The sequence below is a fragment of the Dermacentor andersoni genome, chromosome 1 (assembly GCF_023375885.2).
Source record: "Dermacentor andersoni chromosome 1, qqDerAnde1_hic_scaffold, whole genome shotgun sequence".
NCBI lineage: Eukaryota > Metazoa > Arthropoda > Arachnida > Ixodida > Ixodidae > Dermacentor > Dermacentor andersoni.
In genome coordinates, this window is record NC_092814.1 from 314,272,352 (window position 1) to 314,333,299 (window position 60,948).

The window sequence follows — 60,948 nt, forward strand, 5'->3', positions numbered from 1 at the left end:
CACTGTCTCGCTGAGAGCTCAGCGATGCAATAGGCAAGGATGAATACCTCTTACCGCTTCTGAAAGCATGCCGCGGATACATTCAAGTTCACTCTTCAGCTGCTCATCATCCTTTTCTGCAAAAAGATAAATTCAGAGGGTCGTGAGACATGCAGAGCGACAAGGCTTGTGCCGCTACGCACACTTGACTAATCTTTTAATTGGCATTAGATTACCATAGTCTAGCTATTGACACCTATTAGAGCGCGTACAGTGCTGGCTGTGTAGGCGTTATAGTATATGCATATATGGTATGATTATGGAAACATTTCGTTGCTTTCTGCTCACTCTTAAAGGTCAACATCATGGCAATCATCGACTTCACTATCACTCGTGGTGGGTTCTCCTTATCGAACAATATCCTTTATTGTGAAATGCTTCGTGATTTCTACCTCTGTTCTGCGTTTTGGCTGTGAATGTTGTTCTGTGTACCAGACATGCCATTTGAGAATAAACAGAGCGCGGTAGAAAGCGAAGATATAAGTTAAAACGTGAATAGAGAACCATTATAACATGAATCTGTGAAACTAAACACAAAGCTTCGGCGTCTGTATTTCCTCTGTAACAAGAATTGAATTCAATGCTGGCGATGTACTGTACTTTTTCCGCCTACCATTGATATATAGGTAGGAAAGCATATTCAGGTATCTAAAGCATTACGCCATTGAACGGCCTATAAAGAAGTAGCCATAAATTTTTTTTCGGACCAGAAATTTCGGTACTTTAGCTTGTGATCAAGTGGCTATATCTACTTTATACTTGCAGATACATGTATTACTCGTTATCTGATCGCGTATGCACAGTTCTTTTACGAGTAATACAAGAACCTAACCCATAAACTCACCGCAGAGCTCGAGATGGTGAGCAAAACTCACGGCGGTGACGGTGGCGAGCACGGCGCAGACCAGGAAAGCCTTCATAATTTCTCTGCGGCTCTTAACAATAGAAAATTCCAGAAAGTAACGAGCTCAACGAGTGGTGATACAGGCTTTTTGAATGTTCCTTTTATACACGTAGGAGCGTGATTGCCTCAACGTAGCGGCAATACAACCTGGATAGCAGCTAGAAAAGCTACAGACATGGGCTATTCACGCAAAACAAACGCATCAAATAGGACCCCTATTTGATGCTTTTTGGTTAAACGTGCCGGAATTTGCAAGCTGCACCTGTCATTCGTGGTACTCCAAACACGTGCCGACATTTACGAGCCACACGTGTCATTCGTGGTACTCCAAACGCTCTTACGTCTGTGACTGATGCAGGTATGAACGAATATCCGCCGCACCGGAAAACTACCATCGCACGTGGAGCAAACAAGGATAGACCAATCGCTCAAGGCAGTAGAGCGTATTTTCTTTTTTTGGCTGAAGTGTTGGTTGCACGAAGCCGTGAAATGAGCCCCATGCAGTTGGCTCCCCATCCGGGGCCATCGCCGCTAGTTTTCTGATGTGCGAACTTTGGGCGTTTGCTAAGTGCAATTTCATATAGTCATTCCAAAATGATGATTTCCGCACTCGGCTTTGTTCATCGCATAATTTATTTCCCTTGACCGTCTCGTTTTGTCGCTTATTGACTGGCGCTACTTATAAGCTCATTTCGACGTCACAGCATGCACTCCTATTCCCGCTGACCCACGTCGCGCAACTTCTTTTGTGCGTCACTCGGTTTCGTATGAAGCACTTACGTACTTCCAAAGATTGACCGCCCAGTCTGCGATCATTGAGCTCGTTATGGTTGCTGACAAGTGCCGCAGATAAAGTTGGCATTTTTCCTTCCGGTTAGACTTCCAAGCTTCTTCACCTCGTTTGCGCCAGAAATGCGCCAGGAATGAGCCGCCCCTCATGTTCACTTGTTATGTTGTTTTGCGGCTGAACACGAGGTCATGGGCTCCATTCCCAGACGCAGCGGCCGCATTCTACTGCTGGCTGAATGAAAGACCGTTCGTGTACCTCGTTTAGGGTGCGTGTTAAAGAGCCCCAGGCAGTCAAAATCCATCGAGAGCCCCCCTATATATTCCGGCGTCTTTCATACCCAGTGTTTTGCTCTGCCGCGTTGAAGTGCATCAATTGAATTGGGCCACCAAAAATGATGGGTCTAGGAAGTAATTTGTAGCCCCCCATTTCGCGCATTTTTCATGCTATTCAATCAATGTAGTTTTCACCAACTAGACTTTCGTTGACCAGATCTGACATTAGCGTATCTGCCCAGAGATGAGCCGCAAGTTCAGAATTAGAGCAGTTTGCTGGTCTTTCGTCCCACTATTCTACTAAGTGCGCTGAAACGACCTGGCTGCTTCTAACTACCAGATCTGGGGCTAAGGACTACCTCAATTAAATCATTCGATGAGGCTGATGGCACATTTAAAAATACTTTGTATTTAACTAAATTTAAAATAGAGAAGCGTTCTGCCACATGGATGCCCACATCGTGGAGAAACGGCAAAGCACCACGAGGAGTGAACCGGCCAACGCATGCTTTCCGTAGTCTTTAGCAACCTAGGCGGAACATTATGCGGCATTTTCTCACGGTCAGGTCATAGGCAGCTGCGTCGGTAAAACTTGGAAAACAAATAGCGGCCATTATTTTCACGGTAATCTGATTCACCGCATCCCATGAGTTCAATTTCATTCCAGGCATAATGGAGCTTCTATAGTTTGGTAATCGTTATAAATGTGATATAGTAAACGCCGACATTTCCAATAAGCTGTGCGTTGCAGACAGCCTAAGGAAAACAAGGAGGGAGCCCTGGAATAAGGTTACATTGATTGTTACTAAAAATTTCAAGAAATTGTATCATAGGCTGTGTCTCACATTTCTTTACCACACGAACGATGATCCTGCTGTGAAAAATTTTGAGCCGCCTGCGCTCTCTGATTCCAAAGCGTTCACGGACTCCAAATGAACCAACATTCTTTAAAATACTGAATGCATTAATAGAAGAGAGCTATATTTCAGCGACGAGGCTTCGTAATACTTTTCCCCAATGGTTTAAGGTTTTCAGAAGCAACGTCTTATGTGCAAGAAAGTCCCCAGTGAATAAACATGAACAAGCTTCTTTTGCTCGTATTGCCTTTACCTCATTCAGGCCGCCAACACATCGACTTCCCTGTACACTTACCAGATAAACATTCTCAATAAAAAAGTGCAGATTGTAGCGAGAAATTGGGCCTACATTCACAATTTTGCCCAGGCTCTTTCGTCAGACAGCGTTCGAATTGTTCCTCCCCTCTCCCACCCCGCAATATAAATCTAGAATAGCAACGAGAAATACCGTTCTTCGCAACGTTCACATGCACTTCAGATCAATGTGTACACGGATTAAGCGGGTCCGAGTGTTATCTGAGCAGATAAGCGTGTATGTACTGCTCATTCTTACCAATATCAGTTTATTATGCGGCACGTTGGTGTCTATCGATTATTAATATGTGGTATAGGTTCATGCCCTTGCACACCAGCGAATTTCCTTTCTTGTTATACTATAATGGAAAAAAATGCATTAATTAGGGGTGGGCGAATCATAATCATCATCATCACCATCATCATCAGCCTATTTTATGTCCACTGCAGGACGAAGGCCACTCCCTGCGATCCCCAAATACCGCAGTCCTGCGCCAACCGATTCCAACTAGCGCGAATATTCGAATACATATTTAATTCTACACACTAGCTACTCGTACTCGTATTCGAGGAAATATTCGGTATTTTCGAATATTCTAAAAAAAGCAAATATTTCCGAACAAGCTAATATCAATGTCTAGTTATGTTCTCCGTCTCTTAAGAAAGTATCGCAAGCTATCAGAAGTGAGGCAAAAGCAAAAGTTTTCAAAGCAGTGCAGACGCATAACGGGTAATGCAAGCTTTGTTTTCAGTTTTGCGACGGAAGCATGCATGGAAATTTGTTATTTTTGCCTGTATTGCTATTTCAGTACGGTTCTCAGTACGGGTTCGGGTTTGGTTCGACAACCGGCTTGCCAGTTCCTCTTAAAACCCCTTGCCTTCAAGATCGTCGACTGTATTGTCATGCAACGCTTTCCTTGTCCGATCGTTTGTCTTACTACCAAAAAAAATTGTATATATATCTTAATGTCAACTCAAATATCCTTTATTTACAACATGGCCAAGCAATGTTTGTCTTGCCTTTTTGGCCTCAGCCATGCCGCTCAAAATGTCGATCTGTACTCGTTTTCTTTCTTCTTCTTTTTTGTCTCATTGTCTCATTCAGCGTAAAATATAAATGTGGCACATTTATCTTTTCCGCTGCAACCTGTCATGCTTTCCTTGCAACGGGCTATTTGATGACTCTACGGCCCACATGTCCTTAACGCAGCTTCTTTTCTTGTTTTCCCAAAACTTCCGACATATTTCCGGCAGTCATTTATTTAGCGTTTTCAGAAAGCTAGTCATACAGCAGCCATTCGATGGACTCATCATTTGACCGCCCTGGATGACCAAATTAGTTGTGTGATAAATGTTCTCCGCAGAATCGCAGGCACGAAGTGGGGTGGAACAACTGCATCCCTGCTTCACACCCATTCAGCACTTGTCCTTCAGAGAATTGCTTACTCCGCCCCTGTATTGCACAAGTTATCTGCGACATTCCTCCACCGGCTAGCTGTTGCAGGCTCGGAGTTTACGAGTGTGCCTAGGAGTCCCGCCAGCTACGTCCAGTCACCCCACTAGTGCAGAAGCGCGGTAACCACATTTCACCGTAATTCGCAGCCTGGAAACATACCGACATCCCATCAGAATTTCTACCCAGCATTCTGCGCACCCACTTATCTCTCTGATAGAGAACCGTCCGGGTGCACAGCTTTCAGGAGCATAAATCTCGACTTCCACGATCAGTTTTTTGGCACTCAGACCTCTGCTACCCGCCATGGCTTCTTCAGGCGCCGAAAATAGAAACGTCAATCGAAGGGCTTAAAAATAAAAGCGACGTTTCCACATTAGCAGCGAAACAATTAGCATGCGCCGCAGATCCGGGTGTTGACGTGCCGACAACACGAGCAGTGGTCGCGCTGTTCCTTGCTTGGTGCTATTTTTAATGCGAAGCATTCTTTGGCTGGTTCTCGGCAGTTTGCTCTAGGTGTAGGTTCCTGTCTCGCCTCGCTTTAATAAAAAAAAGAAGTTGCAGTGACGTTTCACGTCGTGAACGCGGGTGACGCGCGAGCGTATAGGAAGCTCCCGGGCGTCGGTGTCCTAGACGCCCACACTGTCCGCATCGCAGATCGTATTCAATGCAGGGCTCGCGCGGTCGCGCCGCACGCAGCAGCCGCCGGAGTAGAGCACCTCCCGTGGGAAGGAGGCACGCTTCCGCACCATCCGTTACCGACCGCAGTGTTATTGTTAGAGGAACACCAGCTGATGAACTACAGTTGGCTTTTCTATTTTTCATCCTCGATGTCACCATCTTTTTAGTTCAAGACCTTTGACTGTATTGTCATGAACGCTTTCCTTGTCCGATCTTTTCTATTACAAAAAAAAATTGTGTTGCTTCATGTCAACTCAAATATCCTAGAATGACAGAAAGCTGAGCTAGGTGGCCGAACTCTACTGGGCCCAAGCGGTAGATTGGAGGGAGTTACAAATCAAGACCTTCCGGAGCCCCGTTCATCTCATGAGGATATATCCAGGCATGTATTCGGACGATAAATGCAAACTATGCGGCAAGGCTCACGCATCTCTTAGACACATTCTCTGGGAATGTGAGATTATAGGCAGAGAAAATGCAGTCTCCCCAGATGAAGCTGCGGCGGTGTGGACGGCCGCTCTGCGCAGCTGAAACCTCCAAGATCAACTATGGGTCCTCCAGCAAGCACGTGAGGCGGTGAGGAGACAGGATCTCCGGACCTCCTCGGGGGCGGCCTAGGCCCAGGCCGTGAATTTGCCAGATATTCAATAAAGTTGTTACCGCCACCAGATCACAAAAACACCAATCCATCGCAGTTCATTGTTCTTGGCAGGCTATCACAGATTCAGTAAGCAGCGAATTTCACTGCAATGCATAGATGCAGGTGGGATGCAAACACAATATATACTGCAGTTGATAGGTCATAAACACTGATTTTTAATCAGCACTGTGCCAGTCGTCTTCACTTCGTCCCGTTTGTTACGCTGTTCGATTCCCTCATAAACATACTAACCACCTCGCATTCGCCCACTCATATTCCTCAGCTTCACCATCGCTATAGAGCTGAGAAAAAAATTTTCCATCACCGTGACTACATTGCCCTCCCTGCAGACAACGCAAGTCTGTGTAGAACGGTTTATACATGTAACGGCATTTTGACCTACACAGTAGGGCCACTAAGCTGATGTCTTCTTTGCGTAATCAAACAATAAATCCCAACATGACATTTGGATGACACTTGTAATGATCAGATCATCTTGGCATTTATTAAGAGCAACGATTCGACCTATATAATTGATTTAGACTAACTAATGTATAATATTAGCATATGTTCGCATATACTATCTCTCTCCACACCGTATCGATGTCATAGCTTTGTTGCTAATAGTTTTTTTTTCTTCGAAAGAATGCATCCAAATATGAACTGTTTTCATGAACTCATAACACAATTTCGTGCGAAATTTGGAACGGGCCTTCAGCAGCCACATAACGGCACTCTTTGTGCATCATGTGAGTTTTCAGGAGTATATATTGTCTCTCCTAGGTACGTTTACGATTCCTTTCCTCTGTGTATAGTTATTTGCGAAAAAAAATGCGCGCTTTGACATCACGTTCCAGTAAGGTCATACCCACTATGGTCGCTGATGTCTCTAATTTGTCGGCTTTTCTTCCTTGCTTCCAACCTTTCAGAAAAATTTATGTCGCTCTATCTCGCTTTCACCGTTTTCTTCTTCCCTCCCTCGTCTTCGTCATATGCACAAGCTCAAACATGCTTACTGCTTCTTTTTCCCATGCTTAATGGATGAGCAAAACTTCTTAAAGCTGGTCTTCATTTCGACTTGTTGAAGTTTGAAAAAGTTATCCTCTGCATCTTGATCTGTATTTCTTGTATTCCTTTCTTTCTTTCTTGTCGGCCAGGTATTTCTTCAATCGGAGGTTCATGATCAAAGGCCGACGTTATGATGTCCCATCGTCGCTACACAGAACAATCTTGGAGTTCATGACTCCTTTGATATCCTTAATCCAATATCAAAAGTAACTAATGTGAGCGCATCAACCTCCACTCTTGCAAGTGGTGGAATTGTCATGCGCTCTTTGTAAGCAACCAGTAAACTATAACCGGAGGAATCCTCCCGAATAACTAATACAACAATAATAGGATGAAATACGTTTTTCGTCAGTTCTTTATGGGGAAAAAATTGGCGTCGGTTCTTCCCCAGTGAGCGCCGTGCTTCGCAGGTTTTTTCATTATTATTCTTTAAAACTCTTTCCACGAATACTATGTGTTCAATAGTGGTATTCGAATAATGAAATGTTTTAACGCAGCCGAAAGCGTCTATGCGAGAAACGTTAACTTCGAATATGCAACCAACTACCAAATATATTCGTGAATGCAAAGTTGCTCCAATTCCGTGGCAATGAATCACGCCGTGAACTTCCGGCACGTGCTGACTGTTCAGTGTGAACCATTCATCCTAAACTTTCGCAGAAAGTAAATGAATGCGTAAAAAGCTCTCGTTGGCACCTGAATTCCAAGTACTGATCGTAAATGCATCGTGTTTGCGTTCGTGTTTGCGTCGCCTTTACAAACTTTTCATAGCACGCTTTGTGCTTTCGAACTCGTGTCAACGCACACGTGCGGGTCTAGTAAACGGACCAGTTTTGTATCGCAAAAACGGCAGGGTATAACCTGCGACTGCTTTTCCTGCCGGTGAATTATAAATAATGGCTTCCGCACCACATTAAGAGGAAGCTTTAGCTTCAGATATCCCATGTAAACACCCAGGCATGCAGAAATCCTTTTTCTTTCACCTTCGCTGAACCATGTTGGATGAGGTTTGATGCATTTAAAAGAAGAAATGTTAGAATCAACCGACTACTAAACGGATGTTCTTCTTCTTATTATTATTACTATGATTTCAAACATTACGGGTATTACCGGAAATGAAATATTTAGAAACATGAAACAAGTTTACAGCTCTAACTTGGTTTAAAGAACGATATCACATTTCCGTAAACTCATTTTTTGGGGTGCATGTAGCGGACAAAATCATGTATCTATTTCGCCATTCTGAATGAGACCATCAGTTTGTCAGTAGAGAGTTCGCAGAGTTCATACAACTATTGTAACGAATGCACGTATGCTGTAAATTATAGCATCATATTTGTGCCCTTTGGACGTTCTAACATATAGAGTTTACAGTCTTGAAGCCCCGTTATGAAGTTGTAAACTCTTTGCTTCATCATCATCATCATCATCTTTTATGTCCACTACAGGACGAAGGCCTCTCCCTGCGATCTCCAATTACCCCTGTCGTGAGCCAACCGATTCCCACTAGCGCCCGCTTATATTCTGATTTCATCGCCCCACCTAGTCTTCTGTCGTCCTCGACTGCGCTTCCCTTCTCTTGGCACCCAATCTGTAATCCTAATGGTCCACCGGTTATCTAACCTGCGCATTATATGACGTGCGCAGCTTCATTTTACTGAGAAGCTGTATACCTCTACCGTCCAAGGAAATTTTCGTGTCGTTGTAAGAAAAAAACTCCCCAAACGTGGGCCGATCCCGGAGATAGTGCAATGTCGGGCCGACCCGCGGTGGAGGTGAAGCAGGCGTTAAGCGCTCTCCATATGTGGGCCGATCCCGAAGATAGTGCAATACCGGGCCGACCCGCGGCGGAGGTGCATTCAATTCAATTCAATTCAATTTATTTTCCAGAACCATCTGAACAGCTTCCTGGCTAAAAGCTGCTAGAGCAGCTTGACAAAAGGCGCAGGAAGCCGTTACAAGGCATAGCGGACAAGACACATAAAAAAAGAGGTATAATCGTAAGCAATGGAATCATACACGATTTCAGTTTAAGAAATCAGTTTTACAAGATACGCCAAAGATCAGCAAATTAAGTATTGAAAGAAACAAACAAAGTTGAGAACAGGTAACGAAAAGACACAAATTTGAAGTTCATTCTCAAATAACAATTTCAAGTGCACTGTACGCAATCAGTAGGCATGAAAACACGGAATAAAGAAACAATATGACTTACAACACGATACATAAGCAATCGCAAACACTCTGTACATAAACAATACACAATAGGCCAGAAACACGGTATCAAACCGAAAGGTCACTCACAATACACTGGATCTTTTATTTAGTTACGATTGCACAACATATGTTCGAAGCTGCCTTCTAGTATATGCAGCAGTACTTTGGTGCTTATTTAGTGTTAGGGGAACATTGTGAGCTAATGACTGAAATTTGTAATTCGTACGAAAATGTGGTATCGCCCACATATCAGTGCAGCGCGTTTTAACAGTCGATGAGTAACGTTGTAAAGATGCCAGAGAAGAGAGGTAATTAACGATTTTAGTTGATGAAAAATTAAACAACTGCAATAACCGAAATTCATACATTTTATCCGCGCGAAGTAAATTCTGCTCTAGAAATGCTTCTTTCGTGGTATCTCTGCGTTCAAAATTTGAAATTTGTCGTATAATTCTTTTTTGTATGGTAGCTTGCTTGCTTGCTTGCTTGCTTGCTTGCTTGCTTGCTTGCTTGCTTGCTTGCTTGCTCGCTCGCTCGCTCGCTTGCTTGCTTGCTTGCTTGCTTGCTTGCTTGCTTGCTTTGCTTGCTTTGCTTGCTTTGCTTGCTTTGCTTTGCTTTGCTTTGCTTGCTTTGCTTGCTTTGCTTGCTTTGCTTTGCTTTGCTTTGCTTTGCTTTGCTTTGCTTTGCTTGCTTGCTTTGCTTGCTTGCTTGCTTGCTTGCTTGCTTGCTTGCTTGCTTGTGGCGCTTACCCACTACGCCCCATTGGCCAAGAAGCCAGCGGTTAAAGGCTAAAAATTACAGGGACGGGGAGACAGAAAAACGTAAACGGACAATTAATTCAGGATGAAGTTCATGTTAATTAAAAAAATAGATTTACGTGGCAGATATAGAAATAAAAGATGCAATTATATATAAACAGCAAATGTATTATTCTTTTGGGTGTCCTAGTCCCATTTTGTTCACTTCTTTCTCTGCGTTCGGCTGGCTCTGTTGCGGACCTCTTCTCCACTTCTGTGTTGCCGACCTCTTCAATTTTCTGCTGCCGACTTCTGCACATCTTTCCTTTCGTTCTACTTGCCTATTCGCGCATCTACCCAGCGGCACATACCTATTCTGGACGATTGGCTAGTGCCGCATGCCCACTCGCACATACCGAGTATATACCCCAAGAGTGTAGATTTTTGGGCTAGTTGGTTCGTTGCAATAATTGAGGTCATCGCGCTGGACTCACACGGACAAGAAATACGACAGGGCGTGCGCACGTCCTGTCGTCTTTCTTGTCCGTGTGAGTTCAGCGTTATGACCTCAATTATTATACAGGGTGTCCCAGCTAACTTTAGGCAGAGTTTAAAAATATGACTAGTAATTAAGCCTAATTACCTAATTAGACGGAATAAAAAAATAATTTCAGTATCTCCCAGCGACTGCAAGCAACATTACCTTTGTTCGGTCCAGCTACGTGGCATTTGCATATTTTGAAATTCTGGCTAAAGTTAGCTAGGACACCTGTATATCCCAAGTTGTCTATTCGGACACACAACCTTGGAGTGGAACATGTCCGATTGCACATATCTAATGGTCCAAGTGTTGTTTAGTAGGCAACACAAGAGCATTCAGCAGCCAGCCGCCAGCACCCGCAAACTGAGGGGAAAAAGACAAGAAAAGCTTCGCATTTGAAAAAAAAAATACGTATCCGATGGTTCCTCGGGTCCCGCAGCACAAACGCCCGTTGGCCTGCTCACTGTACCGCAGAAACTCGCATAGAGCTCTCATTCCAATGCCAACTAGTGTTTTGGGATAAAGGCGCGTGAATCACGCCTCATATAGCAACAAGTTTGTTATAAAACCAAGAAAGCGCCGGTCCTCGCCCCCCCCCCCCCCCTTTTCTCTCGTTTCAACTATTTGACGCTATGTGACGTTGAACCACTTTCTGGATCAAGCCAGCGCACTACCATCGGGAATGAACCCGAGGTGTGACTTTGGTTCGTGGCTGTGTTAACAAAGTTTCGATGAATGCGGAATGAAAAAAAAACGAAAAAACGAACGCTTACTTGTTTATTAAGTGGCGAAAGTCTGGGAAAACGGCCTTCACCAAAAACTGGCTATCCAACATCATCGTTGATAAACTCATACACGTAGAAAGGAGAAACAAACAGACAAGAAAAAGGGGGGAGGGGTTAGGGAGAAAACCAGACAATGCAAATGATATACATGTAACGATCGAAAAAACAATAATGATGCAAATACGCGGTGCAAATGTTCTTTTGTGTACTACGCGCAGAAAACTATCTGAAGCAGCGTCCAATAGCTACCGCAACTAAACTTAACGAGATGCTTATTAGATACTTAAATTAAGTGCTTCTTAAAAACCACCCGCCGTGGTTGCTCAGTGGCTATGGTGTTAGGCTGCTGAGCACAAGGTCGCGGGATCGAATCCCGGCCACGGCGGCCGCATTTCGATGGGGGCGAAATGCGAAAACACCCGTGTACTTAGATTTAGGTGCACGTTAAAGAACCCCAGGTGGTCGAAATTTCCGGAGTCCTCCACTACGGCGTGCCTCATAATCAGAAAGTGGTTTTGGCACGTAAAACCCCATAATTAAATTTTTTTTTCTTAAAAACCCCAAAGTGGTCCAAATCAAAGTGGAGCCGGCGTTTTTCATGGCCGTTCCTTTGTCGCCTTGGAATGGTAAAGCCCATCAATTGAAACCAGTTGCCTAAATTATAGTTGCGATATTAATTAAGTTACTTGGGAATTTGATCATTTAATGATTTGATGACTATGTGCAACAGCGAAGTTTTTGAAACAGGTCCTGTATCTGACATGTTTTCATGCTATTCTCACACGCCTGAGCTTCATATACACCGTATTATCAGGTTACCTCTGATTTGAGAAATTATGTTACGTCCTTTATGTGACACAGGTTTTCCTCTGTAAAATATTCCTTCTGCAATCGCCATTGTAAAACTTCTTTTCTGCAAAGTACAGGCAATGCTCTTTCATATTTGATAGTGCCACGGGGATGAGAGTACCAAAAGGGATAGGAAATTGTATTTACAAAATATATACAGAGAGATACGGCTGCAGGCTCGATGGCAGAACAACACGAGCGCTACTCTGGTCGTCGTCTTCACCGTCTTTCTGGCATTCCACCCGGTGTGGACGGCAGCAGAGCAACCGTTTCGTTGACCTGCAGTGGTGTTTTGGCTGAGTATCGGGTGGTTTCAGGTGTCTCACTAACCTTATTTTAGTTCCTGGTTGATTGGCATTCCTTGCGTCAGCCGTCTTGGGCTGATGTCGACCATTTCTCCTGGCCAGGCGCGATCCGTTGGTCAGCATCACTGCCACCTACTGAATTGCCTCTAGATTTATTTTTTCGCAGTGGCGTCAGCACCATTCCTGTTGCGCTTGTGCCTACCAGTGCAGGTTCCATCAGGATCACGAATCCACAAGCTATCCAGAAGGCACTTAAGACCACGTACAACCATTTCCAAACCATCACTGACGTGCGAGCGTTCGGACGCGGAGGCATAGTATGCCGTTCACCCGACCAGACCTGTGTTGAAGACCTATTGAAATGCACTTCATTCGCTTTCACCCCGGTGAGTCCTCTTATTCCGCCTCACCTTGCGTGCACCAAGGGTCTTGTACGGGGCATAGACGCCCGACTAAGGCCAACTGAAACCCTGGACAAGCTCTCCGCAGCAGGTGTCATTGCTATCTACCGTTGCAATCGACTCATAAACAACGAGAGGGTTCCGAGGAATCTGTAATTTCAACGTTTGTGGGCACATCATGTCCTTCTGAAATAAAGGTGTGGCCTCTTGTGTTCCGTGTAGAGCCACTCGCGTCAGGTCCAATCCACTGTCAGAATTGTTGGAGATTCGGGCACAGCGTAGGAGGATGTAAGTCTAGCTTGCGTCGCCGCACCTGTGGAGATGGTCATTCTTCAAGTGAATGCTCCGCTCAATCTCAAAAATGCTACCTCTGTGGGGGAGCACACCCAGCAGACTATTCGAACTGCTCAGCTCGCGCTCGAGAAATACAAATTCTTGAGATAATCGACCACCGTCGCTGCTCTCGAAGAGATGCAATTGCAGTTATTAAAGACAGGGCCTTCGGATACTCTGGTGTTACAGCGCGCAAAACTCCAAGCGTAGATCTTAATCTCTCCGAAGCAATTGACTCTGCTGTGGAAAAAGCAATGGTTAAAGATATGGATAAATTGATATCCAGTCTCTCTGATTGCTTAGCGCAAATTATTTCCAGTCAGATGTTGCAAATAATGCAGCCCACTAAGACGCCAATGCAGTCCCCAGTATCTAACGCCCCACCTCGAATACCTAGCAACGAGGTAGAGACGCCTTCTACATTTGCAGAACATTCCACAGACACTACTCCGCTAGTCAAACCAGGCGAGGATGAGCCCTCTTATTCAGACACTGTTAGTGTCACAGATATGGAACTTGACAATCGAGCTCCCAAACGTATGGGATCCCCAATTTCCAAAACTATGAAACCAAAATCAAGAGAGTCAGCCATCTCCTATGATTACAGAAAGTATTCTAAAAGCGGCAGTTACCACTGCTGTGCGTTCAACACCATTGGACAGTAGAAAGTACTGCAGTGCAACTGTTGCTCTATATTTTCAGCTTTAACAGACTTATCTTGCCTATCTATTCAATTCAATCCAGATGTCTTACTTCTTCAAGAAACTTGGCTTTCACCAGATAAAAATTTTCATTTAAAAGGTTTTCGGTCTTTCCGATTATATCGACACTCGCGAGGCGGAGTATTACTGATACTTATTTCCACTAAAGCTTGTCGCAAGGCGAAAATTTATTTTCAAATCATGGATTCCGACTGCGAAATTTTGGCTATAGATTTATGTCTCCCAGGGTACCATCCATTTTCAATTATAAATGCATATTTCCCCAACGGTGTGCAAAGTACACGTCAACTTGATAGGGCTGTGGCTGCCTGTAGAAAAGAAATTTTGTTTGTAGGAGATTTTAATTCGCATCACGTGTCGTGGGGGCTAAAAACAGATTTGTGTGGCAAGCGACTATGGGAGTGGACTATTGATAGTCACCTTTCATGTCAGAACACAGGACAAGTAACGTTTGCTAGAGGTCCCTTTCGTTCGGTGTTAGATTTAACATTTTGTAGCGCTGGCATAAAGGTTTTGTCGTGGGAAACGGTTGACTCAGCAACCAACATTGATCATCTTCCTGTGTCATTTGAAATCATTTGTCCAATAACATATTTAGAATACCAGGCATGCACATTTAGGAACCATACGAAATTTAGGATTTCCTTGCGTTCTGCCGTTTTGAAACTTTCCAATACCAATGATAAGGAAATCGCTTCAACCATTTGCTCAATTCTAGAAGATTCCCGGAAGCAAGCTGAATTTGTCATCCCTTCGGCTAAAGGCACCGCTTGCCGTTGGTGGAATAATGAGTGTACGCGTGACTACAGAAAAAGAAAAGCCGCTTGGAAAATGCTTCTGCATAATCTGTGCCCGACAAATGGGAAAAATGATCAGTTTCACGCTGGTGTATTTAAGCGCACTGTTAATCGAGCCAAAGACGAATACGATATTAGGCATTACGATTATCTATCAAATTCAAAAATTAAGCGTGCTTTATTTGCATTTCTTCATGCTAGGAAGGTGCTACCTGCACCCTTAACATTAGACTCAATTGTTTTGACCCCGCTAGAATTGAGCGCCTCCCTAGAAGAGATTGCCAAAGGCTTAGAAAATAGATTTACGGCCCGGCTTCCGGCTATTCATTCTACATTAGATCCTTCGGATGGCTTTACTCCAATTTCCTTATCTGAATTAAATGAGATTGCACTATGCTTGCCGAATTCAGCCCCTGGCCCTGACGGTGTCACAAATGCAATGTTAAAAATATTGTTACAGGAATCGCCTAACGTTCTTTTAGACCTGGTGAATTATTCAATTAATTGTGCTTGGATTCCGTTGCGATGGAAGCTCGCCAAAGTAATATTGATGCGTAAGAAACAAGAAGGAAGGTATGTATTGGATAACATTAGGCCCATTGCACTTACATCAAACGTAGTAAAATTCATTGAGAGGCTTCTTCACCTTCGTATCATGAAATTTACTTATGATAATTCCATTCTTAGTCCCTGTCAGATTGGTTCAGGGCCGGCTTTTCCATCTGGCATGCCCACGTCGACTTAGAAAGCCGAATACAACTAGCTCGACGTCATAAGCGATACGCTGCCTTAGTGACGCTCGATATCGCTAAAGCACACGACACTGTGGAGCACACTGTATTGATCAATCGGTTAATATCCTGCGGTGTTCCTGGGTATATAGTATCGTGGATTCAGTCATTCTTAGGTGAACGAGAATCCTACTGCTCCGAAAGCGACTTTTCTTCTTCTAAGCACAAACAAACGAGAGGCGTACCGCAAGGCTCAGTCCTTTCCCCGGTGCTTTTTAATATTCTCATGAGCCCACTACCTTGTCATCAAGAAGTAACTACCTAAGTTTAGGCAGACGATGTTGCGTGTTTCGCATCTGCACACGACATCCACACGCTATACCAACGACTGCAAACGTATCTTTGTGTTCTGGAGAGGTGGTTAGATGTTAATCACTTTGTTAATCACTTTGTTAATCACATACGCAGCTGTTCGCTGCGTATGTCGGTTAAATCGGACATCGCGAAGACACAGGCGTCCGAATCGTGCGCTGACAAGTGGGGAGGATCTACGGGATGACGGGATAGACAGTCCGCATCCTGGTGCAGTCTGCCAGACTTGTAGGTGACGTCAAAGCTGTATTCTTGTAGTTTCAGTGACCAGCGACCAAGACGTCCAGTCGGATCTTTGAGGGAAGATAACCAGCAAAGTGCATGGTGGTCTGTGACTACTGAAAAGGTGCGGCCGAATAAGTATGGTCGAAACTTGCCGACAGCCCAAACTATTGCGAGGTACTCGCGCTCCATGATCGAAAATTTGCACTCTGACGAGGAAAGAAGGCGACTGGCATAGGTGATGACGCGGTCTCGTCCTTGTTGTTGCTGGCCGAGAACGACGCCGATGCCATGTCCACTGGCATCGATGCAAAGTTCAGTGGGGGCTGACGGGTCGAAACGGGCCAAGATGGGTGTGAAGTAACTAAAGTAGTGAGCGTGTGAAACGCAGTGACCTGTTCAGGACCCCAAGAAAATGAAGTTTCCTTCTTCAAGAGTTGCTTAAGCGGACGGGCAACAAGCGGCTAAGGTGGCTTTCAAATGTCGGTGCGAAGAGAATGACATCGTCAAGGTAACAAAGGCATGTAGACCATTTGTATCCACGAAGGAAGGAGTCCATCATCCTTTCAAATATGGCTGGAGCATTACACAGTCAAACGGCATTACCTTAAACCGGTAAAGTACATCGGGCGTAACAAATGCGGTCTTTTCACGGTCTTGATCATCGAGGATATCTGCCAGTATCCTGACCTCAGGTTGATAGAAGAGAAGTAGGCAGAGCCGTGTAAACAGTCGAGAGCGTCAACAATCCGGAGCAGAGGGTAGACGTCCTTGCGCGTTACTTTGTTTAAGTGGCGACAGTCTATGCTGAAGCGCCAGCTGCCATCTTTCTTCTTGACTAGAACGATCGGTGATGCCCATGGACTGCATGAAGGTTCAATGTCGTCCTTGTTGAACATCTTTTCGACTTCACGCTGTATCACTTCTCGCTCGGCATAGGACACGCGTTAAGGACATCGTCTGATTGGGCTGGCGTCCCCAGTATTCATCTTATGCGTTATCACCGATGTCTGTTCCAGAGGACGGTCATTAAAGTCCAAGATGTCGTGGTAGGACATCAATATGCGCCGCATATCGGCTGTCTGAGCAGGAAGGAGGTCAGACACTATCGTCTTGTCAATATCACCGTCGACTAGATTGTGCGAGGAAGGGGAAGGGGCAGAGGACAACGAAGCGTGGGTGACGAATGTAGAAACGGCATACTCATCGATAGAAGAGATGTGGGCTAGAGCCATGGCCCCTGGGATAAGTTACGTGCACCAGCTAAAGTTCAATATGGGTAGAGACGTTCGATTATCCGTAACTCGAATAAGGGTGTGAGGAAGAGAGATGTTTTTGGCGAATCAATAAGGGCAAAATGGGCAGACAGAGAATCCATACCGAGGATGAGTTCATAGGAACATTTCTCGAGCACGGCAAATGGATCGGTCAGCAACACTTATTCGAGCGGAGCACATTCCTAGCACGGGAAACGTTCCGCCATCGGCGACACGAATGAACGGTACTGTGGGTGGTGTTAGGGCTTTCTTAAGGCGGCGACGAAGCTCCGAATTCCTCACTGATATCTGAGATCCAATATCCACTAGAGCAACAACATGTGCGCCATCCAATTTAACGTCTATCAGGTTACTTCTAGTCTGCAGTGTGGTCAGAGGATTTGGCAGGCGAGTCGTCGATGCAGCTTCACCTCTTGAAGCTGCATCGTCTAGTTTTACCGAGGGAGTCGTTCAATAGGCGACGTAGGGCAACGGAATATTGAGCCCAGCTCTACACGTGTTTTCATTTCATGATATTCGATATATATTGGCTGGTGCGGGCAATCTGTCTCGTGCGGCACGTTGCAAACGGAGTGAAGTGTGGCGCGACTGCCTCGCTAATCGGGAGATCGCAAGAGGCAGCGCGTGGGTGACGCGTGGGCGTGATTCACAGCAGCTGTCGCAGACAGACCACCGCTCATGCAGAGCTTTGTTTCCATATACGGTGTCAGCGGCGTCATCGGTGAACAGACGACGCGCGCTACTGTGGCGCGATCATCGGCACAGAGCCCGTCTTGCGCTCCACTACGCTTTTCTTCTCACTCTTTCACCATACCCTCTTCCTCCACTTTCCGCCTCATGGTTCCGCTGCACCCTACTGCCCCGTTTTCCTCCTCGCGCTCTCTTCGCTAGCGTCTAAGAGCTGCGCTCTAAAGAAAGAGACCCTAGCTTCTTGTACTTATATTCTTGTACTTCTATTATGTACTTCTTGTACTTATATGCGGCGCATATCGATGTCCTACCACGACATCTTTGACTTTAATGACCGTCCTCTCGAACAGACATCTGTGATCACACAAAAGATCAATACTGGGGACGCCAGCCCAATCAGATGACGTCCTTATCCCGTGTCCTATGCCGAGCGAGAAGTGACACAGCGTGAAGTCGACAAGATGTTCACCAAGGACGACATTGAACATTCATGCAGTCCATGGTCATCACCGATCGTCCTAGTCAAGACGAAAGATGGCAGCTGGCGCTTCTGCATAGACTGCCGCCACTTAAACAAAGTAACGCGCAAGGACGTCTACCCTCTGCCGCGGATCGACGACGCTATCGACTGTCTACACGACTCTGCCCACTTCTCTTTTATCGACCTGAGGTCAGGATACTGCGGATAATAATAATATGCGGATAATGCATACCTTCTTCCGCACGCGGGATAGCCGAATGTAGACGTGAAGGAGCCCGAATGGCGAGACTAGAAATGAAATAGACTTTATACTCTGCGCTAACCCTGGCATCATACAAGATGTGGACGTGCTCGGCAAGGTGCGCTGTTGTGACCATAGGACGGTAAGAACTTGAATTAGCCGAGACTTGAGGAGGGAACGGAAGAAACTGGTATATAAGAAGCTGATCAATGAGTCAGCGGTAAGAGAGAAAATAGAGCAATTACGGATCAAGCTAAAGAACAGGCATTCGGCTTTAACTCAGGAAGAGGACCTTAGTGTTGAAGCAATGAACGACAATCTTATGGACATCATTAAGGAGTGTGCATTAGAAGTCAATGGTAACTCTGTTAGACAGGATACCAGTAAGCTATCGCAGGAGAAGAAAGATCTGATCAAGAAACACCAATGTATGAAAGCCTCTAACTCTACAGCTAGAATAGAACTGGCAGAACTTTCCAAGGTAAGCAACAAGCGTAAGACAGCTGACATAAGGAAGTATAACGTGGACAGAATTGAACATGCTCTCAGGAACGGAGGAAACCTAAAAGCAGTAAAGAAGAAACTAGTAATAGTCAAGATGCAGATGTATGCGCTAAGAGACAAAGCCGGCAATATTAGTACTAATATGGATGAGATAGTTCAAGTGGCTAAGGGGTTCTATAGAGATTTATACAATACCAGTGGCACCCACGACGATAATGGAAGAGAGAACAGCCTAGAGGGATTCGAAATCCTACAGGTAACGCCGGAAGAAGTAAAGAAAGCCTTGGGAGCTATGCAAAGGGGGAAGGCCGCTGGGGAGGATCAGGTAACAGCAGATTTGTTGAAGGATGGTGGGCAGATTGTTCTAGAGAAACTGGCCACCCTGTATACGCAATGCCTCATGACCTCGAGCATGCCGGAATCTTGGAAGAACGCTAACATAATCCTAATCCATAAGAAAGGGGATGCCAAAGACTTGAAGAATTATAGACCAATCAGCTTACTGTCCGTTGCCTACAAAGTATTTACGAAGGTAATCGCAAACAGAATCAGGAACACCTTAGACTTCTGTCAACCAAAGGACCAGGCAGGATTCCGTAAAGGCTACTCAACAATAGACCATATTCACACTATCAATCAGGTGATAGAGAAATGTGCGTAATATAACCAACCCTTATATATAGCTTTCATTGATTACGAGAAAGCGTTTGATTCTGTCGAAACCTTAGAAGTCATGGATGTATTACGGAATCAGGGTGTAGACGAGCCGTATCTAAAGATACTGAAAGATATCTATAGCGGCTCCACAGCCACCATAGTCCTCCATAAAGAAAGCAACAAAATCCCAATAAAGAAAGGCGTCAGGCAGGGATATACGATCTCTCCAATGCTATTCACAGCGTGTTTACAGGAAGTATTCAGAGACCTGGATTGGGAATAATTGGGGATAAAAGTTAATGCAGAATACCTCAGTAACTCGCGATTCGCTGATGATATTGCCTTGTTTAGTAACTCAGGGGACCAATTGCAATGCATGCTCACTGACCTGGAGAGGCAAAGCAGAAGGGTGGGTCAAGTAGAAGGGGGGAGTTGCAAGTAGCGCCTTGTCCTGTCTTTTGTTCCTTCTTTGTGTGCCGTTACCGTTGGCGCTTCATTTTTTGAAATCTAAAAATGAATCTGCAGAAAACTAAATAATGTTTAACAGTCTCTGAAGACCACAGCAGTTTACAATAGGTAGCGAGGCACTGGAAGTGGTAAGGGATTACATCTACTTAGGGCAGGTAGTGACCACGGATCCGGATCACGAGACTGAAATAATCAGAAGTATAAGAATGTGCTGGGGTGCGTTTGGCAAGCATTCTCAGATCATGAACAGCAGGTTGCCATTATCCCTTAAGAGAAAAGTGTATAACGGCTGTGTCTTACCAGTACTCACGTACGCGGCAGAAACCTGGAGGCTTACAAAAAGGGTTCTACTAAAATTGAGGACGACGCAACGAGCTATGGAAAGAAGAATGATGGGTGTAACGTTAAGGGATAAGAACAGAGCAGATTTGGTGAGCGAACAAACGCGAGTTAATGACATCTTAGTTGAAATCAAGAAAAAAAATGGTCATGGGCAGGACATGTAATGAGGAGCGAAGATCACCGATGGTCATTAAGGGTTACGGACTAGATTCCAAGGGAAGGGAAGCGTAGCAGGGGGCGGCAGAAAGTTAGGTGGATGAATGAGATTACGATTTTTGTAAGGGCAACATGGCCACAATTAGTACATGACCGGGGTAGTTGGAGAAGTATGGGGGAGGCCTTTGCCCTGCAGTGGGCGTAACCAGGTTGATGATGATGATGATGACCCTTTAATTCGATCCATGAGAAGTAACGATCATGCCGTAGCCTGTCGAGGGAATCGTCGATGTGTAGTAAGGTATACACATCTTTTTTTCGTAACCCGAAATAGCTTGCGATAATCAATACACAAACGCAGGCTACCATCCTTCTTTACGAATACCACGGGCGATGCTAAAGGGCTTTTTAACGGCTGGATGACATCGTCTTCTAGCATTTTCTCGACCTGATGCTGTATTGTTTCACGCTCTTTCTGAGCCACGCAATACGGGTTCTGTCGGATGAGTTTTGTTGTGTCCTCCGTAATGAGGCGGTGTTTCGTCAGTGGGGTTTGACGCAATGGGGATGTTGTAAAGAAGCAGTCATTAAAATGGTCAAGCAGTTCTCTGAGACTTTGCTTCTGTTGCGGCGCTAAACATAGGTCAGCGTCGACGACGGGTGCACGTGGCATCGTATCGGTTGTTTTTCCTCTTTTACAGCAAAGCAGAGTTGAACGTGGTCAATTTCTTCAAAGTATGCCACAGCCATGCCTTTGCTGATGTACCGGCATTCATTGGTAAAATTTATACGACCACCGATTGTACGACCACCGATTAGGCTGATGATACCTCAAACGATGGCGACAGCTTGGTGGAGCAGAAGTGCAGTTAACTGTTCGGCTACTCCGCCTTCGTTACACTTTGCTCCACAACTGACAGAAACAAGACTGCAAGATAGTAGCTCTTTGCAGACGTCTACGTCGGCGACACGTAACGACGTACGTTGGCGCTCTTCGTCGTGGCTCGTGTCTATAGTAGTTCATAAAGGTATCTCGACGTACCGTATGTTAACCACGGCGCCGTACTCCCGCATAAAGTCCATACCAAGGATGAGTGATCTGCGCCCCTATCTGGGCCCAACTACGCTGACAACGAAGAAGACGACCTCGAGATTGCGAGCGAGGTGCTATAGAAGAATAAGCCTTAACTGAGCGCTTGTCCTAATTGTCTCCACTAAATACGTCTCTCCGCTCTTGTCTACAGAAAGCCGCGACACCGGGGGAGGTGCTGCGTATCGCATCATCGACTAATGATTAGAACGACTCCTGCGAGCAGCTTGTATCCAGCAGTTCAAGACGTCATCCCCGTGTCGAGACTCCTGTATACCGCGCAAGCCACGGCCTGCAAGGTCTGGGCCCGAAATTCGTTCTCTTGCCAGGAACTTTGCCAGCGACCTCACCGACTCGGGAAATGGCGCTTGCAAGTGCAATACAGGTGACTGTTCAAAGCACTCTAGTCCCCACGAGCTTCCACAATGACACCTATGAAGACGCCGAAGACTGGCTGAACCAGTATGAACGTGTGGCTAAGATCAATCAGTGGCGTCCCGACCAGAAGATTTTCGAAGTGTACTTCGCTCTCAAAAGTAGCGCAAGGACGTGGTTTCAAAACCGCGACGCACATCTGCCAACGTGGGACGAGTTTTGCCGTCGGTACTTGATACATTCGGAAGCACTTATCGCCGAGATAACGTACAACACCTTTTTGAGTGGCGCATTCCAAATCCAAACGAAAGTGTTTCCATGTTTGCCGAGGACATGTCTCGTTTATTTCCCCGCGCGGATCCGAATATGCTTGTTTCGAAGAAGCTGAGCCATCTCATGCGCGCCGTCAAAGAAAAGCTATTCGCTGCTCTTGTGCGCAACCCGCCTACAACAGTGGAAGAATTCATTAAGAAAGTCACAGCCATCGAGCGGGAACTTCAGCAGCGTTGCCGGCATTAGGAACGCCTGAGTAACGGTGCACCTGCAGGAGACGCAGTACTTGCAGCGACCGACGAGAACTCGCTGCGCCAACTGATATGCGACATTGTGCGTGAGATTGCGAAGCCCAGGGCGACACCGAAGGAGTTTGCAGTTGCGTCGGTCGCTGAAGTGGTACGCCAAGAAATCCGGCAAGCATTTGCATCTCCCGAGGCACTCCCTGAACCATGTCCCGAGGCGCGCTTCGAGCCGCGCGCATACAGCTACGCAGATGTCCGTCGCCCACTTTCTACCGTGCCCGTACCGTAGTACCACCAACAGCCATCAGTTGCTGCCTGGATACAGATGGAGCATTTCAAGCGACCCCAGCTTCGCAGGTCCGACGTATGGCGCACTACTGATCGCCGACCATTGTGTTTTCATCGTGTGGAACCAGGGCACATTTGTCTTTGTTGCCCTCATCGCCAGAGTGCCATCCAGGGAATGTCACCTGCCACTCTGCAACAGTTTCAAGAAAGACATACACGCTTCGACGACAGTTTCATTTGGGAATAAGGCAGCTCAGCTAATCTCCGGTCGTCCTCGCCGTCTCCGTTACGTTACTCTTCGCCGAACCATCGCAGTTTCACCGACGTGGTATGAGGGCGCTAAGCCTAAAGCGGGGAAACTACGAGCAGCGACCATCGGGGGGAAGATTGCAAGGCGTTGAACCACCGAAAATTCCCGATTATTGCTGAGAAACGAGCCGAGCAACCCGGAGGAACGGAACGCCGACGAATCTGTGAGTGCAGACCTTTAACGATTGATGGGCACAACGTGACAGCTTTAGTTGACACTTGGCGCAGACCTTTCGATAATGAGTGAGCAGTTGGTAGACAAGCTTAATGAAATCAAAACGCTATGGATGGGTCTTTATATTCGAAATGCTGGGGGCCTGTTAGTGACACCTACAGGCAAATGTATTGCACGACCCCAGATATGGGAGCGGCAATATTGTCCGTTCTCGACAAGTGTATAGGAACTGCCCGAGATTATTTATGGGATTAGTGGAGAGCATCATAAGCAACATCTTTATTTACGATGTCACAGTTCCGCGGCAGCCATTCAAATATGATGTCATGTCCATCCCAGAGGGCATTACAAAAAAACTTATTTCGGACACTGTTTGTCCATAACCGCTGTCATATATACGTAAACGTAGTCGTGTTTCCTTGCCATCTCATGTCACTTTAACCTCTCCCGCCTGCTCCTTAATGTATGGGAAATGCGAGTGAAGAGTGGCAGGCTGTCATTCACTCGTTTAGCGACTGCGTCGGTTCTACCCATTCTCTGCATGCTCTCCCTGCCTCCTCTCACTCATTCTATCTACCTTCTCTCTGGACTAGCACGCTAGCAAAAGAGTAAGCGCTGCAGTCTCTGCAATGCTTTTACGGGGGTCACGGATAATTACAGCTGTCAAGAGGAAAATGTGGCGACACCCAGAGAGAGAAAGAAGTGGTTTGTTGTGAGAAAGGAAAGGTTGGCGCTGTTTTCTGCAGCCCTTGAGGTAGCACGGCTTAGCGCTTCCAGGGAGCTTCAGATGACATTGTGCACATGCGACGCGATGGAAAAGAACAAACGAGTTTCTCGCGCCGTCTTTCCTTTGTGCTGCGCTCCTTCCACGTTCTTGGAACCACACTTGGAACCACGCCCCGACGCGGCGTGCCAGACCGCAGCAGCGGTAAAGTCGAAGGAAGGGGCAAAACTAGCTTCGCTTTAAAAACAAAAACGGCATTTTTCCTAATTATAGCACCAGCCAATAGATTCGCTCCATAACATTTTGAGGAAAGATGATCTGCTGGTCGTAAAGCTACAATTTAAAGGCAACCTTTTAATGAGTCATCATTACAATGGTCATGCGAACAAAAATCCATCTGTCGGATTTTGTAACGACAAAAGAGAAGATAGTAGGGAAGAGGAGGCCGACGCCGGAGAGGAGTGGAGACAGGCACGTACCCAAGGTGCGGGGCTGGGGGCGGGGGGCACTACCCCCCCCCCCGAAATTAGGCGGCATACTCACCCTCCCCCCAGGCCACGCCGCCACTCCTTAAGCGCCACCAAATCAATCTTGATACTTGACAGCTATTCGGCAGTCAACACTGGGCTGCTGTTACAGAATTATTATGGCCGAGGCATAGAAGTAATCGCTGACCGGGTCAAGGGAAACGACACTTAACTGAGGGCGTGAAGCAGATTGATATTCCCCCAGATAAAAAAGGGCGAAATGTTTTCACCTTTCTCATTATTTCCATGTTTGTTTCCAAATCTGAAGGTGCTGTCGCTAGAAAGGCCCCACTGATATCTTTTCAACGATCTACGTTTCATAATCATTCCTAAAAACTTCAAAATTTCAATCAAACCCTGCAATAACCGTTGAACCCATAAGCAATATGAATGTCGCCGCCGTGGTTGCTCAGTCGCTATGGTGTTGGGCTGCTGAGCACGAGGTCAAGCGATTGAATCCCGACCACGGCGGCCACAATTCGATGGAGGCGAAATTTGAAAACACCCGTGTACTTAGATTTAGGTGCACGTTAAAGAACCCCAGGTGGTCGAAATTTCCGGAGTCCGCCACTACGGCGTGCCTCATAATCAGAAAGTGGCTTGGCACTTAAAACCCCATAATTTTATTTAATATGAATGTCACCCGTTACCTCGTCTGGTTTTCCCCCTAATTCTAGAGTGCTTTTCGTGCAAAAGTGGCAACAGGAACCAACAGCCGCAAGAAATTGAAAAACTAAGCGATCTGCTAACGGTGAGAGCCGAGGCAACAGCCAAACAAGAAGGAAAAGCAAAAATTTACAAACTTAGCTGTTGTTTGTGAAGATATTCATGGATGAATTTTTTTTTAATTAAGAAAGAAATAGGGAAAATACCACCGGAAGTGGAGAATGAGTCCGTCTGTTTTGAATGGCGCTTCTACAGTTATCAGTCGAGCCGCCCGACATAGGCACTTCTCTGCGGTGCTTATGTGGGCGTTTTTCTAACCTTCCGCGGTGGACGCAGTACGTCTAGAACCACAACGTCCTGCACTCTCCGCGGTTGTACGGGACTGGCGGTCACGCATCATTACGCAACTTCCCAAATAGCAATACGAATCGGTTTTGGCATACAGTTTCCTACAATGTACTAAAGGGAACTCTGGCACTTCAATCGTTGAACCACCAAGGGAATTATGGGAAGTACGTGGATTTGTCTGATCCTTGTGCTTGTGGATTCGTTTATTACGCGTTGTGTGCCTTCATTGTCGTACATTTGAGAGCAATGTGTACTTTTCTAAGTGCAGAAGACGCTGCGACCACAAGCAATCGCTACTAATTGCAACAGTTCAGCTTGTCGAGGTGGCTAAATCGAAACGCGCCTAGCGCCTCAAGGCACTGACGTGGCCGCGATAAATTCGTAAAGGCGCTGTCACTGGTCGATGCGTGCGATCGTGGCGTAATGGTTTCAATATCGGGCGTCGGTGCCTGGAGGTCCTGTGTTCGAATCCTGCGGTCGGACAATTTTAATAATGTTTATGTAACTATTTACTGTACCGTACATTCTTCAAAATGACGAGTTTACGAAGTTACGAAGCCGTTTGAAGCCGGAAGAAAGAAGTTTAGGAAAATCCATGTATTTCCTATAATTTCCACGCTGGTCCAACCACTCCCATTGCAGCTCCCGTAGACACTAACGCCAGTGTTTCCTCTAGTAATTATTGTATGAAACTCTATGGGGCTTAGCACTTCACTTGGTAGAGCAGCCAACGAGGGACCCAAAAAAACTGTCACTGTTCCGCAAATATATCTTTCACTATAATTCCTCCAGAGCTCATTAGAAAAACACTACTAGAAATCTTCATTTTATGCTTTCGCTTGTTTACTTGTTCTTGGCTGTGTCCTTCCTGCGATTCTTTCCTGCGCGAGTCAAATTGATGTGGTTCTTGGGGTGCTATGCAGGATGCGCCGAGTTTCTCGTTCACCCGAGTTTCACCCGAGTTTGCTCGACGGCAGTCAGTGAACGGAGATAGCGTGAAACGCGCAAAGGCTGCAGGCAAAAAAATATGTAGACAAAAAGCCGCGTATGACAACATGAGCGCACCCTGCGCGGCACGCTGCTTCCACGTTTCAAGCGCAGACGGCTGTACAACGAAACTCGCCAGCGCCGCGTATTGTTATCAACGGATTATCGCAACTTAGCAATACCGTGACTGTCCCGCTGTCTGTCTGCAGACTTGCCGTGAGCCGCTTGCCACGCCTTTCCCGGGCGCGTCAAGGGCGTGCCTCCTCTTTCGGCAACTATCTTTATATCCTCGATCGAATGCGAACAGGGAACATGCGGCGCATTCTTGCACCTATGCTTTCGCTCAAACGAATACGTTAAAATACAACAAATAAAATAACGAACATTTTTATTTCTTTAAGTGTCTGTTTTTCGTTTTGAATGCTAGAAATTTCTGATGACAAACAGAGATCGAGCAAATTATTAAATTTTGCCCTTCTTGCCGCGAGTGGCGACAGTGAGGCGAAAGCTTAGAAGCGCATACATTGAAGCGAGTCGCACGCACGAGGCAGTTCATACGGTGAGAAGTCGCCTAGGGGCGCTACAGTGCTATTCTCAATAATGTCAGTGATCACCACTCTTTCTCTATTAGGGGAATAGAAACGCAGCGCCGTGGTACGGCTGTTCATCGCAGGCGCCTTAAGGCCACCGCTTTACCAACTAAAAACGATACACTAGTCATAAATACGGGAGCAACGGCTGTCGATGCAAAATGGTGGTCCGTAGTGCCCGTAGTGACGCAGTTTAGTGAAAATGTACCAGTTTATCTTTGTGCGCGAAGCCTCGGCGATGCATTGCGAAGAAGTGCATGCTTCCCAGCGACACAATTAATTCATCGCTTGTCATCGCTTGCCCAGTGAAAGTGCCTCTGAGCGCATGTACGCAGTATTTGAGTGTTTTGTGCGCACCAAGGTGCTTGCGGATTACTTATGCTGGAGCCAGCAGCGATCGCCGAAGGATATCGTAACGACACCGCAGCAATCGCATTTTGGCAGGTGAGGGCTCTTGTGTGCGGTTATGAAATGAGACTTCGAACTGAGGAAGGTGGTGGAACTGTTGAGTGCCGAGTGCTTGTGATGAAGAAATGCCATTGCACTGGGTCTAGAAGAGCGAGCGATTCTCGGACGCTGATCGTGTTTACGACGTTGTGGCTCCGATATATCACCGATGACAGAGCAGCCATCTCAAACGACTGCTGCGATACGCACCCCTCAGCATCGTCGTCACCCTCGGCGCATCGACGCTTTGCAAGCAGCTACAGTGACGTGCCGATAATTATTTACTGTGCGCTACGTCGCCACAATGCAGGCAATGAAACCGTGCTGTGGGGCCATCTCAGCCCGAGAAACCAGCGACAGTCAACGCTTTGTTTTGATAGTAGTGCGCAGTACATCACCGATGACAGTGTGTTGTGCGTGTTTTATGTCGGTGGTGAATATTGTTGATGCCTCTCAGCTCGGCACCGCGTCGCTGTTGCCGAAAGATAAGTTGGGCGTGGCCCAACCGTGGTGGGTGCGCGCACAAGAGTTACATGCCTCGCGCGGGGCGTGACCTCTGGCTTTGATTGACAGGCGAACTCGTGCTAAACTCGTACATCGCGAAACCCCCTCCGAGTTCAACTCGGGAACATGGCGGCGGCAGCAGCAGCCTGTGTTATTGCAGCCAGCGGCAGCAAGCGTCAGTATGACCGTCTGGAACCGTTCGCGTACATGACCGCCGTGGAGTTTCAGCGTCATTTTGGCCTGTCGAAGACATCAGTGCGCTGGCTGTGTGACGAGCTAGGCGAAGACTCTCGTCTGTGGAGACAGCGTGGCGGGCTTCATTCGCTCACCGTTGAAGAGCAAGTCCTCTGCGCCCTCCGTTTCTACGGGACTGGGAGTTTTCAGGGAAGCGTCGGCGCCGAGCGTTACATTTGACGTCATCAAACTATTGTGAGCCTGTGTCAGAGATGTCTGATGCGCTTATTGATGCGGCAGTGCGGAAGCGGTGGCTGGCTTTCCCGAAGACTGCGGCTGAGCGGGCATTTATAAAGAAACGCTTCTTCGCGGAAACATTACGAACGTAGTCGGGTGTGTCGACGCAACGTACGTAGGAATTAAGGTGCCTTCAATGTCAGCGTTACTGTGATTAGCATTGAAGCAATGTCTAGACGCACCATATTGCCAAATTTGTCACTTCACTGTAGCCGACTTAAATTTTGTGTTTCCGACGTCACAGATGCGGCAGCCTATGATACTGACTTTTTCGCTGGTTGCTGACTTTTTACCGATTGTTCTACTTGTCTATCAGGGTGCCTTACAAATGGCTCACTTTTGGGGGAAAGAGGTTAATGAAGTATAAATAGATAAATGGATATCACAAATTGTGTGAAGTACCCTGTGAATGCTAATCTCATAAAGAACTTGGGTTTTTTTATGAGATTACTTAGTACAAGTTACTTAGTATGCATAATGCTGAACTTTGGTCATGCGTCATCTATCGGCCACACTATGAAACAGCAAGGCATTGCACAGTTTGTTGCAGTGCGAGATGCGGATGTCGCGCCAAGCCGGTTGTGCCTATGCATTTATGGCAAAATGAAAATGCATTGAGAATCTGAGTGTGCTGGCTTGCATGAAGAAAATACTTCAGAGTGTTTGCTGTGTTCACTGTTGGTGCATGTGCCAGTGGTTCAGTGTATTTCTTTTGGGGGGGGGGGGGGCAGCGTTATTCTGTATGGACAAATCGTATATTTTCGTCTCATAATAGGGCTCTAATTCTTCAGCAGTAGCATTGCTCTGCAGAACTCGGTGTGCGTGAAGATGTCGTGAACCACCAAGGCAAAATTACATATCGGGAGAAATGTGCTGCAGATGCCAATGAAAAGTGGGTCTTTAACCCGCCATGATAAAAATAAAGATTGCAAAGCGAATAGACCTTTTGTACAGCTTTAGAGCAATGATTACACAAACTGTGGCATGCTCAAACGTGTAAAAGCTTGCCGCAATGCGAAAGTAGGATGAGCAATATGCAGCATATTTTGGCATTGAACATGTCTTGTAAATGCTATTTTTGTTGTAAGCCTCAAGCCTCGCTGTCACGCCTTTCCCTCCGGCACTCCCTTTACTGAAACGCAGCACTGTCTTTCTATTGGTGCCATGATGATGATGGTAACGGCAGCAGTAAGGCTGGTTAATGATTGCCCCCTTTGATTCCTGCGAGTTGAGTGGTACAGAATATGGCACGTGCATACACCTGCGCAGCAAAATTTCATGCTTGTGGTGATTTGTTGGAGAGCTAATTCGTGTTGGGACATTTCAAAGATGTGCGCCATTGTGGCTTAATAACTAGATCATTGGTGAGGTTGAAGAGTCGTATCGGTATACAAGCTTGAAGCTGAATTGCACCACAATTCGACGGGACACAAAGAAGAGAAATACACACAGCAGAACGCTCTGCTGTGTGTGTTACTCTTCTTTGTGTGCCGTCGAATTGTTGCGCGGTCCAACTTCAAATAGAGCATTGGGCCTCTTTGGTGCAGGACCGAGGAAGTGTGAGCTATTCGACACCATGCCAGTGCCTTGCCACACAATTATGGAAGTCTGAAGGTTTGCAAACAAAGCTTTGCTTTCAAATCCACCTGCTCATGTAATACAAGCACTGATTGAAAGAACCATCATACAAAAATAATGGTGAAATGAATGGCCTTTGAAAATTTGTATGTTGACACTAATGACATAATAGGTGCCACAGCAAACTCGACAGTTGTACTGGACAGAGCACTTTGTTTCCTATGTGAAGCACAAGCTTTCATTACATGCTGTGCAGATAACCAAGCTAAGTTTGTTTTAACGTGGTACACAACATTCACTGTAATCTGTTTTTGATTCTAAAGTGCCAAACACCACCTCTTTTTCAAGGATGTCATGGGAATATAGGGTGAGAACTGTTTACAGCCCCTCATAATGGAAGTGTGGCCAGCCAGCTTTGCTTGGGTGCCTTTATAGATTTCTGTTCCTGATCATTCTGTGCTATCAAGCTGCTAAAGTCTATGCAACCAGTGCAAGGCATTACGTGATTCTATAGTCGGATACAACTTTAGGAGGCCGCAGAATCTGCACTTCAACGGCAGGTGAACACAAGCCTGCACCAATGGGCACACACACTCTACACTGACGTCGTGCCGCTGGACGCACTAATACCCGCTCATTGGAGAAGGACTATTTCTTTAGGCGTGGAGGCAATCGGCTGCTGCGCTTTGGTCATCTGGGCGGGGCCTCTCCTGTCTTGTGAAGTTGTATCCGACTAGAGGATGCCGCTTTTCATACAACACAAAAGGACAAAGTGTACAAGTATTTGGCCTATGAAATGGATACATCACAAGTGAGCTATGCATGCGCTTAAGCTGTGTGAAAATTAGTACATGCAAATATGACATTGTTAAAGAATATGTGGTATCGAACGTGCATGTAATGGCACATTTAAATCGGGGAGTGTTGCATTCATGTGCACAGTCTATAGGTGATAGCATTATTAAGGTCATGCCGTTTCCTGTCTTTTTATTGTGAAATACACACACCGTTCATCTTGTGGCTAATCAATACCCACTGTATTCTTGCACATAGAAAGAACAAACAGCACAATGACGTATATGCTGCATTAGTGTCTTTTTCATTTACATGGTCCAGGTTGTCTTATGTGTTTGCCCATTTTGAAGAGACATCAAGTGCATGTTACAAGTGTCCCAATATGCTCAGCACAATGTTTACTGCAATAATTTGATTCATGCTCTTGAATAATAAACAAAATAATAAACTGAAAGCTCCTTTATAAGGTGTGTTCTGGGGGCTCGACTGGAAAGCAGTGAGTGCACTGATCCTACTGTTGCAGAGCAGCCCTCTGGACCTTGCCACACTCTCAAGAGCATGTGCCTGGCGCTCGCCTACTGCCACCAGGCGGTTGAGTGCCTCCAGCAGCAGAATGTTTTGCTGCAAAAAAAGTGGATTGTTGGAATGAATCAACCGCATATAAACCATTATTTACAAATAAAAATGCTCATTGCACTATTGGTACTAACTGCCCTCGACTGTGGAAGCCTTTAGTGTATGCATAATAAAACAATTTGTCGGGACAACATTGCTTTATTTTTCATAACGGGTTGTATTTTTCAGAGCCAATTGTAATGTTTATTAGTGTGCCAACAGCTGACATGTCCTCGAACCTTCACGAGCCTCTACTGTCAGCACCACAAACCTATTTTTCTTCACTGCAAAATCAATGGCGCTCCCTACAATCCCGTCTTATACGAGCTGATTGCATCCTATGCCTACAAACATCATATTTTTGTCCCATTACGCAATTTTCTACCATCTTCGGCTGCAGTTCTCTCTCCTTGATATCCATTCTGTCACGTTTATGTAATCACCTGTTATAAATTAACAACAAGTGATTGAAGATGTGCATGGCCTGCCCACCGATTCCAATTTTTTTCTTAATCTCAACTAGCATATCAGTTGCCACGGTTTACTACGCCACTTTCTTCCTGCCTTAATGCTATCTCCAACAATTTTTGTTACTTCGCTTTCTGCACAGTCCTCGACTTCTCAAGTTTCCTTGTTAACCTCCAGGTTTATGTCCCATATTGCATAACCGGTAGAATGCAACGATTCTAAACATTTTTCAAGGATATCGGTAACGTGGCGATCACGATTCGGTAATGCCTCCCATGTGCTGTTCAACCCATGAAATTTTTGTATAAGTTTTCTGCTTTATATCAGTACCCGCTATTGATATTTCACCTGGATAAAGATACTCTTCCATAGATTCTGCGGGCTGAATGTCACTGATGAACTTCTGTTATATCACTAAGTTAGTGAAGGTTACCTTTATCTTTTCCATATTTTCGCGGGCCCACGTACATGTAAAAGCACGAACACTCATTGGCTCTCAATGCCTTTTTTAAACTGCAGGACATTCAGTTCGTTACTACGAAAGTGACTTAATCCGTGCACTATTATTATGCTAAATATGAAACAGTAGAAATAGACTTATCTGCAGTTTGTCGATGCCTCCGTCACTGTGTTGGTTGCGAGATCCATCGTCGGCACCACCTCCTTGTCGCATCGTAGCTATATCGGCTGTCTTCCTTTTGCACACACTATGCAATATTCGTGACACTCGCAGTCACGCAGAGTGGAGGAACTCGGCGCACTCACAGAAGCAGCACCGGATAAGTTTTTTGTTCAGGATTGTGCCGTGAACAGTAAGTACGCGTAGCGATCTGTAAAATCGCCTAAGCTATTCGCAGTCTTTCGGGGTGCACGGAAAGATTGCTCACGGAGGAACAGAACTATCCAAGAAATAGTGGTCATCGTCGAGCCTGATCACTACGTCGCGCACTGCAAGCTCGTTGTACGAGTTTGTTTACACTGGGCCTCTTCGATGTTTAGCCGCCATGCTCGCCCGATGAATGTATGTGATGACGCCACCACAGCGTTCCCTCGTGGTATAATGTGAAGCGTACTAAATTACAAATTAGTCGAATACACATTCAGTGTACATCTTGTAAGCTTTAAAATGCTTTTAAACCACGTTAAACTAACTAATAATATTGTATTAAATGCATTTGTTTTATAACTCACTTGTGCGTTTAATGCACTCGGTGGAACGACAAACAAGTGAAAGAAGGCGCGACCATGCACCGACGGTATGATCACGTGAGCCCCAGTTTGTCGACCGCCCAGAAGGCAACGCCCAAGGAATGATAGCCACCCAGAGTGAATCTAGATAAACCAATGAAACTGGAGGCTTCTCGAAAGATAAACTGTGTCTCGGTACCATTTGTGCTTTCATCTTGGGGTGTCGCCAGAGCTCGTGAAGATCCCGAGTTTCGCCAAACTCGGCGCATCCTGCATAGCACCCCTGGTTTGCCAAGTAAAGCAGAGATGTACATCACAGGCGTGCTTGTGAGATACACCTTATTTAATTTCTGTTTTGCGGGTTTACGTGCCTTTATAGCGAGCGGCGGGAATTATTAACGTTTGTACTAATGAAGGTAAACCCGCCCTTCATTTGCATAGAAAGGTTACCTCGGGATTGCCCCCCCCCCCCGAAAAAATATCCTGGGTACGTGCCTGAGTGCAGAGAAGAGGATGCGGCACGCTATGCGCGCTAGAATGCGACCTCGCGCAGGTTGCACCTGGCCGAAATATTTGCATGTGACTTTAACGGAGAATGAGTTACAGTAACGAAACAGCTACGGCTGATATTCAACTGCTTCTCTAAGCCCGCCTGTCGATTGTTTTTCCCCTCTGCTGTGGAATTACCCTAATGTGTTGTAGTGGGCCAGTTGCTTCTGTGACAGGTGGAACCTCGAGCTGCGAAGCACTAATACCCGCTAAGCACGCGGTGGCGCGGGATCAAATCCCGACCGCGGCGCCCGCATTTTGAGGGGGCCGAAATGCAAAAACGCCTGTGTACCGTGCATTGGGTGCCCGGTAAGGTACCCTTAGCTGGTCAAAATTATACGCCAAGCGCAGCCTTCCTGGATCAAGTTTTCTAGCATGATATACGTAGACACAGACATTTCCAATGAGATGAAATTGTGTCTAGCTCATACATGTTAAGCATCCACGCTAACTGCAAACTTCAAGGACAATCTGATGTAGCTTCGTGCTACATTAGGGTGAATGTCAAGTTGTGCCTCTCATATATATATATATATATATATATATATATCTACATATATATATCTATCTATATATATATATATATATATATATATATATATATATATATATATATATATATATATATATATATATATATATATATATATATATATATACACATATATATTTATTTATTTATTTATTTATTTATACAGATACATACGTATATTATAAATGAACTTACAGTGTTTGTTTTACGCCGTGCTTGTCAGCTTGATTATTTCCTCTTCGTCTCTTGCGCTGCCCCCAACCATGAACTTCATATAAGCCAACTTTTCTATTTCTCTCCTATTGTTATGCTTATTTAACACAGCCAATTTTCATTTTTGTCGATCTCACCATGATAGAAGTGGATTGCGTTGCCACGAAAACCAAGAAAACTTGAATATGTGGCCTATACGTAACGTAACTGTTCCGGATCTTCGTTTCATGTTGTATTGTACGGAGCATTTCTTTTAAATACAAAATAACTTCACTTTTCTGTCATGTATTGATTTTTGCTCAACGCATTTTATACGTCACAATGGAGAAAAACGTAAAGAAGATTACATGTATTTTATATTTTTACTTCTGGGATTTTGACCGAATCCCAATGACACAGCAAGTTAGGCGGCCTCCTGCGTGTCCTGTTGTCTTACTGTCATTTTGACCGCCAAGGCCGAGATCATCCGTGCCTGCGTGTACCTGAAAATATGTTCCAATAAAAAAAGAGTGAGCGGACTCTAGGCTTTCAGTCGATTTCTGGATAACATCTTGCACAAAGCCAGCACTTCTTCGTTTTAGCAAAAAAAAAAAAGCCCCATACAGGCGGCCCTCAACACTGTCATTAGCCATGGACCAGTTGGGCCGCACACAAGAGGCTCTTGCCTGGAAACCGCATGTATGCTGCAGTGACAGAAATGGCGCCATAAATAATCGTCACAGCAAGTCACGCATCTCACTCTCCCTCCCCGCAACCTTCATTGCCACGGCCGCCACCAGTATGACCCCCTGTCCCACTCCCTCCCCGCAACAATCAGAGCCACTTAAGTGGCCGTCGGCGGTGACCGCTATCATCCCCCTCTCCCTCCGTTTTCTGGCGCTGCAGCACACGGAGCAAACTTAAGAGGAAACGTGAGCACGTTAGAACGTGACACGAGGAAGAGAAAAGAAAAAAAATTTCAGAAGGGAAAGGGGGAAGCGGAGGGAGTGTAGCAAGAGACCGCGTTGAGATCTGGAGCGCGTTGTTGCGCTTTGTTGTGTTCGGGTACGCTTGTGGCAAACAGTGTCAAGGTATTTCGTGAAATAGAATGCAGATTGCTAATTACGTAATTTGTCTTGGGTAATCAACTACTGAAAATAATTTAATTCCATGAAAAGTGTCAATGAGAAAATTGTAGAGCAACATGGAAATCTCCCGATACAGCTTTATGTTGCTCAATACGTGCTGCATAAAATTGTTTTTCCAAACATGAAAGAAGCCCGCGACCACACGAAAAATTGCTGCGCGACTGGCCGCTCGAGGCACTTCGCGCGTATTCGGGGCTTCTTTCACGCTCGGAAAAACACTTTTATGTAGCACGTATTGACCAACAGAAAGCTGTATCGGGGGTTTTTCAAGTTGCTCTACAATTTACTCCTTGGCACTTTTCATCTAAAACTAGATTTGAGAAGTTCATATAATACAATTAAGATTAATTATGTAATTAGGTGGAATGCAAAATACAAGCGAAGGCAAACAACATTGCCTTCGATCTTTCCAGCTACGTGGCATCTGCATATTTTCAAACTTGACTCAAGTTACGTGCATGGGACGTCCGTTATATGCAGGACAGGCAACTGTTGCCATTCGGACATATCGGGCGTCTCTGCTAACGTTCGCGAAGCTGTTCAACCAGAAAAAAAAAGGATTTAAAAAAGACACGACGCAAGATACGATTTTAATACCTACGATGCTTGGTCGTCAGTTTTCTAACGGCCGAGCACCATAGGTCTTCTAATTGTACCTTGCACCGTGCTTTTCAAATCTTATTTTTCGTCGAACGGCTTGGCTAACGTTAGCTTGGACGCACGGTATATACACAAAGCCATTTCCAACGAAAAGAAACTGTGTCTAATTGATATATGGCAAGTATCCACGCTCACTGGAAATCTAAAGAAGAATCGGCAGAGAGATAAACCAACTAAGATAATCATCTCCCATGAACGTACTCTGCTCACACGACCGTGTTAGTGGTGCGCATACGATGTTAACTCGCTGCAATAAATACTGTGTAAAAAAAATACGCGTTTGTGGTGTAGCGGTTACAGTGCTCGTCTGTCACTCGGCGGTCCTCGGTTCCTATACGGTTTGTCTGGTGCGTAAGTTCCTTGAAATACCACGGTGCGCAGATCGACTACAGCTTGTGGTCTCGCGATGGCGCCACTGTGTTGTTTAAAAAATAAACCACTGTCGCACACAATTTTCTTTAAAAAACAACCACTTACAACACTAGGGACTGCCTATATTTGGGCGGCATAGTAAGCACCGTTGTTTTGAACGTTTGTACCATGTATAAATGACCCATTTACCCGGCAGCCCCAATGGGAAGAGTCGTTATATTGAACTTTTGTACTACATAAATAGGCACCATTTACACGGCTGGCCGCTTCGCAAGCGTCATTTTTTAAAACTCTTGTACCACATATAAAACTCCGGCTAACCAAACTGTCCGCCTGATTGCGAGCCGCGTTGCTGGGTCCCGTTATACTGTTAGCCGCGCATACTCGGGCCACGTAGTAAGGGCCGTTATTTTGATTGTCCTGGATAGACACTGATAATTACAAGCAATATTTGACATACAGTGCACCGAGTGCTGCGCCTGAACTCATTTTCTGCAACAGTGGTAGGATCTTCGAGGACAGCTTTATTTGCCATACACAGAACGGTCGTCTTCGTCCGCGCCTGTTGTGGCCTCCGGAACACTTACTCCGACGCCGGCTCTCCATAGTCTCCATGATGTATTAAAGCCCGCACAAATACACTAGCGCGAACCTTGCGCGATAGCGCAGTGGTCAGGGATCCCGCCTCCTAAATTCACACTGCCGCAGGGGCATGAGTTTCATTCCTGTAGTGGCAGTGGTGGCAAAGCTTGGCGAGGATCCACATGGTGAAGCGGCACGTCGAGAAGGACGACGCCGTAACGAAAAAGATGGACTTCGTTTTGAAGTTCTTAATGCAGTCGTAGTGAAAACAAAACACTTAAGCATTATCATATAGTGCCGAATAATTGCTGCAGATATGGCGAACATAGCTCACTTTCATTAAAAAATGCGAAAGTATTCGCGCAAACAGCACTACTATACCTTATAGGTATGTCAATGCGAAAGCATTATACGTGTATGTCCCATGAGGCAGAAAAGCCGGCGTTTGCCGCAACGAGGGGTACCAACAATAAATGCGACGTCATCAGTGTCTTGTATGATGTCAGTAGTAATACAAAAGATGGTAAGTGGTATAACAGCGTTAATTAGTAATAATTATGAGTCATTAGTGTAAATTAAAGTAAAAAAGGGAATTAGGGGGAATTAGAATGAGATAAAGTAAATTAAAATATTAACAAGTTAGAGTAAGGTGACTAAGGTGTAGTAAAGTGAATTAAGGTGATGTGAATGAAGGTGAATTAAGGTGGAATAAAGTGAATTAGAGTGGATTAAGGTGAAATAAGGGGGATTAAGGTGGATTAAGGTTATCCAAATTATTGCAGTGTGGTTTAAGGTAGAGTTGTGAAGGACACGTGACAATCTATGACGTCACGTATCATGGGCGTAACCAAATAGAGAAGCCATAATGCTTTCGCATTCAAATCACGTAAGGATGCTTAAATGAGCGTCAATCTTTCTTCCATACTAATTTCCCTATTTGTCTCTCTTTTTTTTTCTTTTGAGACACAATGTTTCGAAACAGGATCATATCTCTAATGATTTTTGTGCGTGGGAACACAGGGTGCGGTCAAGCATTTCGTCGTTTAAATTAAGATGACTTTGTCTTAACAAGGCCAGGTCTTAAAAATACCGTCGGGGCACTTGTCCCTTCTTGTCTCGCCTTCCTTTGGTCCCGTCTACTGGACTTCACCGTAGTCAAATATGCACCACCGACTGGCCGAGAGTCCTCTTCTTAAAACCTCGACCTTGCAAGGGAAACTTAAGTCACTGCGACATAATCTACTTTTCGGAGACCAACACAGGTCTGCTCGAACAACAATATAGCTATACGCTAGGAATTTCTCACCTGGTCGGAGCCGTGCATTTCAAATTCGCCTACAACTATCAGCCGTTACGGTGAAAAATTGATGCCGTGTATTAACTTGCATTTAGAAAATTAGGACAATAGCTGTTCTCTGTTCGCTCAGCAGCCTGCTATAAACTCACGCAACATTCGATGCTTCATGTATTATTAAAATGGCAATGAATCTCAAGAAAAATGCTACTCTTGAATAAGTAATGAATTGTCCTTCCTGTCAGATCGGTGCATCTTCACAATTTGCATATAGCTGTTTACCGAGAACGTCAGTGCTCATGCGCACTACGCTCGGTCGTTCCGGTAGTACATGGTAGAACGCTGTCATCACTATATACTCTAAATAGGAAATTGCGCGGAGCTTGCATGAACGTCCGCAATCGGATTCATCGTCGTTTTGCAAAACTAACCGCGCGTCGCTCGCGTCTTTGTCAGGGGACGCGCTTATGGGTAACGGGCACGTAACGTGCTATCTCGTACACACAACCACGCTCAGGCGTCGTCTGCATGCAGCCCTCAATCGTTCCAGGTAAGTGAGCGGCGTTCTTTACCGTGATTTCACTATTTTTTATGGCATAGTCTATCAACAATTAAGATTAAAAAATTAAATTATAGGGTTTTACGTGCCAAAACCACTTTCTGATTATGAGGCACGCCGTAGTGGAGGACTCCGGAAATTTAGACCACCCGGGGTTCTTTAACGTGCACCTAAATCTAAGTACACGGGTGTTTTCGCGTTTCGCCCCCATCGAAATGCGGCCGCCGTGGCCGGGATTCGATCCCGCGACCTCGTGCTCAGCAGCCCAACACCATAGCCACTGAGCAACCATGGCGGGTTAACAATTAAGATGTAGCATTATCAATACAAATACGTGATCTTAAGGAACCCCACGGGTACTCGTAGAAAAATGTTTACACTCCATGTTTCTTTGCTGTATATTAAGTTTTCTTTAAACTTTATGGGGATTTCATCGCAGCATTAAATATACCACTTGAGAAACTGCGGTTTACATGGGTCTATACCAATACCATGTATGTTAAAAAATGACTGCTTCTCACCACAACAGCACGGCCAATGATGGAGTTCTCGCCGTTTAGAGACAGAAGATGGTCCGTCAGATTAACTACTGCGACACCACAGTCATCTGCTACGATGTTTCCCAGGTCTCCTACATGACTGGAATGAACCCGGCCATGCCGGAATTACCAGAAGTAAAAAAAAAAAAGTTTTGGTCTCTAAGGTACCAACGCAAAGCATGGGCTATATGACGGACGCCATATTGAGGGGCTCCAGATTAATTTCTAAAATGTGCTCGTTCATTAGCGTACATCTAAAGCTAAGCACATAATGACTTTTGCATTGCGCCCCATCTCAATGCAACCGTTGGGAATCGAACGCGCTACATCGTGCCCAGCAGCAGAATGCCATAACCACTGAGGCACCGCGGCGGGTAATAGCGGGACTACATCCACACGATGAACGTGACGACGGAGAAATGAGTTACGTGACATATGACGTGCATTGATTCACTTGGCAGCTTGTATTCACAACAAAGAGGAGAAACGAAAAGGACAACGCGAACAAATCAAGCCCAGACTCGCTCTTCAAAACATGTATGCAAGCTCGTAGGTATCCTGCGTTCTTTCACCCTCGACCATCAAGCTAACAGCGCGAGCTACACATGTTTGTTGCAAGCGTTTCAAACGACTTGAGCTGATGATGACTGCTGTCAGACTTAGGCATCTCGACCTCAGTATTTTAGTATTTCTAGCCGAAGAACACAATGGTGATTTGGCTTACGGCCATATATCATGCATTCCTTTGTGTGAATCTAATGAACGCTGCGGGAACGGCTGACGTACACGACTCCATGATATCAAATCCACAAACTGAAATCCTCATTCAATCCATCGTGTGAATCCAGCTTAAGCGATGAAGACGTCTATTATTATGGGCTATTATATGGGACCAGTACGGCGTAAACAGGCTCTTAATGTGGTAGTGCTCCTAAGGAAAGTGCCTCTGAATTAAGCACACCTGTCTTTTACAGGGTGTTTTTTTTTTCTAGATGCACCAAATGTTTTTTAAATATTGCCTTTGGGAAATGGCACAATTCTAACCCTCGATTTAAATTACTCGATGAGACGTCCATTACTTCTACGAGAAATCGGAATGTTCAACTGAATAATCAACGTAATTACATGAATTTACATTTAATTAATTAGTGTGCGCCACATATCTCATTCTACTAATTATAGCCGCTGAATTCGCACGGAGTATCCACTTGGAACGAATTCTCTGGACAGCACCAGTTCCGAGATATTAATTTCCAAAGTGTCCGAAGAAATGCATTGGCGTTCCAGTTACCTTTTTAAAGAAATCGCTGTTTTGTGCATTGAAGCACGAAAGTAACTGGAACACCAATGCATTTCGGCGGACACTTTGAAAATTAATATCTCGGAACTGGTGCTGTCCGGATAATTCGTTCCAAGTGGATACACCGTGCGAACTCAGCGGCTATAATTCGTACATTGATATAGCCTACGTAGGTATAGTCTACATAGTATGAGGCCTGCGCGTTAATCCCTGACGTCAGTACATGTAGTCGTTGGAGCCCTGAGGGCCGCACGCATGCGCTTTTTTGAGCAAAGGGTTGTCGTGGATTCTTTTCTTGTGTACTTTAAAGTGTTCTATGCCAGCTGCCGTAGCAGAATGTCGCGCAGAATGAACCACTCAGGGTAAATATAGTGTAAAATGCGAGCTAGACAATTTAACTTGAAGTACAAGACTATACAGACATTTCACGGCCGTCATGGCCAAGACTTCTGGCATACGCGACCGCCATTACCAAGACTGCCTCCGATCGGCACTGTTGACATTTTGTGCTTTGGCTCACGCGGCGTCGTAGCCGTGACGACGTCAACGACGTGTCCTGTAACTGACTGCAGCAAAAGAAACAAAGAGCCAGGCATGATAGCACTGAAGTTGTAACTTGACTCAATGCTCGCGCTCGAGAATGCTATCCGATAGGAGCTGGATGGCATTGGGGCTCGTTTAAACAATACTAATATGAATAATCCGAACAACAGACGCGCTGGCTGTTAGCACTGTTTTAAGTGAACTCTGAACTCAACAGGCAGCTCTCTCTTTTTCTGCTGGTTCATCTTTCCGGATGCTGCTAAAAGCGCACGCCCTGCGTGCACTGAAGGGGAAAAGTGCAGCTGACTGACTTTAAATACAGATACCGGGTACTACGTCTCGGAGGCAAGCAAGCCTGCTTGTACTGTCGCGAGGCCAAATGACAGGCGAACACAAGCAATATTTCAAAGGACGTTTCTTTTCCCGCAGTCCTCAATGTATGCAGGGTGGTTTTTTCCTGTTTTTAGTGGCACCAACCTTTTCGCCTGTGGCAGATAGCGATCTAAATTACTCGATATGGAACTCGTTACTTCTACTAGAAATCAGAATGTTCAACTGAATAATCAACGTAGTTACATTAATTTACGTTTAATTAATTAGTTTGCGCCACATATCTCATACTACTAATTATAGCCGCTGAGTTTGCACGAAGTATCCACTTGGAACGAATTATCTGGAAAGCACCAGTTCCGAGATATCAATTTTCAATGTGTCCGTCGAAATGCATTGGTGTTCTAGTTAGTTTTGTGCTTCAATGCACAAAACAGCGATTTCTTTAAAAAGGTAACTGGAACGCCAATGCATTTCGACGGACACTCTGGAAATTAATATCCCGGAACTGGTGCTGTCCAGAGAATTCGTTCCCAGTGGATACTCCATGCGAATTCAGCGGCTATAATTAGTAGTATGAGATATGTGGCGCAAACTAATTAATTAAACGTAAATTAATGTAACTACGTTGATTATTCAGTTGAACATTCTGATTTCTAGTAGAAGTAACGAGTTCCTCATCGAGTAAGTTAGATCACTATCTGCCACAGGCGAAAAGGTTGGTGCCACTAAAAACAGGAAAAAACCACCCTGCATACATTGAGGACTGCGGGAAAAGAAACGTGCTTTGAAATATTGCTTGTGTTCGCCTGTCATTTGGCCTCGCGACAGTACAAGCAGGCTTGCTTGCCTCCGAGACGTAGTACCCGGTATCTGTATTTAAAGTCAGTCAGCTGCACTTTTCCCCTTCAGTGCACGCAGGGCGTGCGCTTTTAGCAGCATCCGGAAAGATGAACCAGCAGAAAAAGAGAGAGCTGCCTGTTGAGTTCAGAGTTCACTTAAAACAGTGCTAACAGCCAGCGCGTCTGTTGTTCGGATTATTCATATTAGTATTGTTTAAACGAGCCCCAATGCCATCCAGCTCCTATCGGATAGCATTCTCGAGCGCGAGCATTGAGTCAAGTTACAACTTCAGTGCTATCATGCCTGGCTCTTTGTTTCTTTTGCTGCAGTCAGTTACAGGACACGTCGTTGACGTCGTCACGGCTACGACGCCGCGTGAGCCAAAGCACAAAATGTCAACAGTGCCGATCGGAGGCAGTCTTGGTAATGGCGGTCGCGTATGCCAGAAGTCTTGGCCATGACGGCCGTGAAATGTCTGTATAGTCTTGTACTTCAAGTTAAATTGTCTAGCTCGCATTTTACACTATATTTACCCTGAGTGGTTCATTCTGCGCGACATTCTGCTACGGCAGCTGGCATAGAACACTTTAAAGTACACAAGAAAAGAATCCACGACAACCCTTTGCTCAAAAAAGGGCATGCGTGCGGCCCCCAGTGCTCCAACGGCTACATGTACTGACGTCAGGGATTAACGCGCAGGCCGCATCCTATGTAGGCTGTGTTCCGACAGCATCATTAGCGTGCTCCAAATGCAAGGCACAAAGACCATCGGGCTATGCCAGCATGACGAATCGCCCTCTAGCCCCTTGCGCCACATTATACACGCGGGACGCGATGTGATCGCTTTGCGTTATTTGCCATGTGCAACTCAAAGAAAATTATAACCGGTTTATTTATGGAGGTTCAAAGAGCGCGCCTCGTTCGAGGAACAGGCAGCTGTCAAATTTCTCGTGTCTTGGCATTCCGACGTTGTAGTTAACCAATCATGAAATACTAACTAGCCCACCACCTATCCATCTTATGGAGAACACAGGGGGGGAGCTGCACATCATAGCGAGAGAGAAACTTCCGCATTTATCAATACTACACTGCACTGCACGGAACTTGATTAGCCGGCACGTCCATGTGAGAACCCTATCACTGGATAGAACTCGTGTTCATTTGTCTCCCTGGTTCCTAGCTAGGCGTCGTGCGCGGATGGCACGCCATTGCTCTCGCTTAACCGTCGGAGAAAAACGTGAGCCCACCGCAGCAGTCCCTGTGCCGTGTGTATAGCCACAGTCGTAACATCTATAATGTCTCTTTATGCCCCTCATGTTCCTCCAGGAGTACTTAAGCCTTATTTCCTACGGCTGTGAGGAGTACTGGCCGTGTTCTTTGCAATCCTAACACGTACTTTATGGGTGCAGAATTATTTCCTTCCCATGCTTATTGAACATGAGCGCCACCACGCCTATTAAATGTAACGAGTCATATCCGTTTTGCCATCCGTTTTAATAAACTTAACAATACAAGAAATGGGTAAGCAAGAGATTTATATGCATACATTACAATATTACAACGGCACGGGGTCACTAATTCAAGTAAGTCAGTACTTGAAACGTGTTTTCTCTTTCGTTCTCGAATCTAACGAAATGCACAATTACAGGTATTCACCAGCACTGAATAGCCATTCTTCTACAATGAAAAACACGTGTCTCTCCTCAATACATCAATATACATTCAATCCGAATGTCTTTTTTCTCGGCGCTATTTAAACATTGCCGAACCCGCTGTAAGATTTGTTAAAATCAAACTTCTTCACTGGATACAAAAGAAACAACAAATGCCTTACCGGTCTTCCGCATTCGGAGCACCATGATTCTTGTTGTTTGGATTATAGTGGGAGCCCGTCGACAAGCAACCTGTGAGCAGAATTGAAACTAATAAGCTACAAAACTCGGCAACACTTGCAGGATGCGAGAAATTTTGAATGTGTGGTATGTTTGCAAATGTGTATTTGAAGGTAGCTCGAGAAGCAAGCTTTGTGTATGGACTCGGAGCAAAAGAGTCAGCTGCACTCAATGCTAGGGTATATCATACATTCAGGTACACTGGCGTATCCAAATGGAAAATTTTCGAAACTATTACCAAGAAAAAAAACTAATATTTGATAAGGACTTGGTTGAAACAGAAACATGTATTTGCACGTTTCGTACATGCCTAGTTAACGTTCCAAACATACCTAAAAATAAGGTGGAATAGAGGCTGTTGCAAAAATAATCTCAATTCAAGAAACAGCATAAGAGCCAGAGTGCATTCTTTTTTTCGTTTATATTCTCTATCCATATAAAAATAACGGAAAAAAAATTTTTTTTTGCTAAGAATACAGTAGCAAAAAATTCCTCCTGCTGTGAAATCATTTACTGCGGCAACAATTACATCGCGCACTACCCGAAAAGTGTGCGATTGTGCGCAAAGCTTCTAGAACCCTGTACATAGCTAGAAACTGTACGCAACAATGATTATGATGAGATGATGACAACGAAGTCGACTGCCTGGCGACGAAATTTTATTGAATAACGTCAGACAGCCAAAAGCAGTCACCTAAAAGGAAGGCTGTGAAGGACTGCTGCATTGAAAACCGTTCATAGATGTCTTCATTACATTTCATAGCGCTAGGCTATCACGGCAGACGCCATCATCCTTCGAAGAACTTCCTTCTTCAGCGAACAATGTTGTTCGTACCGATCTGTTTTAAGGTGTCTATATATACAGTGTCTCTTAATTTATTTTTGACTTCGGACACTTAGAAAAAGCCTACGAAGTTTACTCGTATTACATCACTACCTATTAATTATCTATCCAGGCGGACGTCATTTTCAAGAAAAACTAAATTCATAAACTAAATACATAAACAAACTTCTTAGTTACAAACTTTAAGGATCATGTTTACACTATAAAGTTCAATGGAATTGTCATATAAGTGCAGTTATGTGTTCCTACATTTCAAGTTAGCGATGTAGGCCGAAGCAATTGGCGTCAAATGATTCCTTCAATTTACCTGATTACGCACGCAGCGCCGCGAAGCTCGGATCCCTCTATAACATCCCTTGTGATGTAGAAGTGTAAGCGAACACTGAACCTGCCGTCGCGGTTTCCTCTTCCCACGAGCTGATTCCGATTAACTTCCATCCAGTGCACGGAACAAGGGCACTTTTTCGCACCCATAAACAACCGGGGGATGGAGACATGTGGACTAGCTCGCCGACCGCTGCAGTCACCGCGGAAGGCGCTCGCGATCCGGCCACAGCTTGTCATAGTGCGCTTATTTTAAAACGAAGCTTTCTTTGCCTCTTCTCCCGACTTTCCGGGCGCTGCTGCTGCTGTGATGGTCTTGTCGCGCGTGCCGCTGGGTTTCTTCCAAAACCACACGGTGGCACTCGCCTCCGCGCATCGCGGAGAAGAGCCGCCAGTTATTGAGAATTATGTTTGGGAAGGGTGCAACAGAACTAAGTCTGAAAGAAAGGGAGGGGGAGTCGGAATGTTCATCCATCAGGGAGCCAAATGGAAAAGAGTAAATTCACAATGTCAAGAGCATCTTTGGTTATCAGGTACAATGAGTGGGACAGAAACTTGGCTGGGCGTTACGTACTTGTGGACCGCAAAAAATTGCACAGAGAAGAATAAAGAGTTAGTGGAATCCATAAGCGCTGATATTAAGGGTTTCGGGAATGGTGCTGAAATTGTCCTATTAGGTGACATGAATGCCCACATACAGGATTTAGATGGCTATACCGACAATAACGGGAAGTCGATGCCAGACCTTTGTGAGCAACATAACCTCGTTATCGTGAACACAGGGCCTAAGTATGCAAGGCAGATCACGTGGGAAGTTGGAAACCGGCAATCAACCATTGATTGCCTTTTCCTTTCCAACAACATGTTCGTTGGAAAGGAAAAAGAAACCGAAAAGCTGGTGGAACAAGGAGATACAAGAAGCGATTGCCGAACGACAGAAAGCATCTCGAGAGCACAGGCAGGCAAAGAAGGCGCAGTTGCCGCAGGATGAAGTAACCAGTAAATGGGAAATATACCGAGAGAAAAAGTCCATGGTTCAAATACTGGTGCAAGCAAAATTAAAAGGTGAAAGTGAACGTTGGTTGTCAGAAATACGTGAGAAAAAGAAGGCCTCACCTAGAATATATTGGAACCACATAAGATTATTAGGCAGGAAGTCAACAACAATACAACAACATATCGTAGACGAAGATGAAAAGACTGGAAGGACAAGCGGCAATAAATTACATCCGAAAAGTAACAGCCGAATCTTTCCAAGCCAATAACGAGGTTGTATTGGAAGAAAAAAAGTGCATGAAAGAGACCAAAGTGGAAAAAAAGCTGGCGCTGACAAATTTAAACAGGAAGAAAGCAGAGGAGAAAATTCCTAAGCGCACAGCCACAGGGCTAGACGAGGTTCCCGTTAAGCTGATAAATGAACTAGGACCAAAAAGTAAGGAAGCTCTGGTGAAAGCAGTGGAAAAAACTTTAAAAGATAGACGAATACCAGACAGTTGGCGACAAAGTAAAATGAATTTAATTTATAAAGGTAAGGGGGAGAAAGAATTCACTCGTATAGACCGTTGACCATTACATCGGTAATATACAGGCTAGCAATGCAGGCAATCAAATTAAAGCTTCAAGCATGGGCAGAGAATATTGGCATTTTGGGAGAGCTTCAGAATGGCTTCAGAATAGGTAGGCGTTTGGATGATAACTTGATTGTTCTTACTCAGTGTATTGAAATATCAAAAGCAGAAAGCAGACCGTTGTATGTGGCCTTTTTAGACATTACAGGAGCCTACGACAACGTAGGCCACAACATTTTGTTGGATATTCTGGAAGGGGAAGGCTTAAGTAACGATTGTCTACAGCTTTTGAGAGATTTACCTAGAAAATACCGTTTGTGTTGAATGGGAAGGGATGAGGAGCGAGGAGAAAGTTCATATCAACAAGGGACTGAGGCAGGGGTGCCTCAGTCCCTTGTTGAAGGAAGAAGAAGCATGTGCTTGCTGCGGTAAAGCTAGGGAAACGACGGAGCGTGTTTTATTAGAATGTGAAGACGTCTACCCAGCGGTCGATTTAGGCACCACTGGCCTCCTTGAAGCCCTTGGGTTCAGCGGGAGCAGTGGTAAAGCAAACATGTCCGTAATAGGCATTAGTAAGAGGCGATTGGAGGATTGGTGGAAGAAAAGTACGGAAACGACAAAAGACGGAGACGTACAAAAGCACAGATCGCAATAGGGTATCAGAAAATTTTGGCGTGGTAGTTCATAGTGTTTTTTTTTTCTTTTTTCATTGTTTAACCTAGGTAGGGCATTAGTCAGTATAATAGTAAGAGCTTGGTGGCGCAACCCACCGCCCCGTTCCAAAGGGGACGCTCATAACATCCATCCATCCATCCTTCCGCGGCCGGCGCCGCCGCGGCAGCGCTTCACAGTTTGTGCTATACACAAGGCCCACACAAGAGCGTTCCTTCTCTTCGACGCTGAGGAAATTACCAGGAGCATAAATGTCTAAATACCACCGGTGGAGCAACAAGAAGCCGTTGTTCGGCAATAGATGGCCCATAAAGTGTACATATGAACAGGAGGAAGGTAAATATAGAGTAGCGGCATAACTTACAGCCACAAATTGATTTAATAAAAAGCCATGCATTTATAAGAGCACTCGCACAAAAATGCTAATTGCATTTAAAAGCCTTTGTTTATTACATACTATCCCAAACGCATTGGTTTTTCCTTGGCCGAAGCAGTATCATTCTGTTCTCAACACCTTCATACCCTTAAAGGCGTCGTAAGGTACGTTTTGTCAAATTCGAAAGTTCTTGCCACCTGTAGCGCTTCTCGTGATATAGTGCCGTCTTGCTTCTGCAAGACGGCACTTTCTTTTGTACAAGAATCCGATCACCAGATGATGTAGCAAAATTATGATATAGTGCGGTTAGTATACTCAGCTTATCACGCTGAGAGATACAGGATTCTAGAAAAATGTATTTGAGGACAAGCAGAGGACAGGCTGATGTGAAATATGTCTAGCCTGTTACTACATTCTGACAACACGGGAAGAGGGCATGCATAGGCATATGAGGAATAACGCTCAGGATTTGCAGTAGGCACATGAGTATCCATGTTAAAGAAAGGCAGGCGTCCAAACAAGGAGGTCACAAGGAATAAGAAGGTCGACACAAACGGCGTGTGTGCTGCTCTTTTCGTTTTGTTTTGCCTCCGTCCTCACACGACTGTATTTCACTAACCTGTGTCCCTGCCAACTTGCTAAGCTTTTATTCGCTCTAGCACCTGAACCTATATATGCATACTCTTGCCCGGAAGGCCCGTTCATTGCTGCCAGTCTAAACCTGCATTGCTCAAACACCATAGACCACATGGGCTGCTCGCGTAGTTGATGTAGAGGTCAGTCATGGTTCCAGCAAGATTTCTTCATCAAGTGAGCTGTTACCAATGAGGCCTAATGGAGAGACTAATGCTTGCCATTCGCAGAATATTTCCGTGTTCTTGCGTGATCGTGTTCATGCAGCTGAAAAGTTTGTGGGAGAATTCCCAATGGGGCCTTTATAACACACCGATTCCAAAATCGTGCGGGAAGTTGTTGTTTTTTTGTCTTGTCTTTTTTTTTTTTTTTGTCGAAGAACATATGTACTATGTCGCTGATGTTCGGTCCTATAGAAAGCCACAGGACCAAGATTTTCAGTTATGGTGACAAAAAGGAAAGTAACCTTACCCAATAGGACTGTAGAATGATTAGTACGGATTTTAAGACAGGTTGTTATTGTTATTATCGTTAATATTATTATCAATAATTCTGTTCAGCAGCATAACTCGATCATGAATTGTAGTAACCTGTTAGACTTATTTCTTACGAACGCACAGGATGTACAGGTTTCCCAGTCTGACATTGCTCTTGTGAGTCCCGACAAGTTTAGTTCGCCACTAGAAATGACGGCCGGCCTTTGTGCCTGCCCTTACACACAGCACTTCTAGCGATACCACGAGATTCCCTCACTTTGCTTTCACTCGTTGCAACAACGTTATTTTATGCGACTTTTCCAACGCCGATTGGTCTCAGGTTACAAGCACTGTGAATTCTGAACAGCAGGTTCGCCAAGTCACGCAACTTATCATTCATGCCGTGCGGACATATATTCCCCAGTGTGTATCTATGAGCTCGAAGTATCCTCATTGGTTCTCGTTTGAACTGATAAATGCTTGAAGCATAAAAATTGTGCGCACGTAGATGGTGAACACTCACAAGATAATAAATAGCTGGGGGCAGCAATTCCGCCATTTTAGAGCTGCTTGCAAACGTCTCTAAAAGCAAGATCACCATTCGTATACCGCGTTCCTGGAAAAGAGCGCCTCTGAACGGTATGTGGAAATATATGCGGAATCACTCCAGTGAACGCGGATAGTCTTTTAGCCTGCTTGACTCTAGTGGTGTGGAAGTCTGAGTGGTTGCTGACTGCTCTGCTGTTCACTTTTCAATATAGAGAACATCTGATATCAACGGCAGTACTGTCAGCAGCAGGCGTCAATTTGGATGCCTAGTTAGGAAGCTCATCCATGAATGGATCCGACGTTTGAAATCCTCATTGTCTTGTGGGCCAGATGACATTCCATCGGGCATTTTAAAAGCTTATGGCAACATATTTGCGCCAGCATTTACATCTATTTCTCCATAACTGTGTAAATTTTTCCACTTTTCTACGCATTTGGAAAACTACTCGTGTTTTACCTGTATTTGACTCTGGCTACAATACAAATGTCTCAAACTACAGGCCGATTTCACATTCAGTGCCACATCCAAGATTTTTAAGGTTTCCCTTGACACCATTGTGCCTTCTAGTGCAAAGAACTTGTTAACTGCAAACCAACACGGATTTGTCGGTGGTGGCTCAACAGTCACCATTCTTGCGAGCTTCATGTCAGTTCTCTGCGTCAGTGTTCCAGAGGTGGGTAAGTGGATGCCGTGTACTGCGACCTCAGCAAACCTTTTGACGTGGTCAGTCGTCCAATGCTTCTTGTAAAGTTTACGCGTCATAGTGCGCAATCTTCAGTTGTTTCTCCCGTTCGCAGCTATCTTCTGGAGAGGTCCTCTTCTCCAAGCGTCAATGAAGCCATCTTTTCTGTACAAGGCCACTAGTGGTGTCCCTCAAGGCTTCGTATTAGGTCCACTCATATTCTTGGCATTTGTCAACGATATTTCTTCCGTTAAGCGGAAGTCATCCTTTCTTCAAATTACCGATGGCATCGAGATTTACAGATATTTCAACTATTTATGACTATCGAATTCTTCCGTCTGATCTGTTGGCGTTTGCAGATTGGGGCAAAAATAAAGGTCTCAGCCTCAACGCTCCTAAGGCCAAAACTACGACCTTTACTCGCAAAACCGAAGGTATTCTGTTCTCTTAATTTGTGGACTCCTTTCCGCTTAATAGAGTTGCGGAGGTGAATAATCTAGGCATATTCTTTTAATTCCCCGTCAAGCTTTTCCTCTCATACTCAACCCATTGCTATGCGTGGTCTGCGCTCTCTAGGTTCTGTTTAGCGCCTCACACGCGAATTGAAATCTCACACTCCTTTCCTAATGTATCAGGCTATATGTCTTCCCCAACTCCAATACGCACTGGTGGTGTGGAATGTGATTTTCAAATACCACAGTGATAGACCAGAAAGAGTTCAGAAAACGTTCGTAGTAATTTACCGCCATTGTTCTTGCGCTGGCATTGGTCGAATACGAAGTTCTTGTTGTCCTGAGCAAGAAAGCAGTTACTGAATTCAACCCAAACAGAATTGCAATTTGTAGTGGTTAAAGGTAGGTCGTGTCATCTTCGACAAACAATATTAGAAGAAATATATATGGCCACACCACCGTGACTGCTCGTTAATCTATTGCAGTATTCCAATTTATAGTTAGGGAAGCAATACAAATTTTTGTCGTCGTCAGATAAACCAAGTTTCAGTAATGGAAATTAGTGAAAGCGAACTAGATAGCGATGCGAGGAAATTATCGATTGCTTCAAAGTGCTTACGAAGACTGCTCGCGTTAAAATGAATGATGGGATGAAATCCGCTTACAAAGGAATTCACTTGATGGGGTTTCAGTAGGGAAACCATAATTGTTATGTCAATTGGTTAAACAATGAGCTCTAGTCTATTTTGGTTAGGTCAGTTTCGTCTAGAATGCGCAAATCTTCCTAGCCTTGATTTTGCAGTTGTCCGTGCAAAGGAACATCCAGTCCCTTTCTTTATTCAAAGTTAGGGCTTTGGAAATGGTTGATGACCGCAGCAGCAGTGGCAGAAAAAAAAGGAATAGGAGAGAAACTTGGGAATACCTGCGCAAACTGAGGATTCAGGCTTAGATATGGGTCATGCAATGCCGCTGCTGCCAGTGAAGAGCAGGCGTCGATGTTGGCTTGTTTATAGGGCGCGCCGCGATAGCAGCGATCTCCAGTGGTGATTTTGCCGATGCCAGGAGCAGACCACGAAGTGGCTAAGCAGTCGCAGATTTACCCCGTGTGGATGATTCAGCGCCGTCCAGGGACGCAAGGCGGCGGGATGACACCTGTTTTTAGCAAAGGGCGGCACTCATTACAGACATCTGTGCACTGGTGTCGACGAGGGACTTGACTGAGACTCCATCCACCTCAACGTCTAATATACTTCCAAGAGCAGGCAATGGAATCAAAGGATTTACACGTCGGGTCGTTGATGCAGCGTCACCTTCGGGAGCTGCGCCGACTAGTTTTCCTGTGGCACGAACGCGGGCGAAGAAGAGCGGCGGGCCTGCGGCGAACGAGACCGACGACTTAGGGGTGATGGTGACCGGCTTGTTCGCAAGGTCGTAGGTATTTTGTCGGTATTCGTAGATGAAGGATGCACAGAGAAACGGGGAGCACCTTGATCTGTATGGTCGGACCGGAAGCTCCACCTAGAGGGCGGTTACCAACGATTGGGGCAATGACGAGCGGTATGTCCAAGACGCGAGCAATCGAAACCAATCGGTCTATGGTGCGGTGTTCTCCAGTCGACAGGATTACGATGACGAGTTCGAACCGCTGAAAACGGGGAAGCAGTGGTTGGGCAGGGCCGGTCCGGACTGGCAGCGGCATCATGAATGGGGCAGAGACGGGAGGCCTAGATTTGCCGTCTCTTGTATGACAACGGCCTGTACAAGCGAGAAAGAACATGTGTTGTCTGGGCAATGCTGACGAGGACAGGCGGGAGACATGGCTTCGATTTCGCGACGAATTAACCGCGTCAAATTTTTTTGTCCAGACAGAGGAGGTCCACGTGGCTGTTCCTCACACGTAGAAGTCAAAGGTGTATTTGATAGCCTGTTGAAGTACGGCGTAATGCGGTGACTCTTCATCATTTCAAAATTGCGGCACTCTAGATGATCGCTTCCAACGAGTCAGAGTCCTTGCACATAAGCAGGTTGAATGCGTCATCTGCTATGCACTTAAAAATGTGGCCAACGTTGTTGGCCTCGTTCACGTCTTTGTAAACTTTACGACAGAGCGCGAGTACATTTTGATTATCTTGTTTATCTTGATATCTTTATTCTGTCGACGTTTGAGCACGGGTCGATATCTCCTTTTTCGCTACCAGCTGATGGCCAAAAGGCTTACCAAAGAGATCTAGAAGCTTCTACTTGCAGACGTCCCAACTCGTTATGACGTGTTCGTGGGTTTCGTACCATGCTAGCGCTGTGTCTGCGAGGTAGAATATCACATTCGCTAACACTAGCGTTGGAACGCACCGATTATTTTCGCGTGCACGCTTGTACCAGAAAATCCAGTCTTCAACGTCCGTACCATCGATGCTATTGGAAGTCCCTGGGTCTCGCGGTTGGGACAACACGTCGGAGGTCAGAGTATGCGGCACCGGAGGTGGGCGATCGGTCATTGTGGCGCTTTGCCTGTCGATCATCGTGTCAGGCCTCACGCGGCGACCACTGCGGAGCTCCGTGTTAGTACCCCGCACCTCAACCAAAATGTTGCAAGGCGGAGGCAAGCACGAATGTTGTTTATGCAAGGCGAATGCTGAAGGCACCAGCTGACACTAGAACATGGAGGCCGAAGCGCCCCAGCAACAACAAGACTTCTTCGTCATGGTCTTTTGTCTGCACGTTCTCTTCTGTATCACGACAATATTTAATTCCATTAGCCAAGTATTGCACCAGTTAGATATAGAATTTAGGTATGGCTGAAGAATCTTAGCATCGTTATCTGTAACTATTTCACGAAAAAGTACGCAGTTGTCGGCGAAAAAATTAATATTAGAAGAAACTAGAAAAGGAAGGTCGTTAATGTAAATGAGAAAAAGAAGGGGCCTAATACGGAGCGTTGTGGCACTCCAGATTGAACAGGACATTGGTTAAAGCAATGTTCATTGGCTGCAACAAATTGGGAACGATATGAAAAGAAATCTTTGATCCACAAACCATAAGACTACTATCAATATTAAGCTGATTAGGTTTATGAAATAGACGTATGTGGGAGACCTTCTCGAACGCATTGGAAAAATCGAAGTAAGCACAGTCAGCTAAAGCAGAACAATCAAGAATGCAGTGTAGTGTATGCGCAAATTATATTCTCTGTCTTTCGAACGAAAATGATTTCCGAAAGCCATGTTGATTTCGTAAGAAAAAGGAGTTAGATTCAAGAAAGGTGGCAAGGTTCGAGAATATGATGTGTTAGAGTTTGTAGCATGTACTAGTAATGTAAATGGGCGGACAATTGGTTAACTTTTATTGCCCGATGGGAAGATTAGAATCATCTGCCCAATTTTCCATTGAGCTGGAAGAGTTGATGTGTCAAGTGATTGCTGAAATGTTGTTGTTAGCGTGATTGAACTGTAAACACAAGTATTTTTCAAAAAAGCTTGCAATCAATAGAATCAGATCCTGGGGACGAATGGTGTTCAAAGTTGTTCAAGAGTTTCCTAATTGCAGGCGTGTTGACAATAATGGGAGGCATGAATGGGTAACTGTAATGAAAAATGTCTGGAAGATGAGTGTTTGTAACCACTGAGAAATTTCTCGAAAAGGTGTCATTTAGAGTGGTAGCACATTGGTTAAGTGGAACGGAGTTGCCAGCTGTATCTGCCAAAGGAATCGAGTTATCAAGACTGGGTTTAATCATACGCTGAAATTTTCGAACACTAGATGTCAGAACTGACGGTTAGGTATTCGACATGAAATTATCTTTAGCTTCATTTAATGCTGCGATGTAAGCATCAAATTCAGATTTGTAGGCTGTCGAGCGCTACATTGAGGATGATAATTTGGCCAAGCCATAGAGACTTCTTTTTTAGATTATAAAGCCGTTTCATATGGGTATTATACCATGCTGCTCGAGGATTAGACGTGGTAATAAATCATTAACACAGAGCAGAAATAATAGTGGTAGAAAGGCCGATATAATGACTTAATCTATGGACACAGTGGAAAACAACACAAGAACGATATCATGGCTAAATATAATGGCATAGAATCAAGAGTGTATGAGTCATCTTTGAAACAGCACTATGATGTTCAACATAAGGATGTCAGCGTGTTTTGTGAGTGAGAATCTCATGCTACGGCAGAATAGGGGAATTATGTTACGAACCGTTCGACAAGTCGCCGTATTCGTGAACGTGAAAACCATGCTTCCCATCCGGTATGTTGGTTATGTTGCCAAAGACGGTCACATTCTTGCTGTCGGGATCCTGTGGGTGCGGAAGACGAGAAGCTGCGTTTAGTGGAAAGTTATTAGCCCATGCATGTTAAACTGAACCTTCTTATTAAAATCACCTTCATCCAGCGGCTGCCGTTTCATACACAGAAGCCAGTTTCTGTCCGTCTATCTGTGCATATAAGTGTTTAAAGGGCCCCTCACCAGGTCTGGCCATATTGAGCTGACAAGCGCAGAGCATACATTGCGTGATAACAATCATCTCTGCAAAGTATTACATCGCTACGCGCCGAGGAAAGATATGAAATTTCAAACCGAACGCAGTTTTTCCTTCTGCTCGCGGCCGCCGTGCTCCAGGCCGGAGGATGACGTAGTCGCGTCCCTGCGCCTACGTACTCGGGTCCGCAGTGTGACGTTGCTCGTGATGACACGTGGCTTCGAGAATTATTCAATGCACCATCTGTTATTTACGTGATCTGTTGCTTGAATTGACGAATTGAAATTCAGAGAAATGGTAAAACACACAAACGGAATGTTTGCTTGTTTTTTGCTTTACTTCGCACCGAAGCAGGAGAAATGTACTTCCGCTTCGTCTGCTTGTTCCCACGGTCGTGCGGTGACGTGCGCAGGTACCGAAACTACGCCATTTTCTACCGTGTTCCAGCGCGTGCTCATGCTCTGCGATCCGCTTGTTATGCCTCAGTATTCGTGTAGCACTTAATTATACCCCTAGTCATGTGTCCTTGTGCACAGCGCGCAAAATCGTGCGCTGCGCGAAATGATAACAGCTGGCGCGCAACGCCGCCAGCGAAAGTGCGCATCGCCGAAAAAAAAAAGCGAGGCGAAAAAAAAGTGAAGGCGGGGCCCGTGACGTATGTGTCACACGATCCTCGAGGTCCGACATGGGAGAACGCAGGGAAGGAAGTTCGCTTGAAGAAGCTAGGCGAGGCGAGTGGGGGAGAGAGAGTCTCGCTATATAGTGGAGCCCGCCTGCTGAAATCATGGGTTCGCGGCACTGAAGTATATATATCTCGGCTATTAATGAGCCGACTTGAAAATGTTTTGCGGCAGAACGCTCCCTAGAGGACACGCAACAACATCCAGCGTATGACCAAAATTTGCTATGGGGCCTGGTGAGGGGCCCTTTAAGAAAACAGCTGTATGCATGAACAACCGTCACGTCTTTAAGGATTGCTGTAGCCGCTGGACGATTAGATTGTGTTTCCTAACATCCGATGCATTCTTTATGCACTGTTTCATCTCGTTTTCCCTCCCTTTGTTTGGAGGATTCCTTCAGTTACCGATTATACGTTGAAATCTTCCGCTGCGTGCCAACTAACCTGGTGAAAAGAAACGTAACCGCTTGCATTGCCTGCTTGAAACACGCAGATTGCATCCGTGACGTTCTGCTCTCTTTCGCGGGCTGCACCCAAAACTGTAGCTAAGAGTAACGGCAACAGCAGAGGCTCCTTCTGCATGGCTTCTGCAAGGAAAAAAAGCAAAGGCTTTAGTAAGCTTGAACGCGCGAAGTTTATTTTTTACAAGTGCGCTAAGAACTTTGCTCGGTGTCGTAAAGTGATAGCATGCATGAGTTTTGAGAGATCTGAATACCTAACGCGACATGTATTAATCGTAAATTGTTCTTCTCACGTTGACGCGCATTTGATGATGTACTATCGCGAGCAATGTGAGCGGGAACACGCGAACGCGTGGCAAATAGCCTCGACACCGAGTTAGAGCGATACGCAGACGGCGCTGTCGAAAACAGAGGGTAAATGGGGACGCTCTTCCGCTAACTTTTGGCACTCCCACCGCGCCTGCGTTGGTCGAAAACAGCAGCTTACGACATTTCACTGGCCGCCCATAGCCGATAAGATGGTTACGTGCACAGTAACTTACAGCGAGTGTTTTTAAGCGATTCCTTCTTTTTCTTTTTCTTTTTTTTCTTGTGAGAGCACACGTCTCAGGCGCCCGTTCCTGCGTTTAGCGTCAGGTATTTTCAGACATCCGTCCATAGGACGCGATGTATATCTTATGCAGCGCATCGTGTCACGCGTTCCAGACAGATGGACAGATTTTCCAGGGAAATAGCTCTCCAATGTTTACGTTTGTTCACGCTTCGGTGCACAAAGTTATCAGCAACCGCAATATCAAACAGATTTGTCAACGTTCGCTGGCGATGCGAAGTTCCGCACTTTGTGTAAAGAGACGCATAGTGGGAGAGCCAGCAGTTATTAGGACAGCGCCCTCCTTTCCTTTTTTTTTGTTTTTTCTGACGGCGGCCGCCACGTATCGCCCATAGCAGGGTTCGAGGCTATCTGGCACGCGCTCCTGTCTTCCCGATGATATTGCTCACGATAGTGCAGAAATCCTCAGAAATTCCTGGATCTCAGTTGCGGTACATTACAATGTTACTGAAAACGACGGCTCTTCGCGATTCCTGGCCAAAGTACCTTGCGAAAGCCAAAAGACAGGGTTGAGTTGCCTCAAATGTGGTACTGACCCGCCTCGGTGGCTATAGCGTCTATGGCGCTGCGCTGCTAAGCCCAAGGGCGTGGGTTCGAATCCCGGCCGCGGCGACCGCATTTCAATAGGCGTGAAGTGCGAGAACGCCGGTGTATTTAGGTACACTGTAAGGAACTCCAGCTGGTCGAAATTAAGCCGGAGTCCCCCACGACGGCGCGCGTCGTAATCAGATGTTAGTTCTGGCACGTAAAACCCCAGATTTTTTTTTTTTTTAATGGAGCGCTGCACGTTAGCGATAAAGATATCATCACTCGTGGGCTAGCATCACATTATAGGCGGAATGTCGGCGAGACATCGGACTGAGTGGCTGAAATTGAATGTGTTTTTCTGATGCTAAGCCACCCGCCGTGCTTGCTTAGTGACTATGGTGTAAGTTGGACTATGGTGCTTAGTTGCTTAGTGTCGCGACCTCGTGCTTAGTCACTGAGCACGAGGTCGCGGCATCAGATCCCGGCCACAGCGGATCGAAATGCGAAAACACCCGTGTACTTAGATTAGGGGCACGTTAAAGAACGACAGGTGGTCCAAATTTCCGGAGTCCCCCACTACGGCGTGCCTCATAATCAGATCGCGGTTTTTGCACGGAAAACGCTATTATTTAATTTAATTTTTGATGCTAAGCCTAACACTTAAAAAATGTCTTCGAACAAGGACAGATCCATCTTTGATCGAAAAAAAAAATTTTTTTTTGCCCTCACAAGCTGCTTAACTGCTTGCATCAAATTACTGCCTAGGAAAGATTATTGACAGCTACATTCCTCGTCATAAGCATTTTCCAAATTTCAAGTTATCGTGCTGCTCCATAAACCTCGACATCGTTAATACGAACAAAACGGCATCTTCTTGGCTTCGCCGCTGTAAAGTAACATTTAATTTCAATATCCAATCTAGGAATTCTAGGAATTCTTACTGCACGTAATCCCTTTAACATGCGCAAAGCAAACGGCCTTCCTGCGTACGCTCCATATCCGCATCGCAGGAAAACATGAAAGCATAAAGCTAGGGTAAAACGTTAATATATGTTCTCAGGAGCAATATTGTATACCGCGCCATATATAACAAATATTAAAATGCAATTTAATGCTAAACATTCAGCTCAGAATATATCAATTTAATTTTTTCTCCGCACTATGACGACTTTAGTATGAAAACGCACACACGGGTTCCATGGCATTGCACCGCGACAATTATGAAGTTGACTATTTGCTACTAGCGACATCTTCCCACGAGCAAAGTGTATTACTTTGGCGCTATAGATCAGCAAATAGGGTTAAGTATTGTTTGAGTAAATGCGTTCAATTCACCTTAAGATTTTTACAGGCAACCCTCCCGTCCACGTTCACGTAAAGGATTGATGCGGTCCTCCGTTCTCCAACACGCACAGAAGTGAAATGCAAGAATTGTTCGTAGTGCGAGCCGAAAAATCAAAGTGACCTTTCTCGGTGCGGAAATGCAGTCTAACGGACGACAAGGCGAGCCGACAACGAGCCGTGGAGTTGACATCTGCGTCACGAGAATTGTTATTTGACTGATTCAAAATGGCACATCTTGAGAGCTGGCCAGCCTCGAACATCAATATATTGACGTCACGTACTTTTGCAGTGATGGTAGGATGCACCCGGTTCTATCCGTTCACGAATAGAGCTCAATTTTGGTACGAAACTTCGGTACGCGTTGCATTACTGCAGCACCGCAGAGCCGCCACAGTCAAGGATTCAGGAAACATGGCCAAGATGTATTATAAATTCAGCAATTACCAATAACGACGGTTCGCAAAATTGTTAGGACGATAACGAATGCGACAATTTTTTTTGTTCCGAAGTTGCATACTCAGTATTTTGAAAACGATGCAACTTTAGTTGACTGTTCTCCAAAAGGTCCGCCATAGAGCCCTGCAATTTTTAGCTTTCTTTGCCGTTTGGTTTCAAGTTGTGAAGGGAAGTGGCATAATATGAATGCTTCTGCGGGTAATTAGCAAACAGCGTCCTCTGTTGATGTTAGGTATAGAGGAGCATTCATCACAAAGTTATCTATGCAAAAAGTTGCAGTTCTGCCCGAAAGGGAAAGCATCGATTGCAATAGCAAATTAGTGGACAGCTATACGAAGTAAGCATAGTAGCTTTATCGGTCGTATAAACTTGTAAACATAGGCATTCCAACTGATAACAAGCATGGTGCCACGCACGCACAAGAAAATATGAACACGTCTGTACGAGCGCAGAAACTCGCTTTCAAAAGGCTGCAGTGAGGAAACGCGGCCGCAGCAGCGAGCAAATCGACCTTTGTGCTGCCGTTCGCAAAAACGCGAAGTAAGCCGCGAAATCACAGCGTAGCGCAGTTCTCTGTACTCGTCGCAGATGGCTTTCAAGATACTGCGGCCCGGCCGGACCCGCTGCCGCCGTGTGCTCCCCGGCCGCCCTGGGCCGCCTGGAGTAAAACACACTCCTCCTACCCTCCCCTCCCCTAGAAGCCTTGTGCGCGATGGAAGACGGCGCGCTCCGTCCTCGCTTTCCTCCGTTGCGTGCGTCAGATTGAGCCACAATCTCCAACTCACCCTCGTACGCTTTCACTCGCACATACAGCCTACGGCGCGCGGCGACCATTATATCGCCTTTGGACGTCGTACGGAACCTCGCGGCGACGCAACGGCAGAAATGCGCCTTGAGTGTCCATACAATTGCTGTCGCAACAATATGCGATTGTTGATTTCAGTGCTCTAGCAAGGGTGCTTAGCAAACGTGTCTCTTGTATACC

The 60,948-nt window shown here is 45.4% G+C and overlaps 2 protein-coding genes and 1 long non-coding RNA gene across 3 annotated transcripts in view; 1 reads left to right on the forward strand and 2 right to left on the reverse strand.

Annotated features, from left to right (window-relative positions):
* LOC126548089 (antimicrobial peptide microplusin-like) overlaps window positions 1–1,023 on the reverse strand; it is a 4,510-nt gene extending 3,487 nt beyond the window's left edge. Inside the window, exons 1-2 of the mRNA XM_050196186.2 lie at window positions 884–1,023; window positions 55–116 (exon numbers count right to left, since the gene is read on the reverse strand). Of these exons, the coding sequence (XP_050052143.1) occupies window positions 55–116; window positions 884–959 (138 nt within the window). The 5' untranslated portion in view covers window positions 960–1,023. The remainder of the gene's footprint in view (window positions 1–54; window positions 117–883) is intronic.
* A 29,154-nt stretch (window positions 1,024–30,177) lies between these two features.
* On the forward strand, window positions 30,178–31,928 carry LOC140215338 (uncharacterized). The gene is made up of 2 exons (XR_011892293.1): window positions 30,178–30,459; window positions 31,742–31,928. It is a non-coding gene; the product is annotated as an uncharacterized lncRNA (long non-coding RNA).
* Window positions 31,929–35,121: 3,193 nt separating this feature from the next.
* Window positions 35,122–59,586, reverse strand: LOC126548490 (superoxide dismutase [Cu-Zn]-like). The gene is made up of 6 exons (XM_050196699.2): window positions 59,499–59,586; window positions 57,009–57,151; window positions 55,603–55,702; window positions 44,767–44,836; window positions 39,899–40,016; window positions 35,122–35,265 (listed from the first exon to the last, which is right to left on the reverse strand). Exons 2-6 carry the CDS (start codon window positions 57,144–57,146, stop codon window positions 35,146–35,148), a joined length of 546 nt encoding a protein of 181 aa, XP_050052656.1. The 5' UTR covers window positions 57,147–57,151; window positions 59,499–59,586; the 3' UTR covers window positions 35,122–35,145.
* Window positions 59,587–60,948: the final 1,362 nt, after the last annotated feature.

Bases quoted from the DNA above. Each gene is read 5' to 3' on its own strand.
- LOC126548490 (XM_050196699.2), bottom strand. From the start codon at position 57,146: ATGCAGAAGGAGCCTCTGCTGTTGCCGTTACTCTTAGCTACAGTTTTG. The intron at 55,703-57,008 runs GTTAGTTGGCAC...CCGCACCCACAG, and splicing joins GTTACGTTTCTTTTCACCAG to GATCCCGACAGCAAGAATGT. The intron at 35,266-39,898 runs GTGAGAAGCAGT...ACATATTTTCAG, and splicing joins TCATTGGCCGTGCTGTTGTG to GTACACGCAGGCACGGATGA.